The 72,089-nt window shown below is 38.0% G+C and overlaps 1 long non-coding RNA gene across 1 annotated transcript; it reads right to left on the reverse strand.

The window, feature by feature from the left end:
• Positions 1-11,054: 11,054 nt before the first annotated feature.
• LOC123586972 lies at positions 11,055-39,371 on the reverse strand. The gene is made up of 3 exons (XR_006707047.1): positions 38,957-39,371; positions 27,223-27,310; positions 11,055-11,088 (listed from the first exon to the last, which is right to left on the reverse strand). It is a non-coding gene; the product is annotated as an uncharacterized LOC123586972 (long non-coding RNA).
• Between the last annotated feature and the right edge of the window lie 32,718 nt (positions 39,372-72,089).

Below are 72,089 nucleotides of genomic sequence, written 5' to 3' on the forward strand. Positions count from 1 at the left end.
GCGCCTAGAATTTTGGGGTGTGTGGTGGACAGTGGCAGGAGTTGAGCTGGCAAGGGGTCCAAATTCCATCTGATAAGCTTTATATACTCTAAAAAAAAATCAATGAGGGGCGCCTGGGTGGCGCAGTCGGTTAAGCGTCCGACTTCAGCCAGGTCACGATCTCGCGGTCCGGGAGTTCGAGCCCTGCGTCGGGCTCTGGGCTGATGGCTCGGAGCCTGGAGCCTGTTTCCGATTCTGTGTCTCCCTCTCTCTCTGCCCCTCCCCCGTTCATGCTCTGTCTCTCTCTGTCCCAAAAATAAATAAACGTTGAAAAAAAAAATTTAAAAAAAAAATCAATGAAAGCCAAAATATAAAATAAATATTCATGCGTCCTCATTAATATGAATAAAGAGTTGAATAAATAAGTAAGTGGGGGAGTCTGGATAAACCTCCTATCAAGGAACATCCCAAGTGATGTATGCAGATACTATCCCCTCGAGGAACATAATTCCTCTCTCCTTGAGTGTGGTCTGAGCCCACTAACTTTCTTCCAAGCAGTACAGTATGGGAAGAGGGATAAAAGAGTGATTTATCATAGAGAAACCTTGCAAACACCTCAGCCAGGTGGTCCAGGTCAACATTAACAGTGAAAAGTCATGTTTATGGTTTTTTAACTTTTTATTATTATGGCCTTCTTCCCCCAAACCCATAACTTCAGTTTAACCATGATATCAGACAAATCCCAACTGAAGAACATTGTACAAAATATCTGACTGGTGCTCCTCAAAACTGTCATGGTCATCAAAAACAAAGAAACTGTCACAGCCAAGAGAAGCCTAAGGAGACATGACAGCTAAGTATTATGTGACATCCTAGATGGGATCCTGGAGCAGAAAAAGGACAGTTGGTTAAAAACCAAGGAAATATGAAGTATGGACTTCACCTATTAATGTAGCAATATTAGTTCAATAATTTTTCATAAATATATCATACTATTATATGACAATAATAGGAGACACTGGGTGCGAGATACATGGGGACCCTCTGGACTACGCGATTTTTCTATAGATACAAAGCTGGTCTAAAAGAAAAAAGTTTAAAAATCTGAGGAGCAAATAATCATTTTGAATAAAATTAATGCATTATTTTTTCAAGAGATACTTGCAAAATAGAGAATTTGCAAATTCTCTACCTCTACCTACTCTCTAAAAGGAGGGGGAAAAGGAAAGTAGGAAGGGAGGGATTGAGGGAGAGAGGGAGGGAAGGAGGGAGAGAGGACTGGACCCTGGCTTCAAAAATACCTACACATTGTGAATGCCACATAACATACCCATGTAGCACAATGAAGTGATTATAAAATAACTGATGGAAAAAGCCACTGTCAATCTTATCCATGATCAATGGACAAGGGTGAGGAATACATATGCGTAACATTCACCAGAGAACATGGATTGTGCTCCCATATTTTTCCTTGGTGGGATAATTGAAAACACACCAGGAGAATTCATGTTAAGTTCTCCAAAGTTTTATTAAAATATAAACAATCAAAGGATACCACTTGAAGTCATTATTACACAGCATGCAAAGCTTGAGCTCCTTTAGGCACCAGAGACAGGGGAGAAACATAATGGAAAGAATTTAGAAGGTACCAAGAGATTCCTTCTTCTTCATGAGCTAACATGGCCCATTAGAAAGAACAATGACTATGAACAGGGTAAACTCGCTCCACCCACTTCCAGGTGAGGAAATGAAGGCTCGGAACACTTGCTCCCATGGTCGCAGCAGTGGCAAAAGAGTGGCAGTCTCAAGCAGTTTTGCAAAAGGTATTTTCTGTACATTGTGTTCTGCATAAATGGTATCCCCTGGAATCGTACAGCCTGGTGGAATTGTAGATGTCCTAACAAATCCAGGTCTTCTGAGCTCTAGTTTTGTATACATGTTTCTCCTTAGGGACAGTTGAATAGGAACTATTCACCCGGTGATATTTTTATTATTGCAAAAAAGCAATTGTTTTGTTCTAGATTCTTTTTTGCTCACTCTGCAGCTTGCATTGGCAATGAGAAATACCACCAGCGCACCAATCCAAGGGCAAAAACATGATGTGTCCCTTAGTCAGCAATTGAGGGGAAAGAGCATTTATTTCCAGTAATACCTAATAGGAGTGCTTAATACAAGTTCATTAATGCTGAGAAAAAAAAAAGTTTGGCTACCTTTTATTATAACTTTCAGTGCATTTGTGATATTAAATTTGTCTTCCTACTTGATAGTTATTCAGTTACTTACATGCTGAGAAGTTTATTTTATCTAAGATGCTTTGTTGGAAACTTTTTATCATCTTTTGCATTATCTCTTTGAATGGTTTTGAATTATTTTGACAGTTAACAACGGTAAGGAATATATTATTTAGTGATGCAGTAGTCTCATACAGGCATACACTACAGTTAACTCACAATATATATGCTTCATTTGCACAATCACCCGTTTTCTTTTTTCTTCTTTTCTCATTCTTTTACCAAATTCTGGCTGAGACCCATTAATTTCATATCATGACTTACAGTTTAAAGAATATTACCTTGAATATTAATTCACAAAAATATATCCCTAATATTACTAAACAAAAAATATTTTTAGAATCCCTTATATTTTAGATTTTATACTGAAACAATGGCAGGTATATATTTAGACTAAACGTATTTTTATTAAATTATATAAGTGGGTTAACTTTCTAACTTAAACATGTTGGTCGTTTGTTTTAATAGGTAACCAAATGATTTTAACACACCTTGGACACCAAATTTTTTAATTTAAAAATCACATTAAATATGCTAACAGTAAAATTGATAAAGATAGATATAGTTAATATAGATATATATTGTAGACTATATATAATACATATCTATTAAACTTATTTCCTGGGAAATTACCTTAATGGCATGAATCCTAACCGTTTAGGATATTTTTTGGAAATATAAAATAGTTGGAAAGATTTTCAGGGCCAATAAACAGGTGTAACATATGATTGACAAATTATAAATTAAAGGTATATAAATCTTTTCTTCAACATAAACATGAATCTTGATTTACTTTTATATGAAAATTCCAGAAATGAATGCTTCTTAGTTTCAAGGGAAAAATATATGAAATTTCCTCTTCCTCTTCTCCTTCCATCCTGTCTTCTCCTATATTTTCCCCTCTTCCGCCTTTCCCTTTTAGGTTTTCTTTTCATTATATGTGGCTAGATAAAGAAATAAGTGTAGATATGAGTGTGTAAATGCATGACCGCTTGTATATACACACCTGCATATACCCCCTTGGCTTTTCCACTGAGACAACAATGGGGACAGCAGAAATGACTTATTCCAGCGAAGGGGTAACGAAAGTATCAGTCGAGCCCGAGTATCTGGTTTCCCCAGAAAGTAAGACAGCGCTCAAAGAATAGTAGGGGTGTGCTCTAAGGACACGGCAATCAGCTTGAAGAGATTTCCATTGGCAAAATCTGAGATAATTTGGCCGTAAAGGTAATAGGTATATTGTAATAAATATACCGTAAAGCAATAGGTAATTACTACCCATGGAACAAAAAAGGAATTCATGAACTCATGCTGGTACTAAATAATTGAATTGAGAAACTGATAAGGAATGGGATATTGCCAGAGTCTGAACGTATCACACCACCAAATCTTTATTAGTCACAAAAAGAAGATAGCTTTACTGTGAAGAAGGCTGAAAGACCTCCTTTAGTGAAACGAACAGAGCGGACATCTCCATTCATGAGATCGGCTGAGGCCGTGAGCCCCGGATAGGATATAATGAGGGAAACTCAGTGTCATTTCTGTTACATTCGTACCAAAGATGCAGAAGTTGAGTATAGTCATTAGAAGGATCTGACATATTTGCTTATTTGCTTAATCCCCTCTGTATACGGTCAATCTCCTAACCAAGCCCAGTCAGCTGCTTGGCCCCCACCCCACCACCAGCCCCTCAGTCCTCAGCCGCAGTAGCCCTCAGCTTCGTGTCCTTCCTTCAAGGGGTGGATGTTCTCTCCACTATCTTATGTTATTACTCACTGGGGAAATTTTTACTGCACTTTTAGTTTTATAAAATGTTTCTGTTCAGAGACAAACACAGGTGTTTATTGTAGAAACTGCAAGATTTGGAAAGCACCCTCCAGAATTACCTGTTGCATTTTAGTGTATAATAAATACGATTTTTTTCTACATTGTTCTTGTTAGGCGGGGAGATGTTATGAGATATTTTACAATATTAAATAATATCTTATAATTTTCCCCTTAATAATACTTCTTAAATTTTTATACTAATAAATAGTCCTTTTTTGTATTATTTTAATGACTGCGTATCATGCCCCAGATTAATGTAATCAAAATTTTGGACATTGAGGGTGTGTCCAATATTCTTCTACTATAAACTTTACTATATGTGTGTACTTTGCATAGACTTATGATTATTTCCTTATGATATAAAATTTCTGGAACAAAAAATTCATAACCTATTTTGATATTTATTACCGAAGGGCCCTCCAGATGTATTATAGCCATTTTTATTTCTGCTGACAGTATGAGAGCCCTGCAGCCCTTCCACATAAGCTATTATAGCTTTTTAAGGGTCTTTAATTAGTAATTTTATTTGTTATAATAATCTTATTTTTGCAAGATTAAGCATTTAAAAAATGTTTATTGGTGGGGTACCTGGGTGGCTCAGCTGGTTCAGCTTCCAACTCGTGATTTCAACTGAGGTTCTGATCTCACAGTTCGTGAGCTCGAGCCCCACTTTGGCTCCATGCTGTCAGCATGGAGCCTGCTTGAAATTCTCTCTCCATCTCTGTCTGCCCCTTATTTATTTATCAAAATAAATAAGTAAACTTAAAAAAAAAAAAAGCTCTTAAAAATGTTTATTGGCTTCTTGTGTTTCTTTTTTTTTTTCATGAATTATTTCAACCCTTTTCAACATTCTTTGGAAATTGTCTTTCTTGAAAATGTATATTCATTTTCTGAGTTCGCTAATCCTAATAAGATATGATAATCCTCGATGTCAATTTAGATTTCCATCCCTGTCCTTGTAGAGCAATGAGAGATGCAGACACGTAACAAAAACTACAATACAAAATGAAAAGTATTTTAGCAGATACTTTTAAATTTTGATATGGAAATATACCCCAAGAAAGCATAAATCCTCTGTTGGAGGTCAGAAAAGCCTTCAGGAAGGAAACTACATTTAAGCGGGACTTTGAGGAGAAATGGGAGCTTTCCAGATGGTCAACTGAAGAAAATGTCTAGTGCGGAGGGATAACCATGATCAGACACATGAAACCATGAAAATGAGTGGCTTGTTTAGGAAAACATGGAAGAGTCTTATGTAACTAGAATTTAAGATCCATACCTATTCAACACACACACACACACACACACACAATATGTATGTATATCGCTTATATACTCAAAAAATTTCCAATTTAACCATAGGTAATTGTAAGACTCAGATCCGATTATAACTATCAAATGCCATATAAAAAGAACGAATGTAAGAGATGTTTTCCTTTTTAATTTCCACTGAGGTAAATGTTTTTAACTGAGTTGTCACTTTTCACTTGGTAGCCAAAACCTTATATTTGAGGTTCATTTATTCAAGGTTTTTGATACTGATCCCTTCATCCCTTCATTTATTTTTAAAGTGTTTATAGACCATCTATATGTGAGCAAGCAATTGTGAAATTCAGAGAGTCCCTTTACATGGTTTTTAAGAAATGTGTGAAATTCTTATGAATCTGTCACAAATTCATTGATATCAAATGCAGTTATCCAAATGAAGCAATAAGTAAGTCTCTATGCTTCTGGCAAAAGTTTCACACTGAAACAAAAATAATTCTGTAAATGATCGTTAACATTTAGTGGCCCCAATTTTTTTTCTTGAGTTTCTATTTTTAAGCATATTATATTTGTCCTGTTTTCTAAATATCTATTAATAAACTTAAATAAAATTTTAATTTTAATTAAAAAGTAAGTTGTTTCCACACATACATAATGATCTCAAACACCTTGTCTTGTAAGTGTTCCTTATGTAGCTAATCCCAAACATGCACAAAACATGCTAGTTTCACATGCTAGTTTCAGACACACTGTATCTGAAACTTTACAAATATACTTTAAACTCTTAAGCCTATATAAAAGCATCAAATCATAAATTAAAAAGTACTTAACTGAATTCCTCTTCAATGAAGGCACTTGGAAAATACTGTAAGGAATGAAAATTTGGGGCAGAGCCCTGTAAGTAGAAAAATCTCCAAACCAATTAAAGAGGAAAAGTCAGTACCAACGTTAAAAAAGTAAAGAACAACACAAAAGTTAAATAGTAATTATGATAATTACTCAAGGGTTGTAACCAAGCAGTATATTATTAATAGCCAAGTGTAATGCATATCCATGATGTACTAAAATGTCAAACAGAAAGAATTCAGAGTGGAGCCAGAATGACTTTGGAAGGTTCTTTGTCTTTAATTTCCAGAAAATGAAACCAATAGTATTCATCAACATCTGTTAAATCTTTTTCCCCATCCTGTAGAAGATATTTCATCTACTTACTTTTTCTTTGTTCTCCTTTCCAAAATGTGGCAGTTTAAATGACTGCGAAGTCGATAATGTCCTTTGAAACATAAATCTCTGCCAACTTGTTCAGATTTTGCTGACCACACAACTGATTCCACCATTTTGGCTGAGTCAACAGTTTCCTATCAATTTATTCAGATGGATGAATTACTTGCATGTGTCACTACACTGATGTAAACTCAGGTGAGATCCTCTGAATTTTCCCATAGGAGCCCACCCACTGGTCATAACATCAGCATACGTTCAATTCTGCTGGCTTCCTGACACAAATACTGGCAGGGTCAGGAGGCTAAGGTGAGTTCTAGGTTTCCAATTTGCACACCACCATTGCTAATATTTTTTCCACTCCTTCCCAATGTGAATCCAGTCTTGACGTTCATTAACATAATTATAACTGAATCCATTTCCACATCTAGAGTAATTAGTCATAAAAATCTTACACATTTGTTAAAAACAATGTAAAAGAACTCTCTGAATTTCAAACTGCTTGTTCACATGGAGGTGATCTATAAATACTTTAAAAGTAAATGAAGGGATGAATGGATTAGTATCAAAAGCCTCGAATAAATGACCCCCAGTGCTGAAGCTTCAGCGGATAAGTGAAAAGTAACATTTGGGGGTTCTAAAACATCACATTGTACAAACTAAATATATGCAATTTTTAAAAATAAAGAATAAAAAATAGGGGACATCTATTTTGATGTATTTCTATATTTTTTCATGTGTACGTATGTATAATAAACATTTTCCGTGTAAGTAAATGTTCCAAGAACATAATCCAGAAGTAAATATTAAATATAGTCTTAACAATATTGCACAGGATGCTGGCATAAAAATCCGAAACAGTATTTTGAAGTCAGGGAAGCTGTTACTCCAGATTTCCAAGTAGCTGCAGTTAGTGGATATCATTCAATTAGATATAGATGCCAGGGAAAAACTACGACTCTTAAAGTAGACAAATATTGGGGCGCCTGGGTGGCTCAGTCGGTTGGGCGTCCGACTTCGGCTCAGGTCATGATCTCGCGGTCCGTGGGTTCGAGTCCCGCGTCGGGCTCTGGGCTGACAGCTCAGAGCCTGGAGCCTGTTTCAGATTCTGTGTCTCTCTCTCTCTCTGACCTTCCCCCGTTCATGCTCTGTCTCTCTCTGTCTCAAAAATGAATAAGTGTTAAAAAAAAGAAATAAAAATTAAAAAAAATAAAGTAGACAAATATTTTACAAGACAGTTTTTTTTTTTTTTTTTTTTTTTCCGTTTGCCAACCTGAAAAACGTCTTTCACACTATGAAGCAATGCATGTATCATACAGGAAGGAATTTTGTAGCCAAGCAGATTATTCCTTCTCACACCACATAACAATGCACTTAGCTGGGCCAAGTTTTCAACACAATGTAGTTATAGAGAATTTTCTTATAGACTCACATGGAAGGTTTTTAAGAAAAATAACAATAATAATTAATAAGGGTCAGAATAGGGATAGCTAAATATTCTGGGAATGTGTATTCGTGAAGTTACTGATTGCTAAAAGTAAATACCAGATACCTACTTTTAGCCGGAGTGCAATTCCAAAGCAGAGCCTCCCTTTACCTCAGCTTCCTGATGCTTGATTTCTAAAGGGATGACCACCAAGGGGAAGTTTCATTGTCATGGAGGCAACATAGCCTAACAAGGGCAGAACTTTCTAGCAGTTGGTCAGGAAAACTGATTTTTTTTTTTTCTACTTACTCAGAGAGACCACAGGCGGGGTGGCGGGGTGGGGGGGGAGGGGGAGGGATCAGATTTTTGAGTATCTGTGTATCTACATTAAGTGGAAATAATCTCTGTTTTTCCCACCTAGCAGGACCCAAAATGACACTGAATTTTGACAAAATGTGTTATCAGTTAACGAGATGATAACGATGTGCCTTGCTTCTAACACAATTCTCTAGGTTTTGGTTTGTGTTTTGTTTTGTTTCAGGTAGAGATTTTTGCTTCGAGTTTTGTTTGTGTTTTGTTTTTGTTGTATTTGGAAGCTCACCACAGACACGGTCCAAGTTTGAAGGAGAATCATTATTCCCTAGAGTATAATTGTTGGTTGGCTTCAGTAGAGACAAGGTGGGAGGGGATAGAAAAGTCACATCACCTCAACACACTAGGATCATATTCTCTCCTGTAACACAATGAGAATAAATACAGACTCCCAATTCATTATAATAAACGCAGAAACGTCCAATTCTTTCGTCATTCTGAAATCAAGTACTAAATGATGCTGAAAATAAACACGCCATGGATAGAGATGGAAAATTTTATATTCTAAATGTTATAAAATAAAGAAACAAAATATTTTTAATAATTGCATGTGATCTACTTTCAATTTTTAAGATTTTTCTTTAGTGAAGCTCAATTAATTTCATACCTATTATCTCAATTCCCTTTACAACTTTCCCGTGCAAGTGATCCTCAAATTTTTCACACCATTCCTTTTAAATGAAAAGTGTTAGAATTCCATATATAAATACATTTGAATTTGTTAGAAATGGTTGCGAGAGAGAACAGTATAATATTTTAACACCAATTTGACTGTATTTTACATGGTTTGTTGTTGATAGGGAGTTCCTCATAGAAACTCAAAATGTCGAATCTCTTTCATCCAATTTCTTGCAGAAAAATTTCAGGTGCCATACACCCTATAAAGTGAAGATTCCTCTTTTTACTCCTCCAACTCCATTTCTTTGTTAAACCTTTCAATATCACAAATAAATCCTATCTTAGACATTGATTTGGCCACATTATTTCAACTTACATAGATAAGATTTCAATACCAATTTCTATTTCTCAAATGTGGATTTAACTTTTGATCATTTATATGTTGATCCAATGAGAGATATGATGAAACTGGTTCCATTATCTTATCTTAGACACCTGCAGTCACTCACTAACATCACAAAGCTGTCCAAAGTTCTATAGGGTCCTCTGCTACTAAAAGCAAGACTAAAATGAGCATCCAAATATCTCCATGGGAACAGCCAAACATACCAGAATACTGAGCAATGTGTTTGGAAGGCCAAGTGTATTTTGCTGAAAGCCTCCATAACAAGAGTAGAGCCTTTGAGAAAAGAGATTCTAAGAGGGGCCATTATATAAAATCGAGTCAACTGCTTATTTGGAAAAGATCTTTGGTACACAAGACACTGATCTACTTTGTCTTAAATATGTATCACATTGACTCAATTTATTATAATGAATGGAATATGGCTAGTTCTGTTAATAAATAGATTGATACTTCATATTAAGAGCATAAACCTTGGCATCAGACAAAACTGGGTTCGTATCCTGGTGCAATTGTCAATTATGTGGTTTGGGGTAATGTACTTGAACTCTAAATCTGTCTCCTTTTTTTTTTTAATTTTTTTTTAACGTTTATTTATTTTTGAGACAGAGAGAGACAGAGCATGAACGGGGGAGGGGCAGAGAGAGAGGGAGACACAGAATCGGAAACAGGCTCCAGGCTCTGAGCCATCAGCCCAGAGCCCGACGCGGGGCTCGAACTCACGGACCGCGAGATCGTGACCTGAGCTGAAGTCGGACCCTTAACCGACTGAGCCACCCAGGCGCCCCAATCTGTCTCCTTTTTAAATCAATAATAGTAACTACTTCATAGTTTAGGGTTACTCTAAAGATTCAATGAGACTATCCATAGAAAGTATTTAACAGTTTTATGAACATTGGTAAGTACTCAATAAGTGATAGCTACATTAGGAAACCTATGTCAATCCCCCTACAAAGACTTCCTTCACACAATAATGCTACTTGGGGCCCTATCATTAATGTATTACAGTATTTGGCTTAAGTTTCTGCAGTTTTTGTGATTGGATGATCACCATCACAATTCTTATCCACTATAATATTCCAGGTACAGTCTAAGAAGTCAAATTAACAGCTAAAAGTAGCTGGAATGTTTCCAGAGTTACCTAAGATGTTTTATTTGTAAGCACCATGTTTACTTAGAGCCTTTCAGTTCTATGTTATTCACTTAATATTTCCCAAGCAATACCTGTAGAAGTTGTGAGCAACAAACCAAGAAATTACCCAAGTCGCTATTGGATAGGTCCACTGCTTATAAGCAGCTACTATCATAGTCCTCTTTTATTGTTTTAATCTGATTCTGGCCCAGAGTGGTTCCTAGGTAGTGACTACAGGTGTCCTTAGGTAACATCTGCCATAAAGTGCTCCCCAGAGAATCAAACAGAACCAAGCATAAAATGCTATACAGCACACCCTCGGCACTAACAAATCTAAGATTCAAGGGTTTAATTCTCAAGAAATCTCCGATGGTTGGGGCGCCTGGGTGGCGCAGTCGGTTAAGCGTCCGACTTCAGCCAGGTCACAATCTCGCGGTCCGTGAGTTCGAGCCCCGCATCGGGCTCTGGGCTGATGGCTCAGAGCCTGGAGCCTGTTTCCGATTCTGTGTCTCCCTCTCTCTCTGCCCCTCCCCCGTTCATGCTCTGTCTCTCTCTGTCCCAAAAAAATAAATAAACGTTGAAAAAAAAAAAAAAAGAAATCTCCGATGGTCATGGGCATGAAGCAACTTGTGATTGACTGTCTTATCCCACAAATCTGATTACTCTGATACTCCACTGAGAAAGAGTCACTTAACTAGCAAGTAAGCCTAATGGCAGCTTAAGCATCTCCCTTATGGTTCTCTCTCCATCCTCCTGTGTATGTTTATCCTCAATAAGGAATAAAGAATAAAGAATTTAATAAATAATAAAAAAATAAAAAGACTAATTAATATTTTTGGCTATTCTATTTTCTATATTTTCCTATAGAAATCATATCCCTAAATTAGGAGATCTAGGAAGGCCTGGGATTTATTCCTCAGCAATATTGAATGTTCCCTCTATTTCATTCTTCAAAAGGTGAGGAACTTTATAAGACATGACAAAACCACTGTTTCAGAAATACTTCTGATTTCTTATATTGAAATAAATGATTCTCATCTAAGTGCTATTACTTAGATTAATTTTTTCTTTTCATGCATTGATTTCAATACATTGGTAATTCTATAATTTACAGTGTAAACTTACCTATGACTATAGCTAAGACAAGACATTTCTTGTTTATCTAAATAGAAATGTATCTCTCGTGTGTAACAGTCAATATATCTTAAGCTGAGACTATTCACGGTAATAGCTAAGATGGAACCCAGCATTTTATACCTATTTTTAGCATAATTTCAAATTTACTTTTTATATATTTCACTTTAATGTGGAAAGGAAAGAGTCAAGGGCGTGGAGAAGGGTTGGTCTCCTTATAAAGCATTCCATTCACGTGAACAATGCAGAGTTGACAAGATGTGACTTCTTACTTATCAGATGGGAAAAGGTGTGGTAAACTAATTCATTTGACATTCTTTTAATTATTGCTTTCTTTTTCTTTTTTTCTTTTCTGAAGATTAACCAAATGATCCCAAGAAGAAATCCCCAAGAAGAAATCTCACAACCATGTTGTTTTCTGAATAAGTTGCTTTCTTTTCTGAATAAGTTGCCTCCTGAATAGTACAGTGGTATGGACTTCACCATTAATTGTGACTCTGGAGATATTTGTTTATTTATTTATGTATTGTTTAACATAGTAGTCATGTTTCACATTAGGTAATATCATTTTTTCTGTCTCAGTGAAATATTGAGTGTCCACAAATCAAACAGCCTACACCCTCAATCATCCTTGATTCTTTTTTAAAAATGTGTACTGAGAATATTCTATACAAAAAACATTATCTTAATAAGTCCCTCAAATTGATCATACCTCAAATCATCTGGGATAATCTACCTATTCTTAGGACTAAAAAATTACAGACCTCCTGACTCCTCTTTTTCTCTCAAACCCATTTCCAACCATCCACAAATCAGCTTAGAACAGCCTCCAACATACGTCCTGAATCTGATGACTTCCCATACTCCCCAATGCTGAAACTCCAATCTCTTGTCTGGAGCTGTTGGAAGAGTCTCCCAGGAGGGCCCCTTACTTCCACTCTTGCTCCCAGTAATATATTATCCTCTTAGAGATCTTTCATAGTATCATAGTCCATCCCTGCTGAAAACTCTGCTGTCACTTCCCACTAGAATTGGGATAAAACTCTAATTCCTCACGTTGCCTACAGGACTTTGCAAAAATTAAATGACTTCTATCTTTCTGACATCAACTTCTATCATCCTTTTACCTGCTTCTGTTTGTTCCAGGTGCTTGGGCCCTCCATATGTTCCTCAAACACACAAAGCTTATTTATTTTATGGGAACTTTAAACCTGTTCCTTCTACCTGAACTCTTTTCTCCAAGATGGCAGCCTTCCTGGCCCCTTTCCTTCCTCCGGTGTCAGCTCTAAGGTCACCACCTCTGGAAGTCTTCCCTGACCGCTCCAGCCAAAGCAAGATGGTCAAGAGTTGGAAGAGTCACTCTTGATAGATAATGTTGCCCATACTGTGATATAGATTATCAGAATTCTATCAGAACGCTAAAGAGAACTGATGTTCAGATGTGTGGACTTGCATGTTAAAGAGATGAGGGGATTGTAGTTGGGAATTGCAATGATGTAAAGATGTGAAAAGAGTGTAAGTTTGGAGTAAAATCATTTAAACCCTGGCTCTTTCACTACTAACGGTGTGGCCTGACTACTTAACACATTCTGAAACTCGGTTTCCTCATCTGCAAAATGTGTATAAAACATCACACAAATAGATTTGTTTTAAGAATTATGTAACGTGTATACCTGGAATATAGTAGCTATTGTACTTAATGGGGCCAGTATTTTGTTTTCATTTATTTCTATCATTCTCCTATGTTAAGCTTACTATGTATGTTGCCTCAGTATGTTGTAATTACTTCTCTGAAGGAAAAAGTAACTAGTCTATAACACATGGCCAAGTAAGTTCGGATAACAGTGGTTCCCAGTTATTCTAGTAATAAATGTTTGTCAAAGTCACCACACCCAATTTAACTTCCAGACTGAGTTACACCCAACATGAACAAAACAGAAAAGTGCGCAGAATTATCTTATTTGATGGACCAGCATTTTAAATATTTGAAAGCAATTTGAAATATTCAAGTCATAGAAGAATGCAGCCATTCATTTATCCTTTCCACAAATACCTGTGGAGCACCAGGCATTAATCCAGATACTGCGGGCTCTGTATTACAGCAAAGAACAGGACAAAACCCTCTGGCCTGGGAATCTTTAATTTTTTTTTTTTTAAGGTTTATTTATTTTTGAGACAGAGAGAGATAAAGCATGAATGGGGGAGGGTCAGAGAGAAGGAGAGACAGAATCCAAAACAGGCTCCAGGCTCCGAGTCATCCGCACAGAGCCCGACGCGGGGCTCGAACCCACAAACCGCGAGATCATGACCGGAGCCGAAGTTGGCTGCTTAACCGACTGAGCCACCCAGGCGCCTCTGGCCTGGGAATCTTGCACCATACACCACCTCATCTTAGAATCAAATAAAATGCATCTATTGCCTTGTACTCTTGACTCCAAATGAAAACTGGGAGCCAGGGCTCTTGGATTCTCTTCCCAGCTGTACCCATCATCCATGTGATTTGAGGCTAGTGACACTTCCCTTGAGCTTCTGTTTCCAAGCAGTACCTGGCTCTATCTGAAGTGCCCAGAGTTCCAAAATACTACAATTCCATGATTATATGAAACTCTAAAGCCAGAAAGCTTACAATCGAGAACTACTTCATTCCTTAATGTGTATGTGTTTACTATTCTGTTATCTCAAGTATATCATCTTTTTGCAACTATCTCTCTCCCACATTAATATTTAGTACTGAGTTGAGGAGGAGATGAAACTTATTTGGAACACAATTAACTTAATTTTTTTTTTCTTTTACTATAAATGATGGTCTAAGATTTTAGCCCCTAAATCTTATATTTTCCTTTCAATTGTCTAAATGACAATGTCCATGTTTGTCTATGACTGGGAGACAATGCAGTATCAAGAACTTTCTCTCTTTTCTCCAAAAACTAACCAAGAAACATTTGTGTAAGGCCGGTTTTCTGGGTTCAAATACTGTCTTCATTTAAATAAAAGACTATTTTCCCCCAAACATTCACTTATTATCATCATTATGATTATCTGCATTGATATCCCAGATGATTCATTTTTATACTGTTCAAACGCATTAGCCATCATAGTGATCATTGTCAAGCAGACGCTATGGCTTATTATTTTATGGCTAAAGAAAACTTTTTTTTTTTTTTTTTTTTTTTTTTAGTAACAACATGGTATCCAGGTTACATCTTGATAATCACTTTAGAACTGAGAGTAAAAAATGGCAGATGGAATTTTGTTGTTTTTCTCTTTCCTCCCCATCTCCCTTTATTCCCTCACATTGTCAGGCTGGCTCCCTCCATTCAGATGGCGAGACTGTTCTGAATGAAGGCAGACCTGCACCTCCGGCAGTCTCTCTCCAGTTCAATTACGGTGCTTTTGCAGGGCTAATTAGCATTCCTCAGAGCTGGAGCTCTTTGAGTGACAGGTAACCATGGAGAGTCACACTCCTGTAGGTGATCAGCAAGAGTCTAGCTCTTCTTTTTAATTAAAAATTAGAAAAGCCTTAAAGAAAAAGCATAGCATTTACTGATGTATGCTGTTAGCCCAAGGTTGCCATGCTGGAAAAAGAATAACAGTAGTGTCAAAAGAAAAACTGATGCCATTTCAAAAGGAATAGAGGAAAATAACCATGATAGATAGATACGGGCCATGTGTTTATTGTCTTTCCCAAGAACGGATACCCAAAAGGAAAGCACAGAGAAGCACAAGATCATCTGCTCCTGACAGTCCGTTTAGATAATAATGCTCTAGCTTTTAAATTTGAAAAATAATATTGCATGTATTAACAATAGAATTTTTGGTCATTTGGTGACTATTAGAATTGGGATTTTGGAACAAGATACGCAGTTAATGCTGAATGATTTATATTGGTAAATGTTCACTGCTGCTGATGAGAAATATAATAACAGAATAAAAAGGTATTGGTAACCTGTTTCAATCCTGAGCAATATAGGAAAAATCCCCTGAGTACACAAATATTGGACCTGATCTTGAGAATCGATGTCAACATGCAACGGTGGATCTTTCCAACAAATGAATATTCTAAGTAAGGCAGAGTAGTGGATTAAATATTGTCACCCTAGCTGGGCAACCTAGATGCAGAGAAATAAAAGAACAGAAATTTTATACTATGTTAAGGGTATATTAGTATACCTTACCTATTCAAAACTAGGGAAGTAAATAATTTGGATAATCGGAGTCCATTTTAATTTTCTCTGAACTGGAAAGCAATTTCTCTTGTTTTCTTTTGGTTCTGGTCATCTTATGAAATATTTAATTTTAATATGCCTCTCCCTTTCCTGTTTTTACCCAAAAGCAGAATTATTGTAAAAACACTCTGTGCTGTTATTTCTGGCCAGTGTAAAGCCACAAAGCTCTTACAGTCTTATGGGAGTGCCTAATCTCATGAGTTTACCACTCTTATTTCAACTATGGTAGTAGGGAAGAATACAAAGCCATGGTGAATTCTTCAACTACTCTTTTGTAATGCTTTCTAATATGAGAGGAATTCACTAAAAGGACAGAATGATAAAAGCAGTTGTGTTATTCTGTAGTCACACTTTTCTTTCATTCACATTCCAAAAATTAGGATTTTTCTTCTAAAGTGTAGGCTGGATGAAAAAAATTTTAACCCCAAAGTCTTCCCCATAATATAATCAATGGTCATTGTACATTGTTCATCAAAACACTTTTATAATTCTCAATTAATTTGAATGCTCTTTCTTAATAAGCACAATTCCTCAACTTTCAAATATTCCACAAGAATTTTCCAGAAAACAGATTCTTTTTTTTTTTTAATTTTTTTTTAATGTTTATTTATTTTTGAGACAGAGAGAGACAGAGCATGAATGGGGAGGGTCAGAGAGAGAGGGAGACACAGAATCTGAAACCGGCTCCAGGCTCTGAGCGGTCAGCACAGAGCCTGACGCAGGGCTCGAACTCACAGACCGTGAGATCATGACCTGAGCCGAAGTCGGACGCTCAACTGATTGAGCCACCCAGGCGCCCCCAGAAAACAGATTCTTATCTCAAGTTTCATAAATCTGGCCTCAATAAATTCAACTTGTTAATTACTCTTGACTTTAATTTGAAAATACAAAGAAATATTATGTCTCAAGAGTCTCAAAACTTGTTTTATTTTTTCCTGAAATTCTTCTATTCCCAGTAGAATTATGCTACAAGGTTAAGAACCATTCTTGTTTAATAGTATGAAGAAGAGCCTATTCTAAAGCATTTCATTTTGAGGTATACTATATTTGAACCATTATGGAAGGAAGTAGCTGTTGGTTCCTTAGTCCTTTCTTTGATATTTACTTCTTCCATGCATAATGTATACCAGCTTGCTTTCTAATAGTGAAACCAAATCTCTAGAAATATTGAGTTGAACAGAGAATATTGCACATTTATTTAAAACCAGTCTCTGAAGAATCAATGCCCAATAATACTGTACAGATTTGAATGCTGACTGAGTTTCATGACAATTTCCAACTATTTTTAAAACAAACAGATTGAGGGGTGCTGGGGTGGCTCAGTCAGTTAAGTGTCGAGCTCTTGATCTCAGCTCAGGTCACAATCTCACCATTGGTGGGATTCAGCTTTGTATTGGGCTCTGCACCAACAGCATGGAGCCTGCTTGGAATTCTCTCTCTGCCTTTGTCTCTCTCTCTCTCTCTCTCTGCCTTTGTCTCTCTCTCTCTCTCTCTCTCTCAAAATAAATAGTAAATAAACTTAAAAAATTACAGATTGAATTGTTATATATTTAGAAGTGTTTTCATCTATATTCAATCATGGATATTCAAAGACTGATAATTTTTAGTTCTCTGTCTACATTTTTCTGTAGATACTGAATGAAAGAAATTTTACAAGTATGAACCCCTTTATCTAACAGATTTATAATAGTGAATGGGAACCAGGAATAGTCTTGTGCTCAGAACTATTGGTATAGCTAATCTCTAATCTAATCACTTTGTAATTTGGCTGTCTCTTCCTTACTATAAAAGAGAGAAGAAATCAGCTAGTAACAAAGATTATTAACATTTTTAAGAAAACGTTGGTAACCCACAAGCTTGCTGTTGTCCCATGATGGAATATTGTTTAGTTTTCCTTCTGGATGTAGTCTTTCAGGTTTTCCACAGTGATTCACCAGAATCACAAAAGGTCAGAAACATAAAGCCTCCTATTGATGTGGTTTAATCTTCTCATTTTATAAACAAAGAAGTGGGCATAAGGAGATTAACTGGCACCAAGCTAATTGGTTTCAGTGCTAGAACTGGCCCTGAAACTCATGCTTCAGATTTCCCTCATCAACAGACTTCTCCAAGGCTAATTCCATTCCTTTAGACCTTCTCATCAGATTCCACATACACTTGTCATGAGTTGACTCATGAAATTGACTCACAAAATCAACAAATAGCACAAAGCCATGGCTTGCAACATCTTACCATATAACGCCCTTTCCCCAGTTCCAAGACCTTGCTTACTTCAATGTCATTAACCCATGAAGATGTTGAATCCTTAACTTCAGCTGGCATGGTGATATTCTTTACCTTTGTAAAAACCGTGACAGTCTCATATTACTTTTATATATGCTCTACATTCAGCATGGCTTCACCATTAAACCTTGGTCTTTTGAGGGGGAGGGAGAAAAAAAGAAAGTACTTTCTTGACCATCTAAGATTCTATTATTTTAGATGTCTCTACATCACTGAAAGGAAGACTTTTTTAAGTCATCAAACAAAAAAATTAAAATAAGCTAGGTATTTCTTAAGAAAGTAGATTTTGTATGATAAATCAATACAGAAAAGATGCATCTGAAAAACATTAAATATCATTAAAAGCGCATTTTATTTTTGTGTGTGTTGTTACATTTAGAAGAATGATATGCCAGATTTTCTTTTTTTCCATTCAGTTAAGACAATTCAGTCGGAAAGCCCAAAATACAAAAATCAAAATGTTATTCTTATTCGGTAAAAGACTATTATATTGTTATTTCAGTCAAGTTTTTCTGCTAAAACCTTTTTTGTCGTTGTTCGATTTTTAGTAGCTATCATCATTTCTTCTATTAGGAAGAATAGAATTTCTTCCATTTCTTTTATTAAGATTGGGTTGCTGTATTGTGCTATGCCAAGGATTGTATGCTTAAATGCTATTTAATTTGAATACACGAAATAAATACATGGAAATTTATGCACACACTCACAACTAAATCACCACCAAATTCATCATTTTGTTTCCATTCTGGTTGCCACACTCAGGGACCTTTCGAAAGAAAGTAGTAGCATGAGCAGAGAGAATAAGAGGGAAGAAGCAGGGCCTCCCAAAAATTATTATTATGAGAAAAAAGCTTGAAGAACTGCAGCTATTTACATTTTTTAAAGGGAATTGTAAAGAATTTAAGGTATTTTAAAGTAGTAATAAAGATTAGGGGTGCCTGGGTGGCTTGGTAGGTTGAGCATCCGACTCTTGATTTGAGCTCAGATCCTGTTCCCGGGGATCTGAGATCGAGCCATGCATCAGGCTCCATGCTGAGCATGGAACCTGTTTACAATTCTCTCTGTCTGTCTCTGTCTCTCTCTCTCTTTCTCTATCTCTCTCTTTCTCTCTTCCTCTGCCCCTCTCCCCAGCTGGTGCACTCTCTTTTTCTCTCTAAAATCAAATAAATAAAATAAAAATAAAAACTAATAATAATGATTACAATTATTACATTAATATATAAATAAGTATGCTTTAAATCCAACGGGTGTTAATTTCTAGAATTCTCTCCCTCATGCCCCATTCTCAGTTCCATTTCACAGAAGTAGTCATTGTTAATGGTTTTCATCTATCCTTCTAGAATATTTTATGATAATGTATTTAAAACATGAAGTGCTTTCCTATTGAAAAAAACAAGTTGCCTTTTCTAAATGGCTGCAAAGGGGGAAAGTAGGAAAAGTAGAACAGGGAGGTAGGAGACAAATGTAAATACAAACTGAGCCTTAATACAAGAAGGGAAGGTCTTTGTGGAAAAGAAAGTTGGGGAGAAATCTCCCTCACATTGAAGATACTCAGGAGTCGGCTGGATTATCAACCCAAGGAAGGAAAGAACATTTTGTACAAAATTCTCACACATTGTATGAAACTTTTATGTCCTCTTTAACCCCAAGATTCTATGGAAATTAAACACACACACACACACAGACAACATGCTATAAATAATGTTTTAAAAGTAAATGTTGATTTATGTCGTTTTAATGGGATTAAAGAAAAAGTTTCTTCTGACTTCAAAACATTTTTAATACAGTAAATTACGTGAAAGCCTAAAGAAAACAAAGCTATAAAGCATATTTCCAGATTTCCTTAAAAATAAAGAAGGAAAGAAGAAAAGAAAAAGAGAAGGAAACAGGCAAAGAGAGAGGGACGAAGTAGGAAATAGAAAGGAAAAGAAAAGGTTGAAATGTCAAAACAACTTCTTTGCTTTTCAATATTTCTGACAGATTAATATTAAGTCACATTTAAGTGTCATTGATTCAGGCCAGAGTAAGATAAGCTGAAGAGGAAAATGAGTTTAATGAGAAAGAGAAGGACAATAGAGTAAAAAGATGAAGGGATAACCAGAAAGCAGGAAGTGAAGAAAGACAAAGGAAAGGAAAGAGAGAGGTGATATGTTCTGGAAAACTGCCATGGCCACTGATGTCAGTATCGGTCAGCAGGACCGGTAACCTTTCTTAAAGACAAAACAAGACTGATAATTGGTCTTTAACAGTTGTCCAAAAATATTTCTTTTCAAAAATCAGCTCTAGTTAGAGCACATATTTTCAAAAGTAAAATAGTAAATTGTGATTCTCTTTCAGATTGTAATTTATTAAATTTAGAATATTGTTCTGTAATGTGAAAACAGCTAAACATATTGAATCACATTTTTCTTCTGATAAATTTTTCCAAGCAGTCAAAGAATGTGATCATGATTGTACAGAAGTGCCGTCACTTAAGGTACTTAAATTACTGTACATGGTTAAAAGTGTACCAGACTTTGGACATACGCAATGCTTTTTACCAGAAGTTGAATAACGTCAGCGTCTATGAAACTACTGAGTTCAGCTTCTTAATCTCTCTGCTGCCAAACAGCCCACTAAATCTCTCTGTTAAATTCACACGTGCCCTGTGTGTCAGCTGCGTCCTAGCATATCCGAGAATGGATTTTCCATCGAACGTGACTGCCAAAGCCCTTTTTCTTCTGGCACCAGTAGAATAACATATACCTAGAAGCTTCAAAAATAAAATATATGATGACCTTCAGTAATCCAAGAAAATGTGGGCAAGGCTTAAAAAAATTTTTGAGATGTGTAGACACTTGAGGAGATCAAGTTTTATTAATTTATCCGGAAACAATCACATTAGGCTTTTCAAAGGTGAGGTAATAGTTACCAAAAATGTTTAGATCTATTATAGACTTTTTTCCACCACACTTGGCCACACAAATTCTTGCCCAAGTAGGACCTTTCTTTAAAGCAAACTCTTAAGGGTCTGCAACTTGACAAGTGGTTTATAAAGGTCCACTCTTTTGTTCTGACCATTCTTCAATAGTAACTGAAAAGTACCCTACTAATTTATCTATGTCACGTGTGACCTGTCATTTTGAAAAGCCTAGAATGATTCAGGTTGATGAGCTCCCTAAAAAAACTTTCTTTCTCTTTCTCACTTTCAGTTTCTCTCACCTGGAGCACAGACTAGTACAAAGTGTTATGTGAGATACTACCAGAAGAAATTCATAAAATATATTTAAACAATCTCTATTGTCTAGGATCTTAAAATTTAGTAACGAGATTTAAATACATATATACATATGTGCCTACACACATGTTTAATGTTATGGATATTTTGAATATATACACACACCTATATAATCAAAATCCAAGAGAGAAGTGAGAAATGGAATAAGAAAGATAGAAAAAAGTAAGTGTGTTAAAAATCACAACTGAGAAAGAATACGTTTTCCCTGGAAGCAAAATAGAGAAGTAGTTAGAATTAGCAAAATCTTTATGAAATGGGGAGGAGAAAATTCTAGGCAGAGGTCACAGCACAGTACAATAAAACACTACAGTGTTGTCTGGGAAACTGTGATTTTAGGAACACAATATGTCCATGTGCCCAAGGGCACAGAAAGGAGGGTAGAAGCTATTCGCTTTGAGCTAAAGTGTTAGACTTTATTTTGTCCAAAGAATAAGCACCAATGAAGCCTTTAGAAAGGAGTAATGTGATGTGATCATATAATTCAGTGACTTATAGTCAACATACCCCCTTTATGAGTAATCCCTGTATGGAAAAGGAAATGGGTTAAAACATGGCCTCCAAGGCTTTCAGTGAATCCTGGCCCTGCCTGCCTTGGCTATCAGCAGGACTATCTCCCTCCAGGGCTACCTTTTCTACTTCCCAGCTCTACAGCCTTTGGATTCCAGGCATCTAGGATTGTTTTGGGGTTAACTTCTTTTGCCTATGGTATCCCTTCTTTCTGAAATAACTTCTTCCTTCCCTTCTCCCCCATCTTCTTGTCAAGCTGGCTTACTCCAATTCACTCTTCAAGCTCCTCCTTAACTAGACCCTTTTGCACTCTTACTCCGTCACTTTGATTATACCTTGACTATAACCCCATTGCAGCATTCAGTCCAACTCTTCTAAAAATATATTTAGTCCAACAGATTCATTCTGATTATATCCAATGTCTCAACTTCAAGAGCTGGTGCTGAAAGTATTTCTAAAACCTTAGGTTTTATGTTTATTTATATAAACTAAGATGCTTTGTTTAGATAAGACTAAATCTCTTTGTACGCACTTAAATGTACCTTTAGAAATAATTACTATTTATCTCATTAAAATGTCAGCTATACCAGGGCGCCTGGGTGGTTCAGTCAGTTGAGCATCTGACTTCACCTCAGGTCATGATCTCGCGGTCTTTGAGTTCGAGCCCCGCGTCGGGCTCTGTGCTGACAGCTCAGAGCCTGGAGCCTGCTTTGGATTCTGTGTCTCCCTCTCTCTCCACCCCTCCCCTGCTCATGCTCTGTCTCTCTTTCTCTCTCTCAAAAAACATAAATAAATAAACATTAAAAAAAATAAAATAAAATGTCAGCTATATCACATAAAATCTCATTCAATATAAAATTTGTGAAATCGGTCCTTATATATTGAAAATGTACAACTTATACTGAATAATAAGTGGCTCTTTCTGCATAAAGAGAGGGGGCTGACACATCTAAAACTTTTCACTTCAGTTTGTTATTGCTAAGTCTCTTCATAATCCTCGAGTTCATACAAACAGCCAATGGCAAACTGAACCTAGCACATCTTTTAATTATTTCAGAGAAGACACAAGATTCAGCTTAAATGATTCAAAACTATTATTGGCTTCAAAAACAAGTCTGTCTTCAGCAAGTCACTAAAATAAGCACTATCTTATGTTCACGAGGACTAAGAAACATCAAGGCAGGCTAATGAATATCAGAGTGTGAGTTTGATAAAAACCAGGCAGCAGCTTAAAAATTTATTTAAAATTCCCTACCTCTCCTTCCTATTCCCCTTTTTATTAGGTGTTTGTGGAGAAATACTGTCTATCCAAAGTTTTCAAGGATTTGGAAGTGGGAAAAAAAAAGAAGTCAATGATTAGGTGCTCAGAGTTTCTCAAAAAACATTCCATTTCAATTTTGACCCAACTTACCAACACTACTATTCCTCTTATTCAGTAAAACCCCAACCAGTTTGAAGAGTCTTTCCTCTTTTTTCTTTTTCTTCTGATCTTCCTACCTAGTTGGAAACTGAACTTTTATAAACAACACTGATGACCATTTGAATGGTGCACTTGTACTAAGCAATTGTGCGCTTTCCACAAATACTCAAAGCTTTAGGAAAGCAAGACCAATGAATCAAACACTCTTAGCATACGTCAGAGTGTCTAACTATAAAGCTGTAACAATTCTGCTGTTGCCTACAAATGAGTTCTCTAGTACACAATGTTGTTCCCTCCCTGCCCTAACCTCTCCTTTTAAATAACTGTGTCCATATTTGTCATCAGGAAATTCCTGTCTTCCATTCTTGGTCCATGTGATTCACAGAGGATTTGAACCCAGTCACCTGGCTTCAGAGACGGGCTTATAACTCTGGCCATAGTGGTTGGTTCACGGATAAGTATGTGAGCCAGGTCCTATTAATTAAAATCATTCCTAAGACTTCCGTTAACATTTTGGAAAGTTAGTAGAACTTTCTAATCAGATTGCCAATCTTAGCATGCGATAAGCCTAGAATTTTTAAACCTCTTGCAACCACCACACAGAAGGAATCATGGATGAAGTCAATGAGAAGCAGAGATAAGATAAATAATGGGGGAGGGGGAAACTGACTAGAAGGGGGTGAAAGAAAAAAGGAAAAGAGAAAGAGATGGTTATGTCATTTTAGCTCCTGGATCAAGCCATATCTGAATCTACACTTGTATTTTTTAGTTACAGGAGATAAGTTGCCTTTTCTTCTAACGAGTATCTGAATTGGTTTACTATCACTTGAAACTGAAAAATTCCTTTGAATACAAGCACTAGAAACAGAACCAGAAGACAAAATAAGCCTGATAATTGAGTCAATGAACAATGTAGACTTATTCTGACAGATGCTTATGTCTTCTGGCCTTAATTGCATAGATAGCTATAAAGAAATGAAATTAATCTAATAAATTAATGAGGATGTTAGCCAATAAGATTTTATATAAGCCACATAGAATTTTTGTGGATTATTTGAGCGTACTTAATAACTTACGAAACTGGTCTGCATTTACATTTACTTATTTATGTCAGTTTTGAGCTAAAAAATAAAAATATAAGCTCCGTCGAAAAACACACAAGGCTTGATGCAAGTATCTAGCGGCCCAGGTGACAGCATATCATATTCGTATTTTGTTTGTAAGAAACCAAGTTATGGCATTTTCTCTATATTTGTATTATGTTAATTTGGTCCTTGTCTGGCTCTGATGCTGCTATGCATATTAAGATGCCACCCAGATAAAGTAAAAAAAGAAAGGGCATATTTGGTGGGGAGAAGGAACAGAAAGTGAACAAATGGAGGTAGAATGACAAGAAATGAATGTTTTAACTTTCACACTTTTCTTCCACCAAGACCATTACTTTATTATCTTAGACTTTGACAGATATTGACAAGAAATTGTATTTTGCAAAACTGAAAGTAAATTTCAGTGTGCTAAGTTTTTAACATTTGGAAATCTGTGCTTTTCTGGCTGTGAAAACAGTGAGGGTCCGTTCTTTACATATTATTTTATTCTCTGACAGTTCTCAGTATTGGAAATATTATTTTCAAATAATATTTGAAACAACTGCATTGTCATGACACCGGCTTCTTTCAAACAGGACCCAGAACAACAACAAAAAGATGATTTCATATATATATATATACATATATATATAATTGCTATTATATTTTTATTATAATATCTGTGTTTTTGAATTGAGAAGAGTAAAACATATGCAGAACACAAGGATGGGTTCATAAAGAAAATGTTGTCATATTTTTCATAAGGAATTTTTGTTACCTGTCTATCCAATGGGGAGGTCTAGGATGTAAGAAGAAAAAAAATAAAAGAAGCAGAAAATGAGAAACTTTCTCCCGTGACAAGTGTTAATTTCAAATCTATTTAAGTAGAGGACTTGGGAAAGCCAGTGAGTAATATAAATAAAGCTTTTCTTGTGCTTAAATATCAAAGATCATTTCTGGGTTTGGACCTGGCTTGGTGTCCAAGGACTCCATTCCAAAAATACTACAAACTTTACCTACCTGTTTAATCAAGTGTCTTGTAAATTATCTAGAATAAAAGGTGGTAATCAAAAAACAGAGTGCTTGAAATCGGTTTTGTAGGGGGAACAAACAGGGCCTGAGATTTGGTCACAAACATTGGAAACTCAAGTGAACAGGAAAAAAAGAACTTTTGAAAGTGAGATTAAGAAATTGGAAAATCAGCTAAATTTATTTCCTATGCAGAAACTGAAATTTATAAGAATGATGACAGCAGCGGAGCAGTAAAATGAGGCAGTGACTGAGAAGCAAAAGTCATTAGGAGGAAGGATGAGAGGCTCCTAGTTGGTAGATTTCAAAGCAATTAAAAGAGAGGTGGAGAAGAAGGTTGTGGGCTTCAGAAGAGCGAGCGTTTTGAAAGAGGAAGACAACAGCTATAAAACAACAATGGGGAACCAAAGGTCATGCCTGTCCTACTGCGTTGGCCTTGAAATGAAGAGGGTTGAGGCAAATTAGCCCGTCTTTGGTAGATTTTCCAGGGAAGAGGATGCTTAGGAGGCTACCGAGTTTCAGTCAGTGAGTAAAGGGACTATTCAGAGGAGAGGCTGATGGTATAGATGTGTTTGTTAACCTCAGAGTAGGAGTTCCAGAAGGTTTGCGGAAGAGGTGGGACAAAGTGGGGGGAGGGGCGCTCAGAGCTTCAGTGAAAATGAGCAGCCCAGAGATGATGGACCATTTTGCTTTTCTGATCACACAGATGTGAAACGTGATAGCTCACCCAGCAGTAGGAGGCTGCAGACATGGTTATAGAGATGAGTTCTTGCCAATAAGAAGTCTAACTGAATCAATAGCCAACAGGTCATTATAATTTAGTTGCAATTGACATGAGCTACTGACGTCTTAAAATGACACTCTCTCTTTCACTCTCTTAAAATTTCCTGAATTCACAAATGCCTTCAGTCCTGGTTTATTCCACACAAAAGTTTGTAGCATTGATTTTTAATCCAACCAAGGTTTTTAGTGTGCAATATCACAGAATTTCTAGTGATCCAATATCTTTGTCTCCTTGAAAGCATCTAGAGATCTTGTAAAGCTTAGATTTCAGCATCCACACAAAAATCTTCCTTAGCATTTTTATGAGAGAGATGATAACACAACTAATGCCTGGGTTTTAATACTAAATCCACAGACATAAAATTTCCACCAAAGGTGTGGAGAGATAGTTCATGACAGGACTACAGGGGTAGACTCACAATGTTGGTGCAGGCCCTTGGTAATAAGAGAAGCAAAAATCTTTGCTCAAAGGGCACATGTGTGTGACTCAGCCATCCAAATTAAGCAGGAGTATAGACTAAACATCAAGTACCCTCAATAGCAACAACTTTAAGCTACTGATAACCAAGGAGCAACTGAACAGGAAGAAAATTTTGTCTTCAAAATTCATATTCCATACTTACTGAATTTTTTAAAATGTTTATTTATTTTGAGAGAAAGAGAAGGAGAAAGCATGAGTGGGGTAGGGGCAGAGAGGAGAGGGAGAGAGAGAATTCTGAGCAGGCTCTGCACTGTCAGCCCAGAGCCAGATGCAGGACTCAAACCCATGAACTGTGAGATCATGACTTGAGCCAAAATCAAGTGTCGGATGCTTAACCGACCGAGCCACCCAGGCACCCCAAATACTAACTGACTTTTAAACTTCCATTTACAAAAGAAAAAAAAAAACCATACCTTCTAGGAGAACACACACACACACACACCCCTCAGATGCCGCCATTACCTCAAAGTTGCATCACAAAGTTTTATTCTCAGTTGGGTCTGTGATTTGTGGTGTCCTCTCTGGGTTATCTATCAGATGGAAACAATGTCTGTAAATGAAGAAGAAACTATGAGTTAATCTTTATTGGTATATTTAAAATTAGTTACGGAAGGGAAGTACTAAAAATAAAGTAGTATTATTCCGAGAATATTATTTCTAGAATATAGCTATTATATTTTTCTAGGAAGGTCTTATATGAGGTGAAACATAATAGGAAACTTTCAGTCAGCCTTTAGGGCTTTTTTCTTATAAACATATTTACATTTTTCTTGAGTATCTGACCACAGAAGTATTGTTTTTTTTTCTAGTTTCTTTCCATGCTTCAAATATAGTTTAACAATTGAAGTCAATGGGTTGCGTTTGAGAGAGGGCAAGGTTTTGGTTTTCTCAATGCTTAGACCATTTTATCCTTTTGTTGCAAACCTAAGAAGCTCACTAAATGAAGTCCATTTTAAAAAGAAAATATTGAGGCGCCTGGGTGGCTCAGTCGGTTGGGTGACCAACTTCGGCTCAGGTCATGATCTCGCAGTCCATGAGTTCGAGCCCCGCGTCGGGCTCTGTGCTGACCGCTCAGAGCCTGGAGCCTGTTTCGGATTCTGTGTCTCCCTCTCTCTCTGCCCCTCCCCTGTTCATGCTCTGTCTCTCTCTGTCTCAAAAATAAATAAACGTAAAAAAAAAAAAAAAAAAGAAAATATTCAGAAATTATAATGTCAGACTTAGGGTTTGTTTTTATTTATTATTGCCTCGATATTAACAACCATCATCATTAAAATTTCATTTATCTGCTGTATTACTGATATCAAGGCACCCCACATCAATAACCTCATTTGAGTCATAAAGCAATCCCCCAGGTTGGCAGGAAAGGATTTATTATAATTTTCCATTTATAGGTGAAGAAACTGAGTTTTTAAAACATGTAACTACTTCAGAAAGTTAAACCTGGAACTCAGGCCATGTGAAATCAAGCCTAGGACTTTTAATATTAAATCTTATGACTTTGTCATAATCATGCCTAGTTCACTTTGCACTGTTTCTTTAGCCCAGTAAGTATAATATTTAATAATATGTATTCATTGCATCTATTATTTTTAGAAGCCTAAAGCTCACATGGACTGTGTATTCATTTCCCAGGGCTGTGGTAACAAATTACCACAAACCTGATGGTTTAAAATGACATCAGTTCATTGTCTCACAGTCTGGAGGCCAGAAGTCCCAAATCAAGGGCTGCACTCCTTCTGAAGGCGCTGAAGAGAAGCCTCCCTTGCTTCTCCCAGCTTCTGGTGGCTCTCAGCCCTCCTTATGGCTGCTCGCTCCAGTCTCTGCTTCTGTCTTCACATGGCCTTCTGCTCTGGAGAAGACCTTCCCCCTCATCTAAGGACACTTGCCATTGGATTTAGGACCTACCCTAATCCAGATGATCCTCATTTCCAGATCTTTAACTTAATTATATCTACAAAGACCATTTTTCCAAATAAGGTCACAGTCACAGGTTTCAAGACAGGGACAGATCTTTTATTTTTTTTTTTTTTTAATTTTTTTTTTTTCAACGTTTATTCATTTTTGGGACAGAGAGAGACAGAGCATGAACGGGGGAGGGGCAGAGAGAGAGGGAGACACAGAATCGGAAACAGGCTCCAGGCTCTGAGCCATCAGCCCAGAGCCTGATGCGGGGCTCGAACTCACGGACCGCGAGATCGTGACCTGGCTGAAGTCGGACGCCTAACCGACTGCGCCACCCAGGCGCCCCCAGGGACAGATCTTTTAGGGGACCACCACTCAATCCACTACAGATGTTTATCCCTAAATATTACTAAATTAAGTGTTCCTATAAAATACCCGATAATTATAATTAGAAAACTTTGAGTAACATTTTACAATGTCTATTTAGAAAGTAAGTTGGAATCTAAATATCTAGAAGATATAAGCCACTCCCAAAAGTTATAGTGAACCTTTTAAATACTTTAAAATTTTAATAATTATATAAAATTTGTCAGCTAGGATTTTAAGAGTGGTTACAATACAGTAGAAATAAAATGCTTAGATTAGTAGGGTTTCAGAGACTACTACTTTAATTGATGAATGACGTTCCCACTCATCAAGTCACAAAGTCAGGTTATTTGGCAGACATGCCCTCTAACACCCGATATCCACTTTTCCTTGCCTTCTGGACACATAAGAGGAATATGCATGCTTAGGAGTGACAGAAATTACAATTGTCACTTCCAGGAAGATGCATGTTAGTTACTGGCACCCAATTCTGTACTTCACTTGGTCTCTGCTATGGCTATTGGAAAACCACATTGCTAAGGAACTACAATGTAGATCCCTTCCATGGAGGACAGCTCAGCTGCCCTGAGACTTCTCTGGGCTCATAGTGCACATTGCATGAAAGAGAAATAAATCCGGGTGTTTTAAGGTACTGAAATTTTGGGTTGCTGTCAGTGTAGCCTAACCCAATCCATGCAGACTAAAACAGTTATTTATACTAAGAATAGATGTCACCATGACAAAAACTCTAAAGTATGTGGCATAGGCTTAGTGTTGATCCTACCGGGGGTAGCAGTTGTGAATGGCCACCTCCTGTGGAGGCTAGAAGATGCAAGTCAATCATCTGCAGGGGCAAATCATTTGGTAATATTACCACCTATGATGATTTATAAAATAGATCTTATTCAAAATAAAACTTGTTGCCCTTGAAAAAAAGATTAAATAGAAAATTAGAGTGTCTGCAGATCGATGTCAATTGCAATTGGCTGGGTATCACAAAAAGAAAAAGATGATCTCAGAAAAGAATAGACTGATTTGCAATTAGGAGCAAACAATATATAGAAGAATAAAGAAGTTTGGGGATTAGTAGGATTCTAAAAACTCCTTTCTCAGAGACTACTTTGTACAAAACAGAAAAATGAAATCTAATTATTAAGGCAAGGATCAAATCAGGGGTATGGCTACCATACTATGTTTAAATCTGGGAATGGATTATGGCATCTCAGAATAAAGATATGATGAAAAGTGGGGCACCCCAGGGGTGCCTGGGTGGCTCAGTCGGTTGGGCATCCGACTTCAGCTCAGGTCACAATCTCAAGGTTTGAGAGTTCGAGCCCCATGTCAGGCTCTGTGCCAACAGCTCGGAGCCTGGAGCCTGCTTCGGATTCTGTGTCTCCCTCTCTCTCTGCTCCTTCCCTGCTCACACTGTCTCTCCCTGTCTCAAAAATGAATGTTAAAAATGTTTTTTAATAAAAAAAAAAAGGGGGCACCACATCTATCATTTTAGTTGGCCAAAAGAGACTGAGAATGTGACTCTCTTCCTGAACCATGAAACACTTAATGGAAAAACAACTGCAAATATGAAAGGGAGTGGGGGGAGAGAGGATAGAAGGAAGGAGAAGAAGAGGGAAGGGGAGAAAATTACAAAGTAAATATTCCAAGAACCAAATCTCAAAAAACCTCATGGGCATGGAATTGATACATGGAACTGTGTAGCATCACATAGGTAAGAATCCTTTTGAGAGAATTTCACTGCCAAAGGAATCCCATGACTAGACTCAAAGAGACTGTGCCTGTTTGTAACTTAAAATCACCCTTGTTACCTAACCCTTTTCAGGCAAGTAATGGGCTAAGAAAATTGCCTATTTCTCAATCTCTTATTCCTCATTTTCCCCAATGCCCATTATAGATTTGACAAGGGAGAATAGAGAAAGAATTGAGCTTTTTTGTCACCAAGAACAATAGACTGGGATCCCCCTGAGGGAACAAAGCCAACATAACTGAGGAACATTCCCCACTACTAAGTCAGTCAGGCACAACAACTGCCCATCAGCTTGTCTGAATTCCCACACTGAGTTTCACTATCACCCTTATTCCTTCCTAGTCTGTGGATTGTGAGGGGGAGAAAACAACTCTCCCTTTCAGTTTATATGTCTCTATATCAAGAAGAGCCACATTCTCATTTGAGATCATGGATTCTATGCTGTATAAAAAGCTTTTGGATGGTCTCTCTTATGGAGATGAATATAGGATTGGGGCAGAAGAGAGGAACGAATACTTGGTTATCGAAAGAGTGGTTGGTCTATGGCTGACTTGACAACAGTTTACTAATACCAATTCCTTTTCCTCTCAGGTCCACCAGATAATTGCATTCACCCCTGAAAGTTCAGGATAGCCCTGTGACTTGTTTAGCTAATTAACTGTGAGCACAAATGATGTCTGTCACTCCTGAGTAGGAACATTTAGTTGCAGGTACTTGACCCTCTGACTCCTGTTCCCTGTCATGACACTTCTGGAACACATATTGATAAATCATTGCTATATTAAAATCATGTGGAGGAACACCGCTTTATAGGATATCCCAGACCCATAGAAAATTTATGTGAGAAAGTGTTTCTGTTTTAAGCCACTGAGATTGCTCTCTTTGTCACCGTAGCATAATTTAGCCTATCTTGACTAACCCAGGATCAATACTAAAATTTGAATAAATGTCTCCCTCAATTTTCTTCTTGTTATTGAACTCAGTTTTACAATAGCTATTATATTTTAAAATAAAACATCTAAAAGATAATATAACAACTTATAGCTTCAAGCTGATACTCAATAATATGTTGCATTCTTTTGTGCCTAGTTTACCTTTCCTTCAAAATAAAAGAGTAACTTTGGCTATGTTAAGAGCATTCAAATAGTTTGATTTTTTAAAAGGATTGCATTCTAAATCCTTAAATTAAGTGGCATTCCATCTAAAAAAAAACAGATAAAAATAATCTTTTTGAGTTTTGTGCTAGTGTTTTGTTTTGTTTTTTAAGACTGACCATGCTTGGAACTTTAATGTCATTAGAGTCTGCTTTTCAGCACGAATCAATCTACCTCAAACCCCAGGCATTTTACTTGATTTGGTAAGTGAAAAAGTTCCATAGACCAAGAAAATTATTTAGCAGTAAAGTATGTGAGAAACACTTTGACAATTCTTCCGATCTTTTTTCCCCCAGCTATAAAGTGCATTTCTTCTCCTCCCCAACTCTGTCACTTTGAACACCATCCAATAAATTGGTCATACCTATCATAGGTACCCGTAGGCAAAAAAAGGGAAAAAGAGAGAGAGGGAGACATCGTTTCATGAATTGACATGAGGGTACTTTTGCCAAAACCCAATGAATTCTTTAAAGCCAACTTAATACCCTCCAAAGCCAGATAAGAAATGCAAAGTTATCTTCTTACTGATGTAGCTATTTGCAAATTCAATACTGTCAAGATGTCCTGTTTCCAGGAAGAGTAGATTCCATGGAGCCTTTTGCTGACAAAGAAAACTCTCTATAATGTTGTTTGTTACCAGATTGTTTTTCTGCCTGTTTAGCTCAAGCCAAGAGATTAGGCAATTATCCTTTAGCTGATCTATGGACATGATCTATGGTGCATGTCTTGTTATATTTTGGGGCAATTTACCTATGGGAGCACCCGTCGCTACCTGCTAATAAAGGTTTTCAAGATCCCCCAGCTTAAACCCAGAGAGCTCCCAGAGGAAGGGTATTTACACCTTTAAGGGCCGCCTTAACTTGAAGGCTCACATATGGGCCACAAATTGCCAGGCGTGCATGTGTATACCAGGTCTAGTGTAGACCATACAAAATCATATCCCATCCCTTTGATTATGTACTGTCTTGTCCCTGTCTGGATGACTTTTCAGAAGCTGACAGAGCTTTTACAATTTAATTGGTGTTGACACCTTTTGAAGCCATGCCTTGAGGCACTCAGGGTCATTGTACGCTTTCTCTGTTTCTCTCCAATGCCTCCACTTGGCTACCTCACAGCCTGTGGTGCCTGGCTGGCCCCTGCACTTTTTATTCATGTTCATACTTGTTCTGGGTCCTGTTACAAGAGCCCTTGTTAAATGCCCAGCAGGCAGCAGTGAATGGAGATTTTGACTATGTGGGATTTGAGGCCTCTGGCAATAATGGAGAATAAACTATAAATATAAAAGTATCCCTGTTGTGGACTGTGTTGTTATCACCAAAGATTTATTCCAGAGGACCTCAGACCTAAGTTACTTTTCTGTGCATGCTCGTGGCTGTTGGTCTTACAATTAGGTCTCTGCCTTCCATGCCAGGGATTCTCTAACTATGACTTTTCCTCTATCATCATTTCCAATTTGGTACCTTCCTTCTCTTAGCAATGCTCTCTCCTAACAGTTGTAGGGATAGCATTATGATTCTGACTTGCCTTCTGACTTCGTTACCTCAAAGTTTAAGGAAGAGACAAAAAGATTGAATCCTGCATTGTTTTCAGGCTCAGTTCTGCAAAAGTGTCTTTTTGCCCCTTAAGAGTCATGTTTAACAGGCAACTTTGTTCTTCGTTCCCAAGAGTGACAGGCTGAGGAACTGTCATCTTTTAGAGAGCTTTGCTCAATTCTCTATATTTAAAAAAATCAAGAATTCCAGTCACAGTTATCAACTGCGTATAAACTTGTAAGCTATCAAATTTTTTTTCTTGTTCACAAACCCCATTAAAAAATATTGTTATGTATGGAAGTGTTAAGATCTCTCTGGGAAAGCTTTTGTTTTTCCCAACCATCACATTTATATGGTCCACAGTGAATAGAATAAACCGGACAGATGTTTGAATTTTTTTTGAAGTACATTAAAAAAAAGACCATATTAGGCTGTTATTCTAGAAGATGAGATCTATCAGAGAGACAAAGGGCATTCTGAAAATATTTGTACAGATGGTGTTACAGGAACTAACATGGATTAAATAAAGCACTGCCTTAAATGTTCCTATTTTTACATAATATAATTCCACTGAAATTTCAGGTCATTATAAAATATAATATAATTATATAAAATATAATATAATTATAATATAATTCCATTGAATTTCAGGTCATTATAAAATCAATAAATAAGCAAATAAAAATATGAATATCATCAGTAATAATTTTCTAGTGAACTGTGTGACTAATTTCCTCCAAGCATGAGCACATTTGAGGAAAATTCACAACACACATGGTTTCTGTTTAAAACCATATTTCTAGCACAAGACTTAGGTAAAGATTCTTCTTTAATTAACCTTCTTCAAAACTAAAGAGACAGCTTTAAAAAAAAAATGAGCCAAAAACAGCAAAAAGGATTACCTAACTGGATGAAGAGACATTTGAAGGACAAGTTCATCTTTCCACCTGTGAAAAGCTCTTACAAATGAAAGATGAACCTGCTGTCCCTTCAATACACCAAAGCTGGGGAAAGACAGAACTATTTTCAGTTATACTTAGTAACAAGGAGCAAAATTAAAAACAATTATGAACTTGCCAATAATGAGAGATAAATGGTATTAGAATTTGCAGGACTGAAAATGGAGATCCGACCCAGGCTTTTAATTTTCTGCAAGAGGTCAGATGTAGAGGGGACAAGCAAGAATCATCTCTGTCCATCTGTGCCAAGGGCCAGTGTTTCCACTGATCCACTGTATCATTTGTTAATCCTGTGATTTGGGGAAATCATTCAAATTTTTTTGTGAAGCTCAGCCTCTTCATCTGGGAATCAGAGCTATCTACTTCCCTCGATTGTTGTGAGGAGTAAAGTAGCTTCTGCACGTGCCAGCATCTAGGACGTATCAATGAAGCAGCAATTAGAATTTCATTAGATTGGGGGGGAGGGGGAGGGGTGTATTTTTGTGACCTTTGTTGCTATTTTGAGACATGGCACGATATTTTATCTTTTGTATTACTGAAGCCTTCATTAGTTCTGGGAGAAAATTTTTCAAACTTACTCCACAGCTGGCATACCCTTTTTTTTTTTTTCTTTTTTTTTTTCTTTTTTTTTAATTTTTTTTTTTTCAACGTTTATTTATTTTGGGACAGAGAGAGACAGAGCATGAACGGGGGAGGGGCAGAGAGAGAGGGAGACACAGAATCGGAAACAGGCTCCAGGCTCTGAGCCATCAGCCCAGAGCCCGACGCGGGGCTCGAACTCACGGACCGCGAGATCATGACCTGGCTGAAGTCGGACGCTTAACCGACTGCGCCACCCAGGCGCCCCTGGCATACCCTTTTTGAAGATACCCTAGAGAAAACATTGGGGCATTCATCAGAAAACAGAGACAGTGTATTAGATAGTGACCATTATAATATTCAAGGGGGCGAGGGGATGTTTAGGCATTGTTTGGAGGTTTAGCTATAAGCCTTTTTCATTATGGCACTTGTATGAAAATAAAGGAATCTCCAGAGAAAGAAAAGTGTCTAAAAATGACAGGTATGGGATTAAAAATAATGAAATACTATAGATTGGTATTGAGAGAAATATACCATATCTGGAACAATAGAATGATGCATAAGTAAAGTAAATCAAAGGGTGCCTGGGTGGCTCAGTCAGTTAAGCGTCCAGCTCTTGGTTTGGGCTCAGGTCATGATCTCACAGTTTGTGAGTTCGAGCCCCACATCTGGCTCTGCTGGGGATTCTCTCTCTCTCCCGCTCTCTGTCCCTCCCCCACTTGTGCTCTCTCTGTCTCTCTCAAAATAAATAAACTTTAAAAAACATGCTTTAATAAAACAAATCAATAGGACTCTACTTTCAATTCCAGCATAAATGGCAGTGTGCTGCCATTTATATATCCATTCGTCACATTCCTTTGAGTGCCTATTTGCAGGTTCTATGCTGGGGATATTAAGAGGAATAAAATATATATCATGTTCTTAAGCTATACTTGAGTAAGACCTTCACCCTGTTTACCTCTACTGAGTCCCATATAGGTATCTATCAAAATAAATAACAACACTTTATTGACCTTATTTGCTTATTGATCTGCCTCCTCACTAGACTATAACATCCAGGGAGAGCAGAGGATGCTTTGTTTATCTTTGCATCTTAAACATTCAGTAAGCATTCAATAAATGCATATGAAATTAATATTAATGAATGAGTGAGTGGAAGAAACAAATGAATGGAGGCATAAGGATGACTCTGAATTTACTACTGTGAGTTACTCAGAGAAAGAAAGCACACATCCTTTCTCAGATCTCAGATCTCATTCTCGGACAGCACTAAAGTGACCTCTGGCTACATATGCCACCATGTAATTACCTTATGTATGTTTTACATTGACTGGCTTATTCCTCGTCTGAAAGTTGCAGACCAACAAGGACTTTGCCATTCTTGTTCCAGCACTCAGCCAAGTGCCTGTCGTGTAGAGGGAGCTAAGTCAATATGTGTTAAGGGAATTAATGGGTTGATCATGACACAATGCAAGAATATGGGAACACATTTCAGAAGAAGAATTAGAAAGAACTCAATTGGGGGTATGTAAAATTTGATATGAAAACAGCACGACAAGGTTGTGATATACCCTGCAAGTTGCTGTAAGATTTGTTTTAGAACCAAAAAGAGGTCAGGGTTGGGAGTCTCGGACACAGATCTGGGTGGGAGTCCTCTGTGTTAGGTTCAGGACTTGACTCAGAGCAGACATTAAATAAGTGTTTGTTGAAAAGTTGCCAAAGGCAGAAATTCTTGAGAGAAAGGGATGAGGAGAGCAAGTGAAGGAAAATGTTTTATTCCTCGCTGTCACATTTCCTTTTACTACTATAAAAACAAAACAAAACAAAACAAAACAAAACAAAAGTCCAGATTCATAATACAGAGAAAACCAAATATACAGAAGAGTTGAAACTTTGCTTCCATAATCACCGAGTCAAGCTGTGTGTACGTATACCGTATATGCAACCAATCTTGCAATTTAATAAAAAAAAATTTAGTCAACCTACTTGTTATTTTTAATCACTGATTATAGTGAAATTATTTGTGATTGTTTAGTCTGTATTAATTTAGAGACCATCAGAGTTTAGAGCATCTGGGCTGGCTTACATTATTCTTTCAGAAAAAGACTTTCACTCTACCCTTGTCCTATGTCTTTATAGACAGTTACAGTAAGAAATACCTTTTTATTTTTTGTAATATTATAGTTGAAACTTATAAAATCATGCAGCAAGAAAGAAACTAAGAGGAGCACTTGGGTGGCTCAGTTGGTGAAGTGTCCGACTTCAGCTCACGTCATGATCTCATGGCTCGTGAGTTTGAGCCCTGCGTCGGGCTCTGTGCTGACAGCTCAGAGCCTGGAGTCTGCTTTGGATTCTGTGACTCCCTCTCTCTCTCTCTGCCCCTCCCCTGCTCATGCTCTGTCTCTCTTGGTCTCTCAAAAAATAGGTAAATGCTAAAAAAAAAAAAATGTTAAGAAGAAAGAAAGAAAGAAAGAAAGAAAGAAAGAAAGAAAGAAAGAAAGAAATTAAGATTACCTTGTGTAATGCCTTTATTCTACAGGGGACATATTTAAGCCAAGGGAGAAAAATAACCATTTTTACAATGGTTACTCTCTTTCTGTACTCTCTGTTGTTAAAAAATAAAAATCAAATGACTGAATAGATTTTCTCTAAGAACCTTAGAGCCACATTGTCCACAATGGTTCTTAAAAACCTCTAGGCGTGGTGCTTTCTTGGTGAACTCTGGCTTATCTTTTAATGAAAACATTTATCTTAAATTGTGACTTAATCCATAAACCACTTCAATCTATCTCAAAAAAAAAAAAAAAAACAAGTCACTTAAAGGAATAATTATTTGTAGAATAAAAATTTTATTCAAAAGTTAGTTATTATCATGTGCTCAGCTAATGGGGGCCATAGTTTTAAAAAAATTTATTTTCTCTCCCAAATAATTAAGAATTATCCCAAATCCAGGACATCAGCCAGAGAACAGCAACCTATTCTTAGTGTCATATCAGAAAAAAATTTGGCTTCAAAGTTGCTGTAGTCTGTGACTATCTCTTAAGAGAGAGGACACAGGAGCTTTCTCTCCTGACAAATCAGCATCATCCAATGGACCTCAAACATCCTAGATATCAACTGACAAGTTAGAAGAGAGTTCAATGTCCAACTTTGGTTCTTTTACCCAACTTCTCTGGCCCAGTTTCCTTATCTTAAAAATGAGAGTAAAATAGAACTTATTCATAGGGTTTTCATGAAAATTCATAGCCTTTTAAACAATGTCAATAGTGGTAGTTATTATCATTATTGTCATTATTCTGTACGAAGCATCAATTATGCACTAGGCACTGAGGTTTAATAGCTAGAAAAGATAACACCCCCCAAAGATAACACCCCCCAAAACCCCATTAAGTTTATCTAAGATGATGAGACTCTTAATTTTTAAGAAAAATGAATACATTTAATTCAATGTTATTTTATCTCCATGAAATTGAGTTTTAGAGTTAGAGAGTGACATCACCAAGACAGTGATAGTGTGCTCCTGACTTTGCTCCCCATCACGAGAATAAGTAACAACTATTCAAGAACAAGATGCTACTGAGAGAATCCTAGCATATAAGGGTGAGGCTAAAGCACCCCTCCTGTATCACAGAGACCATGACAGATTGCATTAGAAGGGTAAGTGAAGCAGCTCCCCATTGACTGCATTGACTGGCCACCAGGCAGGACAGTATTACATGGAGAGGTCTTCCTTGACCTGGCAGTTACTCCTGTGGACAAAGAGAACGGGGTGGGGGAAACCAGCCTCCCCTAGCATTGTGAGTCACTTTGTGGGAACCCTTACTTTGATCTCGCTCCACAGGGATTGCAGAGGTGGGGCTCCACCACTGGAAATCTGTGATGGAGGAGTGGGGTGGGGCTTACAACCACCAGCACGAGCATCTTGACAGACTGAATGCATACCTGCAGTGTCCAAGAAGTAATCCCAACCAGCAGTTTTGTTCATCTGCAGAACCAAGCCGAGGAAGCACCAAAGAACTTGCAGGGATGCAGATCTCCTTGACTCACATCCTTAAATGAGAAGGTTTGCCAGTCCTAGAGCTCAGTTTGCCCACACGCAGGCAAGGTGCTAAACCACAACCCCAGCCACTGTCGGGGATGCTTTCCAGCCCTACCTGCCCTGTTGGGCTGGTGACAACTCCTGGAAGCCATGTAGCCCAGTAATGCTCAAGCAGAGAGGTGGGTAAGCAGAGCTGATTGCCCCCAGACCAAAACCAGTAGCAGGCATGAAGGCATTCCCCTGGTATGCCCACGAGGGAGACTAACTCCTAGCAAAAATGAGGGTAGCTCCCAGCTGCTCCCAAATGGAGAGCTTGTTCGAGCCTGTTCCAGAATTGGAGAGCAGCCGGGTACAGCTCCTCCCCATTCCATCCAGGCAAGGGGGCTGAGACTTAGCTCCACCCACTGTGTACAGTGTCTTCCAGCCCAATCTGAGCAGAAGACTGGCAACAGTTCCTGGAAACGCTGAGGTCCCAGGGCTCATGTGGAGAGAAGGGCAGACAGAATGTTTTGTCACAAAGACAAAAGATAACAAATGCTGGCATGGATGTGGAGAAAAAGGAACACTTATGCACCGTTGGGGGGATTATGAATTGGCACAGACACTATGGAAAACAGTGTAGAGGATCCTCGAAGGATTAAAACTAATACTACTATATGATCCGGCAGTTGCACTTCCGGGAATGGACTCAACAGTAATGAAAACACTAACTCGGGGGGCACCTGGGTGGCTCAGTCTAAGGTTAAGCTTTCAACTGCAGCTCAGGTCATGATCCCACAATTCCTGAGTTCCAGCCCCTGGAGGGGCTCTGTGCTGACAGCTCAGACCCCGGAGCCCGCTTGGGATTCTGAGTCTCCCTCTCTCTGCCCCTCCCCCACTCGTGCGCGCACGCTCTCTGTCTCTCAAAAATAAATATTGAAAACAATTTTTTTTTAAAGAAAACACTAACTTGGAAACAGATATGCACCCCCATGTTCATAGCAGCATTACTTGCAATAACCAAGGCACGGAAAAACGGAAGGGCCCATCAATGGATGAATGGATAAAGAAGTTGTGGCATAAATACCCAATGGAATATTACTCCGTTGTTAAAAAAAAAAAAAAAGGAAATCCTACCGTTAGTGACAACATGAATGGGCCCTGAAGGCATTATGCTAAGTGAAATAAATCAGATAGAGAAAGACAAATACTATATAATCTCACGTATTACATGTGGAATCTAAAAAACAACTCCCACTACCACCAGAACAAAAACACCAGATTCCTTAAATAAGAGATCAGATCTGTAGTTGCCAGAGGTGGGGTGAGGAGGAATTGGAGGAATGTGGTCAAAAAAGTATAAACTTTCGGTTGCAAGATAAATATTAGGAATGTAATGTACAACATGATGCCTGGAGCTAATACTGCTGTATGATACATAAGAAAGATAAGAAAGTAAAGCCTAAGAATTCTCAAAACAAGATTTTTTTTTTCTTTTCTTCTTCTTACACTTCTTTTTATTGTATCTGTATGAGGAAGTGGATGTTAGATGAACCTACTGTGGTATTAATTTCGCAGTATATGTAAATAAACGATCATGCTATACGCCTTAAACTTATACAGTGATTATGTCGATGATATCTTAATAAAACTGGGGACAAATAAATAATAATTTATAAAAGTAATGCCTTTACTGTGCTAGAGTAGTCACAGAAGTTCCCTAAGAGAAGTAGAATTTAATATGAATGTGATAGATCATATTGAGCTATTGTTTCACAACTCATTCATTGTTTGCTGATTTTCCTTTATTTTATTTTATTTTATTTTATTTTTGTTTTCTTCCTTTCTTGATTTAATTTTTAATTTTTTTAAATTTACATCCAAATTAGTTAGCATACAGTGCAACAGTGATTTCAGGAGTAGATTCCTTAGTGCCCCTTTCCCATTTAGCCCATCCCCCCCTCCCATAACCCCTCCAGTAACCCTCTGTTCTCCATATTTAAGAGTCTCTAGTGTTTTGTCCCCCTCCCTGTTTTTATATTACTTTTGTTTCCCTTCCCTTACGTTCATCTGTTTTCTCTCTTAAAGTCCTCATATGAATGAAGTCATATGATTTTTGTCTTTTTCTGACTAATTTCATTTAGCATAATATCCTCCAATTCCATCCACGTAGTTGCAAATGGCAAGATTTCATTCTTTTTGAGTGCTGAGTAATACTCCACTGTATATATATACCACATCTTCTTTATCCATTCACCCGTCGATGGACATTTGGGCTCTTTCCACACTTTGGCTATTGTTGATAGTGCTGCTATAAACATGGAGTACATATGTCCCTTCAAAACAGCACACCTGCATCCCTTGGATAAATGCCTAGTAGTACAATTGCTGGGTCATAGGGTAGTTTTATTTTTAGTTTTTTGAGGAACCTCCATACTGTTTTCCAGAGTGGCTGCACCAGCTTTCATTCCCATGATTTTCCTTTATTTTAAATGTTCAAGAAGGCAATTTATCAAGGTTCTCAATTTACTAAGGTACACAAGTATTTGTTTAGTAGACACAAAATAAAAGATATTTTATTCTCTTTTTTTAAATGTTTATTTATTTTTGAGAGAGAGAGAGTGTGTGCCCACGAACAGGGGAGGGGCAAAGAGAGAGGGAGACAAAAGATCCCAGCCCAAGCAAGCTCTGGGCTTACAGCAGAGAGCCCGATAAGGGACTCGAACTCTCGAACTGAGATATTCTGACCAAAACTGAAGTCAGAGGCTTAACTGATTGAGTGACCCAGGTGCCCCAAGATATTTTATTCTCTTAACGCAAGTTAAAATTTGTGAAGTTTCATGATGAAAGGTGTACTACTATTTTACATTGCTTTTAATTTTAGTGTGTCTCTTTAAATAGTAAACGCTTCTGAAAGTAAATAATGGTTATTTATTTAAGAAGGTCACATTTTGTGATTATCATACTCCACGTGATGAAGTGCAGACAACCTATGTCACTACAGCAGGAAGGGGAACCTGCCTTGCCCAAAGAAATTACCTCCAATCAGATCAGAGACAGTGTTCATAGTATTACTAAAATATATCGCATTAGCTAAGTTCAAAAATGATTATTGAGTCCCTGATATGCCAGGACACAACTGTAAATAAAATTAAAAATTGATCTCATGTGGCTACATTCCAACAGAGAGCAAAAATGAACTGGGCACCTGGTGGCTCAGTTAAGCATCCGACCCTTGATTTTGGTTCCGGTCATGATGTCATGGTTGTGAGATTGAGCCCCGCATAGGGCTCCACATTGAGTGTGGAGCCTGCTTTGGATTCTCTCTCTCCTTCTCTCTCTCTGCTCCTCTCCTACTCTCTATAAATAAACAAACAAACAAACAAATAAATATCATGTCAAGTAGAGGCAACTGCTAGGAAGTCAGGAATAAAGTACGGTGAGGGGACAGGGAGCCATGAGGAAAGAATGGAATAGAGACTTCCATTCAGATAGCCTGGCCACACAAACCTGTAGATACACTGACAGAAGACAGTAGGAAGAACATAACAGAGGGAAAGTTAAGAATAAGCAGCAGTTGTAAGGCGGTGGAAACAATGACTAAACAAAAAGAGAAGAGAGGATTCCTTTCGTGGTTAGCAGTAACAGAGATTTTCTCAGTCACTATAATCATTAAAATCACTTACTCCTTGATGCTTAGAGATGGTCAGATTAGGTCATAACATTATGGTGTATCCAGAGCCGTTTGAATTCTCCAAATTTGACTGTGCAACTGTGATCGTAACAAGAATGTTCTTCCATTATCTGTGAGGCATAAGTTCTGTGCTTATTGAGACTGTTTCCTAGTCCTGTGAATTTTTCTCGTAAATCATCAACCATTTCCATTGCCTAAGTATATCTCTGTTCCTTGAAACTTGAAGAACTTGAAAAACATAGAGCTTTAAAGGCAAAAATGAGAGCCCTACAGATATTTTAACACAGCTAGCATATGCTTCCTAATTCTCTTCTCCTCCTTAAACATCCACATAGCCCCAATGTCCTCTTTGTAGAATCCGATTTATAGACTCTTCACTATCCAGTTATGCTCTAATGTGTAAATGTCATTTTTAAAAGATACAACATAATGGCAATATTTTGTAAACTATTTATTGAGTGTTTTCTTCTTCTAAATCTTCTTCCTTAGCTTCTGTGGTAGTCAGCCTCCAAGATGCCCCCGATGATCAGTACCTTCTGGTATTCATACCCTTATTTAGACTCATTCCACCTTGGACCAAGGTTGGTTTGTTTCAGGAATAGCATATGGAAGAAGCAATGCTAGATTACTACAGAGATGAGGCTTTAAAAGCCTCCACTTTCAGTCTTGGGCTGTCTCACTGGAGCATTTTCCCTCTCTCCCTCTCTCTCATCCTGTTTTTCCCTATCTCTCTCTCTCTTACCATGTACCCTTAGGGGATCCAGCTGCCAGATTGTGAGGTCATTCAGACCGCCCCTGGAGAGGTTCACACGACAAGGAACAAGGGCCTCCAGCCAACAACCAGTAAGGAACTGAGGCCTCCCCCTGAAATGATTGCAGTCCTGGCTGACATCTTGACTGCCACCTTGTGAGAGACACTGAGCCCAAACCACCCACATAAGCAGCACCCAGATTCCTGACTCTCAGAAACTGTGTGGGCTGTTTATTGTTTTAAGTGCTAAGTTTTGGCTTTAATTATTATACAGTATTAGATAAACAATAGATGACTAATATGGTGAATATGACATGTTTTCTTCTTAATCTCCACTTAGCCTCTCTAAATTCTATCTCACCTTCTATGAATGTTCTCTTCCTTTGGACATTACTTAAATGATGATATTCAGCAGAAATATTGTCCCAGACTTCTCCTTTTCTTACTATTTCTGAAAGTCCCTATTCATACCCAAAACTTAGGGTCACTGATTCACTGATGGTTCCCAAATTTATATTTGTGGTGCTGATCTGTTTCCTAACAACTGCCAACTAAGCATCTCCTCTTGGATGTCTCAACGGCACATCAAACTCCATGGACCCTAAAACTAAACCCATTATTATTCTCTTCATACCTATTCTATTTTTTTCTTACATTGGATCTTAGCAAGACAATTTATGCTGTGGCCCAAGTAGAAAACTTCCTCTTCCTCAGCATCTATTTTCAGTCACTTTTTAAGTCACATAATTTCTAGCTTCATCATTTCTCAACTCTATTTCTTCATTTTCATCCATACCATGTTGGTTCAGACACTCTGTCTCTATTTTCCTAGTTCTTTCCTCATCACTCTACAGCATTGAATAGTCTTTCAAAACACAAACTAGAAAAGTCACCATAGAAAAGACAATTTATAAAAAAAAAAGGGGGGGGCGCCTGGGTGGCTCAGTCGGTTGGGCGTCCGACTTTGGCTCAGGTCATGATCTCACAGTCCGTGAGTTCGAGCCCCGCGTCGGGCTCTGTGCTGACAGCTCAGAGCCTGGAACCTGCTTCCAATTCTGTGTCCCCCTCTCTCTCTGCCCCTCCCCTGCTTATGCTCTGACTCTGTCTCAAAAATAAATAAAAACATTAAAAATTAAAAAAAAAAAAAGAAAAGACAATTTATGCTTCAACGAAAGACTAAGAGTTGTCTAGAGGACACAGTCTACATTACTTGATTCTAATTTTCTATTATCTTTAAATTACTTTTAAGCATTGTAAGTTTTAGATAATGGATAGATATACAAATTCTGGCCTGTCTGATAGAGACTCAATTGATTTCCCTTCATTGTGGAAAAGCACAGTTTATCTCTGTTATGCATTGATTCCAACATTCCTTTACTCCATATAAATTTGTGCTTTTTGGACTTCATTTATGAATCAGTTTTAACATCTTCCTGGTTCCCTCATGATTTAAGTAAATTCTTAACATGTGTTCATTTTTATACCTGTACAAGAGTCATGATTTTATTCTTTTTTTAAAAATTATCTTTTAACACCTCTGCCTAGATAGTGCCCCTAGTGCCTATGAGAGCAAGTCCCAACTCCTGACTATGACATCCATGGCCACTGACAAGCTGCTTCCTGCTTAAATCCCCAGTCTTCTCTGCTGCCTCTGCTACATACAGCCTATGCTCCAGCAAAACAACTTGCTGAATCTTGAACATGTTATGCTGTTTTACGTATGACTTTTCCCCACAGTTTTCTTCTGCTTCTTGGTCTGGAAAATCCTATTCGGGAGGAAAACATTTTCCTCGACCCTCTTAGGGTCCCAGGCTGCGTCTGAAAATTAAACCAATCAAAACAGATTAACAAGAGAAAAGCATACAAATTTTAGTGAATTTTTACATGTCCGTATAAGACTTTACAAGACAATAAGTATCCAAAGAAGTGACCAGAGCAGGAAACTTTTACAACTTTTAGACAAAGAAATATTACATTTGTGAAGAATTGACACGACAAAGGAGTTTAGGTTAGGGGTAGTTAATGGTGAAGAAGTAACCAGGAAGATAAGGGTAAGTTTAATAAGGCTTGTTTATACAGATTTCTCAGACCCCAAATTCCCTGTCTCTGGTGATAAAAATGTCTTCTCTCCTCTTGATACAGAGATGGTCCTTTCACATGAGAGTTTTATGACCTGTTTCAGGGAAGAAAGGGGCGAGAGAGGAGGTCAGAATGATCTTCCTGCTTCTGCTGTTCTCTCAAATTGTTTCATGTTAAGATATCCAATATGCCAAGAGGCTATAAGTTGCAGTAGTGTGTGCTGAGCCCCATCAATGCCTGCTGCTATGTCAAACCCCACCCATCTCTAAGCAGAGATTAAGTGCTTCCTGTTACATGCACCATACACATGCATTCTTTTATCACACTCTAGGACATCGCTGTTTACAAATCTCTCGGTCTCAGTAAAATAATTATACTCAGAAAGATTACTCTCAGTTTACCACAGTGACCTCATTTACCACAGTTTCAGTCAACCAAAGACTATTTATTGAACATCTGGGATATGTTAAGCCTATACAAGATACAGTCACAGATAATAAGTGAGAACTAGCCCATGTCCTCAAGGAGCTCAGAGTTTAATTGAACACAGGACCTGAATCTCATGATTGTAGTTAAATGATTATCAATGATGATCAAACATAAAAGTAGGCCCTACATTGTCTATTGCTTTCTTTTAATTTCCCATTATCACTGCAGTAGATTTCTAGCCTACGCAAAGTAGCCATTTTAAATTGTCGCCCCAAGCAAGAAAAGACATCCTTTTACATGAAGTAGAACATATAAGCTCCAAGGAAATTACTTCCAAATTGGGTTTAGTTGCACATGCCTTTTGACAAAGAAAAGAATGGGACTACTTGTTTGAAGATTCGAGGAACCTGAACTACCTTGGCTACTCCCTTTCCTCACATCCAGTTCCAGAGAACTATAGATTGCCAGGAAACACGGTGTGCTCAAATAATTAATTAATTATCGGATGGATGGATGGATGGATGGATGGACAGATGAATGGATAAGTTGAGTCAGATGAATGCTGGGCTATTACTTTGCATGTCATATAATATACCTCATTCGCCCACCTCAAGATGTATCAGTCCCTATGGAACAATCACACATTGCTGATTTTATGAGTTAGAGTCAAATGAAGATTTTGATTTTTACGTGGGTTCTCCCCTATCCAACTTCAACAAATGAATTACTATTAAGTCAGATCATCTTCATTTTATATTTGTATGGCTCACTTAATGTTGCCTTTGGTTACATTTTACTTTATAACTTTCAATCAAACCTAAGAATTTAAAAAAGAAAATTTCGTTCCTTCATTTAATATATTATTGGAAGTTGAATGTCAGAATAAAGGCCATCTATACAGCTTACTGTATATATCAACATGACTCGACTCTCCCAGTGTCTACATCAACATAACTTTAAGCCTCTAGGGATCTCTTGCTAAGAAAGATAAGTTGCAGATAACTCCTTTGCTGATTCCACAATCTTCCTAAAAATGCATCAATTTTTCCATAGAAAGCATCAATGACAGCTTACATCCCAAAGCTCTTTACCTCAAAATCTTTCTCTAGTTATGTCCACTAATCATGAGCTATTATGTTACATTCCCCACACAGTTGTAACTAAGCCTCTGCACAGAAAGATCTGCCTCAAACCAGATTTCAACATCGCAATAAATGCCCCAATTTTACCTTCCCCTCTCTGAGATAGTTCTGATGTTTTCTCTGCCCAGGCAATAGTCTCTCTTACTGAGCAAAAAATAAATCCAGCTTTACCCTATCACAGATTGTTTTGGTGATTTATGGTGGAGCAAGTATTTAATACTTCAATCGTGCATATCCCTTCGAGGGACACATGTGGAATGAGAGAGAAAATGTTCACATGCATAGATAGCCAGGTGAGCTGAGTTATTTCTGATAGGGAGAAAAGTCCTCTGCCAAGTTCCCCTGACAAGTCTTTACACCCACAAACCAGCAACGCTTACTCCCAGTTGTTCATCTTCCTTATAATTGACAACCACGATTTTCTAAAGGATGCTCTAATAGTGGATAAAAGCATATACAAATGGCAGAATTTATCTATAAATGTATGAAATAATAATGTCTAATAATAACATCCACCTCTTGGGGTTGAATGAGGATTAGTTGATAGATAACAAGTGCTTAGTATACTATGTAAGAAGTATTCTATCTCTACTGAAGTCATTAATAAAAGTATTGACCATAGCTAAATGAATATAGGATTTTAGCAATGTTAGGAAAGGTTTCCCTAATTTTATATAAATTTGTTAATCAACAATTTTTCTGGTACAGTGTTCAACAAATGGAAAATTTAACTATTACTTAGTTTATATTTCTCTAACTTATCTACCCAAACATCTAAACACATTATCTAAGCATAGAAACATAGTATTCTAGAGTATTTTCCTATTCTTAAGCATAGCAACCCTATCTAAAAAGAAAAAAAAAAAAGGAAACATGATTTGCATTCTACTGACTTACTTTTATGTCCGTTTTCATCTTGGAGAAATTTCTAGAAGACTGGAATGTACTGTTAGCAAAAGGAACAGTTCAGGCAGTGGGTGAGGCGGTGGGAAGAACATGGTGGGCGTGAAGATGGAGAAAAGTCTCTTTAAGGGGGCGGGAGGGGGTCTTCATGCAGAAGTGAAGAGTCACAAAGTCAAACTAAAGTAAAGCAGATAACTTTGCTTCTTTGCAAACACTGCAGATAGCATTTAGAATGTCACTTTTCTCTTTTTCGAAATTTGGAGTTGGGAGAGAGACACTAGATCAGCATTCCACAAAGTTCTCATGTTTCTAAATTTGTCTCAAGGCCCAAAGGCACGAGATCACCAGCCTGACCTATGGATTTCTGAGACTCACCTCACCATCTTGTGGCTGGGACTTCAGAATGGGTTTAATTTCCTCCCGGCTCTGGTGACTTGCACACAGTCCATCTCTAAGATTTAGTTCCTTCAGGCTTAGTTTCCAAAAAGGATGTTGAAGGGAAAATGTAGACAAAGTTATATACATGCAAGATGTCCCAGGAAGTTTATAGTGCTTGCAGGAGGCAGCTGAATTACTCATGCAAACCTGCATTCTTTGTTGCGTACCTCACCAAAATATGGTGACATTTCTAATTGGATGTGACTGCCAGAGCATAATGTTTATTGTTTATGTATAATGTTATTTTTAGGCCTTAAGAAAAAGAAACTATTTTCTTTCTACAGGAAAGCTGTCTCTAGAGTAGCTATATGAATATTATGTTGTCTTTTCATAATACTTTTTTAAAATACTGTAAGTCAAAGGATAATACACTCAACCCATGAGAATCTTCCAACCCTTGAGTGTGGAAATGTTTGTTAAGGCTATTATGGTTCCTACAGACACTTATTTTTTTTTTTAATTACAAACACTTATTTTCAGAAAATGAGTCTTTTAGTTAGAAAATTATTCAAAGCTTTAAATTGAAAGCACACTGAGGTCACAGGGTTCAACTTTTATTTACCCAAGGCAGAATGAAATTTTCCTGTCTGAAACAGAAAGAAAACTTTTTCTGTCTCTGTTTCTGAGGTTACTTAATGAGCAGAATAACTTCTCTCCCTGGTGAACCATCTCCTGTTACCACTGAGGAAAATGTAAAAAGGAAGATCAGGAAGAGAAAATAGAATACAGAGAAGAGAAAGACCCAAAATCCAATTATAATAAAAATATTTTGAATATAGAAATGATACAGAATTCAAATCACAATGTGAAACAAATAAAAGTTACCTGTTTATGTTACTGTATGTTGAGATGGTGAGAATTCTCTTAACAATGCCACAGGGCAAAGTTAACATTTCTTATTGCAATTCGAGAAATAAAAGCAATATAACTTTCTCTTCTGCCTTATTTTTAAATAAAATCCTAATACAAGAATAATTGGGTCTGAGTACCAGAAAGCCAGATTAAAAAAAAATACGGAATATTGGATATATGTAACAAACAGTACCTTCTTATCCAACATTCCTTAAGACAAGCAAATTTTCCTGAAAATATTAAATTTTTTCTAATTGTGCATTATGAGTGTTTGAAAAGATACAAATAAAATGAAAATTAAAATTCCCTAGGTTCAAATACATTTATTCTGACACAAAAAAGAACTAATTATAGTATTAAATTCTAAGTGCATAAATAAGAAAGAATCATTTGATGTTAACATTTTAACTATTAAAAAAAGAAACTGCTTGTTTAAGCTTATTTGCCTTTAAAATTAAGTAAGACTTGTCATATTTAGACCATAGCTTAATTTATTAAACCCATATAGGCAGAGGAACAGTGCATTTTGTGTAGCGTATTTGAAACATTGCAGATTTTACATTAATGTAATTTGATTCAGTAAAGTGTTACTCTAATCCTGCATGTGACTATATGGAACTAACAAAATGAATAATGAATAAAAGCATGTCTTAGTAATTATTCACACAGAAAGCATAAACATTTTTAAGACTTGTATTTCCTAATTGCTTTCCAGAAGTTTTGCTTGTTTACAATTAAATTTAGACTTCATGAACAGCGTAAGAGAGAGAATGTCCATCTTGCAGCATACTTACCAACACTGAACATTATTGTTTTATTAATCCTTACCAATTTAAATCCTTCTGATGATGTTGTTGTAGCTTTAATCTATAATTGTTAAATGAATATAAATGTAGATATATAGAACAATTTTCTATTTTTTTAGACTTTTATTACAACAAATTTTTAAAATATGGAAAAGTAAGAAGCACAATGTATTGAACACAGTATATGCAAAACACTTGTCACCTGGATTTAACAACTGTTAACATGTTAGCCTTATTTGCTTCATCTATTTTTTATCTTTAACAGTGCCATTTATCAATGCGATTTTCAACCCCTTCCCAAAATATACTAATTTCTTATTGTAATCTCATGCACAAACTTCATCTCCAATTTCTCAAAAATGTCTTTTAACACTTGATTTGTTTGGATCCCAATCCAAAGTCCACACATTGTATTGATATGCCTCTTCAGCCTATAACATACCATTTGAATTCATGATTATTTGTTGAAAAAAAGTGGTTCATTTGTCCCATGGTAATTCCCACGTTCTGAATTTGGCTGATTATGTCCTCAAGGTATTGTTTAAAGTGTTTCATTAGTCCCTGTGTTGCTTGTAAACTACTCATTATATTTAAAAACCTGATTAGATTCAGGTTGAACTTTCTGGCAAAAATTACTTCAAAGATTATTCTGTGTAGTATATATTGTATCCCATTGGGATGTTTCTATTGTCTGAGTACTCCATTTTGAGTGCTGTATTTTTTATTTTAGCTGCAATTCTTTTATAAATAAGAACTTTCTCTTCTTATTATTGATACTGAAAAACAGCCCAAGAGAAAGGTAGTATAAATGCTTGAAACTTTCCCTTTATTTATCACATTTACCCTATAACTCGTTACCCTAGAAAACACTCTACTTGATTAATCAGGTTTTGTTTTGTTTTTGAGAATTATTATGAATTCATACACTTTTATATATTTTACTTGATCTTCTTAGTATCAAAAAGTTGGTATTTTTCTTCTTGGTGATGAAATTGCCCATCTTTGGCCAGTAAGAGTCCCTTCCAGTTGGCTATGTGTCTTTTGTTTTGCATTGTTTTGTTTTGCATTATCCCAATAGTTTTTGACAGCTTCTTTGCTATTGAGGAGGCTTATGTTGTGTACTTCCCGTTCCTGGTTTGGAATCATCCATTTTTCCAGGAATACCTGGTTTGCTTTCATGTGAAACCATTATAAGGATCACAATCTCTGCATTAGAGACATTTATTGCTATGATTTTGTTACAAATTATAGGTCTTCAATGGACAGAAATAAGAATTACATATTTTTTGATAAAGATAAAATAAATCCTGAATTCATTCCAATATTGTCAATTTGTATTAAGAATTATAGAGATTTCACTTAAAAACTGTATCTTATAACTAATCTTCTTTCTCTGAAAATCATGATTCCTAAAAATATCTCAATAATTATTTGTTTTATCATGATATGTATTTTCCCAAAATAATAGTATCAACACTACCACCAACCCTAAGCCCTCTGAGTGCAGTTTAAGACTTCTTGGGTTTTTTTTTTTTTTTGTCTTTTGTCTTAGGTTTGTACAATTAAAACACTGTTTTAAAATAGCTTGAAATAATTATTTTATGTGTAGTTATTCCAGCAACTTGCTCTATAGTTAGGTTAATTTGTACAGTGGGTTTTGGTTTGGGGAAAATTTTTGGTTTTGATTTGATTTGATTTGATTTTAACTCCATAAAACAGTAAGCAGCTCCATATCCAAAGCTATAAAACAAAGTACAGAGAACTCTGGCTTCCTACTTTCAGCCTCTACATCCGTAGATAATCAGTTTTATTACTATTTGGTCTATCATTTCATCGTTCTTTTTTTAATGGATATAAATAGATGTACATGTTCATATTTGCTCCCTGTTTTTACACAAAATATAGTAGTCCATTCGGTCTCTTTCCTTTCTTATAAATGTCTTTCTATAGTTGCACTGCTTGAGTTAGAATCCAAAGCCAGCAATTTCATTCCTAAGTATTTAAACAAAGAATTATAAACGTAGGCTTACATGAAGATTTCTACACAAATGTTCTAGAGAGTGTCATTTGTAATAGTCAGAAACTACAAACCACTCAAATGCCCACCAAGTGGTGAATGGATGTGGTATATACATGCAATGGAATATGACTTAGCAGTAAAAAAGAAACAACCATTGATACATCCAGTAATATGAATAGATCTCAAAAATATCTTGCTAAGTGAAATTAAAAAACAAAAAAACATGACACGAAAAAGATGCATATATATGATCCTATTTACATAAAATTACGGAAAAGGCAAAACTCACCTGTACTATCGGGCAGCAGATCAGGGCAGTGGGCAGACTCCGGAGAAGCATGGAGGAATGTTTGGGGCTAAGTAAGTGTTCTATGTCTTGACTGCAATGTTAGCTTCACATGTTTATACGTGTCTCAAAACTCATCAGATTGCACGATTAGAACGTGTACATTTTATGTAAGTCATACCTCAACAAAGTTAACTCTTAAAAAAAAAAAAAGACTTTTACTGTACTGTTATTTATATTGTCCCCAAATATAAACTGAAGGAGAACAAGTACTTTAATTCTATAAGGACACGTGTCCAAGAGGGTTGAAGAGTGTGGATCTCTGATTATCTAGCTTAAGGTATGAGATAAACTGATTTGGAATAATTATGGAATTTTTCCAACAGGCAATTCCCCTAAATATGTTTCTTTACAGCTGAGCTTTTGAGCTTTTGGCAATATTGTGTGGCAGAACGTTCAAGGTCACGCTGAAGTACAGATGTCTTATGTTGCTGATTATGTGAAACCCATATTCTTTAGCATTCAACAGAGCTAAGGATAAGATAAATATCTACTTGGAAGAAAATGGTAATAAAATGTACTAATTTCCTAAGTGAATCATATATTTCTATTTTGTATAGTTTATAATTTCCTGGGTCTTTTTTATGGAAAGAGAGAGCAGAAATATTTATTGAACATCTATTATGTGACAGATGCTTAGTTAAATATTGCAATGGTATGTATTCTCACAAAAATCCAGTATAGTATGTGAGACCACCCTCACTGTACATAAATACAGCAGTATTACTTTATTTTTCAATTTTGAAATTCCTCATAGTTTATTTTTAAAAAATTAATGTTTATTTTTGAGAGAGAGAGAGAGAGAGTGTGAGAGGGAGGAGGGGCAGAGAGAGAGGGAGACACAGGATTTGAAGCAGGCTCCAGGCTTTGAGCTGTCAGCATAGAACCTCATGTGGGGCTCGAACTCACAATCTAATCCTGTATAATCAACTTTAACAAAAGAGTTGCATGAGGGCCAGACCTAAAAGTAACCAGGATGCTCAGCATAAGAATTCATTAATGCATTGAACACGTATCTATATCGTCCACCAGTGTGAGTGGGAGTATACATTGCTGTGGCTAAAAGTATAGATCCAGGCTCAAATACTGGCTCCACCAGCTACACTGCCTTGGGCAAGTCATTCAACATCTTCACGCCTCAGTTTCCTCATCTCTAAAATGGGGAATACTTAATTTCAAAGACACCACCCTCACAGGGCTTTTGTGAGGCATAAAGAAGTAAAAGCAGTGTTTAAAATAATGCCATACTTTTGTAGCCATGTGGATGGAACTGGAGAGTGTGATGCTAAGTGAAATAAGTCATACAGAGAAGGACAGATTCCATACGTTTTCACTCCTGTGTGGGTCCTGAGAAACTTAACAGAAGACCAAAGACCATGGGGGCGAGGGGGGTGGGGAGGAAAAAAAAATGGTTAGAGAGGGAGGGAGCCAAAACATAAGAGACTCTTAAAAACTGAGAACAAATTGAGGGTTGATGGGGGGTGGGAGGGAGGGGAGGGTGGGTGATGGGTATTGAGGAGGGCACCTTTTGGGATGAGCACTGGGTGTTGTATGGGAACCAATTTGACAAGAAATTTCATAATAAAAAATAAATAAATAAATAAATAAATAAATAAATAAATAAACAAATAAAATAAGGCCATAAAAAAAACAAAAACAAAAAAAACAGACTGCTCTGCAATCACGAACACAGACCCTGACACACAGCTATGATCAAGATAATAGATGTGACCGCTACAATGTGCATTTAAGGCAAGAATATGATGGGTGTTTTCATAAAAGTGATAGCGGTAAATGATAAGAAGGTAAGCCTTCGGCTCATGTGCCTGAACGTTAGCTGGGTCTTTCTAACATCTTCATTGACTCCAGTGTAAAAGATGACAGCATTTTTACCATAAATGTCTCACCGTGCTCCAGAAGCATAAGAGGGGCTTTTAGATTAATCCGGAAAAACCTTCCGCTAAGCTCTCTGGAGCACCCTACATTGGCCTGGAGACGCTGCATTTTCGGATCCACCTCAGCCAAAGCTCATCAGAATCACTGGCACACAAGCGATGATCCTGAATCTAGGCAGACGTTCTGAGAGCTTTGGTTTAGTCGGGTGGTGGAAATACCAGACAGCATTTCATAGTTGTTGTGACAGGTGACAAGCTTTGCCAAGAGCAACTTCCAGCTGAGGCCCACTTACTTAACAGAGTAGCTACCACCTTCACAGAGGGGGGACACAGTTTTGCAAAATAACTGCAAAGCCTTGTTCACTCCAAATTATAAAAATTATAAAGGTCTCAACAGAAGGCTTTAGTTGAGGTGAGCGGCTGCGTGTGTGTACGTTTGCAGGCATGCTTAGCAAGATCGAGAACCACGCGGGATAATTTGTGCATAAATCAATTTAGTCTACACGATTATCTGGTGAGATTAGAGATGCAAGGATGAGGCAAAAATCATATCCAAATGTAATTATTCAAAAGATCAGGTTAGAACTCTGCTCAGATTTTTCTCTTCTTAAATCACTAACATTTGTCTACGTTGAATTTACAGAGATGATCTCTGCTGAACTACTCCAGAATCATGCCATTGTTCAACCAAATCTGCAGTCCGTGGTTCTTAGCATTTATGGTTGACAATCTTCCTAGTCATACTAGCAATTGCTAAAAATCCTGTTTATTCAACAGGCCCTGAGAAAGACAGAGGCTATTTTTACAAACATTGGTGTTAGTTGCATTAACAGAGAATTTGTTCGGATCAAAGCTATGTGAAATAGGCAGTTTCCTGTTTTGTTTTCTAAGTTTTCTGTTTTGAGATCATTCTCTTTTAATGATAATTTTTTCTACTGTGCAATTATTTTAATGCCTTAATGCTACACCACCCACGTGCTGAGTCTCTAGACTCAGGCAGAATAATGAGAATCTGGACTCAAGATAAACTTTTACTTACTCATTATGTGTGTTGCCTTATAGTTCCCTTAACAAATTACTATCAAGTCGTTAATTTAAAACCGTGGGATTTTATTGTCTCACAGTTTGGAGGACATTAATCCAAAACTGAGGTTTTGGCAGGACCATAATCCCTCTGACAGCGAGGGGAGAATGTGTTATCTGCCTCTTTCAGCTTCTGATGGTGCCAGGTATCCTTATTTTGTGACCAGGTCACTTGAATCTCTGCTTCCAGGTCCGTTGTCCCTTCCTCTTCTTTGTGTGTCTGTCTCTAAATTCCCTCTGCCTTTTTCTTTTTTTTAAATTTTTTTTAACGTTTATTTATTTTTGAGACAGAGACAGACAGAGCATGAACGGGGGAGGGCCAGAGAGAGAGGGGGATGCAGAAGCTCCCAGGCTCCAGGCTCTGAGCTGTCAGCACAGAGCCCGACGCGGGGCCCAAACTCACAGACCGTGAGATCATGACCTGAGCCGAAGTGGGACGCTTATCCGACTGAGCCACCCAGGCGCCCCTGCCTTTTTCTTATAAATATACATGTGACTGCACTTTGGGCCCATCCACATAATCCAGGATAAACTCCTTTTCTCAGGATCCTTAATTTAATCGCATCTCTTACCATACAAGGTAATATTCACAAGTCCCAGAAGTAGGATGTGGACATAGCATTTGAGGGGTCGCCATTCGGCCCACTACATTCACAGAAGACGTTGTGTTTGTTCCCCACCGGGAGACACGATTGGGTCATCATGTCACCTCATGACATTAAGGTTTCTTCCACAGAGGAAGCCCGGAACTATAAATATTGGAGCTTATAGAGGGCATAAGCACCCCTGCTGACTCTTCCCCTTCAGAAATGGAGAGACAGCAATCTCTTCTCTGGAATGCAGGCAAGTCCTCTCTGGAGAGCAAGAGGGAAGACTCTTAGGTACATTACCCTAAAGTGTAAGCGGAGGGGTCCAGGTTGGTTTCCTTGTCCAAAGACTGTAGACCAGCGGCTTCAAGGAGAGGAGATAAGTAGTTCTATATCTCTCCAGATGCCTCTCTCTTCATAGTTGCTATTCCACCATGCTTTAGCCCAGGTTACCAGGAATGTTTGCTAAGAATGCCCTGAGAGTGCAGAAATGTGAATATACTCACGGGGCGTTATTTCTTGACAGTCGACATTTAACACATCATGTATTTTATTATTGATCTCGTGTATGGCCTAACTAGAATATAAACTACCTGAGGGCAGGGGTCTTGTCTGTTTTGTACACTTCTGTGTTTCCAGAATCTAGGACTGAATTTGGTATATACAAGATGCTCAATAATTTGTTCAATAAATAAAAATATTCGTGCAAAGGCCCAGGAGAGTACCCTAAGTCTAAGTCACGGGTCGGCAGGTCTGCTGGGACCTCCACTTGCCCACACTGAGCCTCCAGGAGATAGTAGCCTGACCACCCCTGGGTGTAATCATGAAAGGAAGCAATATGAAGAAGACAATGCTTACCACAGCTGTTCTATTAAAAATCTTTCTTCTATCTTTCCTCTCCTAACCTAAGTGTGAAAAAATGATGACTATACTCCCTGAAACTATTAACAGCCTTTTGGGATTGGGTCTACTTAACCAGAAATATAGAATAAAGTTGAGATTAGCTGAATAAACTAGGTTTCCCAAGCCCCTATTTTGTCATAATTTAGAATTATTATTAATCTTTACAACTTATGTCTTTTCTTTACCTCCAGTTACATTTACCGTATAATTGCCATCTCCCAATTATATTGTCTTGAAAAAGCATGGTCTCCAGGGATGCGTTTTCTTAATGGTATTTGTTTTGGACATATTGAGATTAGGGATCAAATGTCAGGTGAGAAAACAAATCAAGATTCCATGACAGCAACAGGCGCTCTTCTAGTAGGTCTTATTCTACTCTGGATTTTACCAATGAACACACAATCTTCTCTACAAAATCCCACTTCTAGCATGACTTTACGATTCTAAAAGACTAGGACACTTACAGGCAAGTCCTGGTGATGTTCTCAGGAGCTACAGGCAGGTTACTTCCCTAATTTATTATACACCCGCATAGCACCATGTTCTGTTTCACTTCTCCACAGCACTTAGCACAGTAATATGAAGATTCTCTTACATAAGTCTTCCCAACTAAAATGTAAGCCCCATGGGGGCAAGGCCTATCACTATTTTGCTATTATATACCAGACAGATAGTACTATGCCTGTTACATAACAGATGTTCAAGAAATATGGATAGGAAGGAAGGAAGGAAGGAAGAGAGGAAGGGAGGAAGGAAGGGAGGGATGAAGGAAGGAACGAAGGAAGGAAGGAAGAAAGGAAGGAAAGAACAAAGGAATGAAGGAACAAAGGAAGGAAGAGAGGAAGGAAAGAAGGGAGGAGGAGGGGGGAGAGAGGGAGGGAGGGAGGGAAAGAGAGAGAAGAATCATGGATGCCCTTGTTGTCTTCTTGTCAGAGACAACTATAGCTAATTTCCTTTAAGCCCTAGAGATCTTCACCATTGCCTTCTTTCTATGACTATCAGTCTCCTTGCCATGGCAAAATCTGGGTTGGAAAAGTTGGATATCTGCCTAAAATTCTAACAGTCCCTTGTAATCCTTCCCCCGATCCTACTGCATTGGCCTTCCTTTAAATCCAGGTGTCCCAGACTACAAGGTGAAGAAGGAGAAAAAGGCCATCTGCTCTATAAATTAAAAGTTCATAGCTTTTAACACTCATGATTGATATAAATGCTGCAGTGAACAGACTGAGGAATGTGGAAACATGGTTCGATTTCTTTTGCTACTCAGCAGCCAGGTCTTGCTATATTGTTCTTCCAGAAGTGTTCTTTGACGAATAGTACCCCAGTGATACTAGAGAGGCAATGGTAGCCAGAGCTGTAGAGGCAGGAGCCTGCCCTTCTAACTGGTTGATGGATCTACGAAGCCTGAGTGAGGAGGACCTGAGGTGGTAACTGCAGCCATCTTTCTCTTTTATGATTCCTCTTTCTTTTCATTAGGTCTGACATTTTTGAGATTGAGCTTTGTAACTAACTATTAGCCCAAGGCAAGGACTGGGAAAATGAGAATTTGCTGCGAAAGTGACCCCCATCCACAAACATGAAGTGTGAACAACTGTACTTATGACCTGCCATGAAGGGAACTCGAGCTTGGATTTATGTCCAGATATTGCAGTTGATTTGATAAAGTAAAATGAAACCAGCACCTTCTGCACCTGCAGGCAGGCCTAGGGACTTTCATAAAGAAATATTTCTATTATTTTTATCTTTTCATGTTACAGTATTTGAAATGAACGTCTCTGTCCACTCAGTATCCACAAAAGACTGCCAGGGATGAGCTGGGAAAGTTGGCTCATAACAAACAAGACAAGGAGAAAAAACAGCAAACTAAAGTTGCCTTGTGATGAGGCCGGGCTATGTATCACACAGTATGCTCGTGCCATTCTCAACCCCTCATCAAGCATAAGAACGCACCAAAGCAGTGTTCTGTCAGGGACAGATGTCTAGAAAGCAACCCATTCACCTCTCATGTGTCTGGTTGGTTGCTTGGTTGGAGTCTTCATTTGTAATTGTGATACCTTGAGTTGGAGAAAGACGGAAGGACGCCGCTTCAGAGCTTCAGCTTCAGCTCAAATGTCTTTCTCTCCAAACTACGGCAACTGCTAGACACAGGGCCAACTCAGAGACAGAAAGAGCAACACCTTCTCTCAAGACAGTCCCAGGAAAATTTCATATTAAAACATTTTTAGCCATTACTTCCAGAGGACGGGCACTTTTTGTGTGACTTACTTTGTGAAGGGATAGAATTTCTCCACATAAGACACATTTCCCTCCTGCTCAGACAAAAAAAAAAAAAAAAAAAAAAAAAAAAAAAAGTGGGGGGAGGGGGAATTGCTGCTGCCATGCCAGAACAATCTAAGGGAAACCGCTGAAAACACGAATTCCCAGCCCTGAGGTCCTGGGGCTTCGACTGAACAAGAACACAGTTTTCTTTATTAAAATAAATTAATTAGCCTAATAAATGAGAGAAGAGGACAGAATGAGAAAGAAAATTTTCCCTGTTTAATGTGTCTATTTGGGCCCTGCGGGACATAGAGTCTATAAAAATTCTTAAGGGAATTAAAACACATGTGCACCAACAACATGTTGTTTCCTTCCTGCACCAAAGGACCACAAGTCTCCAGAACTTTATGCAAAACATTAATCTACAGAGAATCCCTTGGAAGAAATCAGTGATTTCTCCATTGTACTGTATTGTTGTTTATCCTTCTAAAAAGCAGTAAAATATCCTTGTCAAGAATACTCCTTTAGACTTTAAACAGTCTCTTTCCTCTCTAGAGTATTCAGTTTTGTCCTATTTTTGTCTAAAAAAACAACAAGCGGAAATAAAAGTCTCAGACAACATCTTTGAAAATGGTTAAGGACAAGTGTGTATTGAGACCAAGATTTGAGTGAGCTTAAAAATATTTTCAATCAAATGTGTTCATATCTTGGAAGCTTAGGTTATTGAGGGAAGAAAGGAGGTGGTCAGAATATTCAGTCTGACATTTCTTACCAACAATTGTGATAAGCAGTCAATGAGATCCTTTTTATATGAAAAAAAATGTATAAAATACTTCCCGTAGTCAATGATTGATAAGTAATGTTTAATGAATACCTAAACTACACAAACCCCTAGTTGGGCTTTGAAGGGTGAATAACGAGGGGAAAAAAGAACTCTTGCCTTTAACAAGTGTATAAACGAGTTAGTGGTTTAAGACATCAACACACCGAAAAGCAACTTGACCTTTGTAGCAAATAGTGTCAAATAAGGCATATTAACAGGCAGGATGGTGAGTGAAGAGGCACTCCTTTGTATGGACTGATCAAGGAAATACTTTGTGTAGCAGGTGGAATTGAAGTTTGGTTTTAAAGGCAGAGCGGGAAGAAGCTAGTGGGTGCTTTAGTTCTCTCTTTCCGTGTGTGGAGACAATAATCCCATAACCTAGTAGATTACAATAACAATAATTATTAAGAACAGCCCATGTAGAAAGTTCTTCTGCCCCATTTAATGTCAGCTGGGGTTACTTACTCAGCTCCATTCAGCTGATCAAAAGGTTGTATTGGAAAATCCCAGAAGCCTTCCTTCACATGACAACTATCTTGGCGCTTCCTCAGGTGACTTCTCCACAGGACTAGCTTGTGCTTTCTCACAATATGGTGGTCTTGGACTGTTTACGGTACTTACATGGTTGGCTTCTAAGAGTGAGAAGGTGAAAGCTGCCAGTCAGCTTTAAGGCTAGTCCCAGAACAGGCTTACTTTTGCCCCATCATATGGTCAAAGAAAATTATAAGACCATCCTAGATTCAAGGGGGGAGGAAATGGATTCTACTTCTTTATTGTCGGGGCAAAAGGACAAAAGGAAAGGCATTGATGACTCCAAATAGCTCTGGGGAGACTATCATAAGCAAAGAGAAAAAGAGGAGATAGTATATAGACCCTCCATTTTATATTGACCTCTAAAACTAAAAAACATTTTTTTTTAATTTTTAAGAGGTTTTCTATGTGTCTAAGCAGTGCTATGTGTTAACCGTAGAGAAAAAAAAAAAAATCTATTGCTTGGCACAAGAATTCAAAGAACTTTCAACCATTTTGTTGTTTCTGTGGTTTGAGGGTATTTTTCACGTCGGTTCTTATTTCCAAATAAGGTACAGTGTAAAAATAACCAGAAAATAAGTCTTCACTACTCAAGTAGAATCGAGAATATAATGGAAACTGTGTCTAGTGCATGAAGATTATAGTTGAGTAGAAAAAACAATGGCTTCAGAATGCTACAGAGAGAAGTAAAGATATTTTTTACTCTTAAGGTAAGAACTTTTCTTTGAAGCTAAGTTGCTTTCCTGGTGAGTTCCAGTTACCCGAATTTAAATAACATTTAAAACCAAGGGCACGTGCCCCCCAATTGTCAGGAAGATGTTGCTGTGGTGATGAGTCTAGATAATCAACTAAATGGGCAGAATTATGTCTCATACATTGCACCCTGAACCTCACCAATTCTCTGTAAGTGGTCATTATTGACATAGATGCTGTTAGGCTTTTAAGGAGAAACAGTAAATAATATTACTGTGTTCCCTGCTTGCATTCTAAGTCAGCTCAACGGTAGGCAAACAGTAATGCACAGAGAAATAAAAATAGCAGCTTTATTTTGGATGGGAATGGAAGCAGAAGCTGTGGCTTAGCTCTGCAGCAGTCCTGGGCTCCCCATACAGAACTTGCCTGCCCAGACTCAGGCCTCCCTCACATGCAGGGCCTGCCCTCAGGGAGACATTCTGCATGGGAGACCAGATGAGACAGCAGCTTGCTGAAAAAGGCGGCCTCCTGGAAGGAGAGAAGGAGGCGCTGAGTAATGCATGACTGCTCCCAAATTGACCAATTTGCTCTCGCCTCCAGAGACAAGTGGGTGAGAAGGCAGGGTATTTAGAAAAACGCTCTTCTTACAGAAGCATGGTGAACAGGGGCACCTGGGTGGCTCAGCCCGTTAAGCCTCTGACTCTTGGTTTTGGCTCAGGTCATGATCTCATGGTTTGTGAGTTCAAACCCTGCCTCTGGCTTTGCGCTGACAGCATGGAGCCTGCGTGGGATTCTCTTTCTCTCTCTCTCTCTCTCTCTCTCTCTCACTGCCCCTCCCCTGCTCACATGCTGTGTCTCTCTTTCTCAAAAATAAACTTAAAAAAAAGTGTGATGAACAGAGATGAATTGCTCCCATGAACAAACAGTTCCTTTTAAGTATATATCTACCTATCTTAGTATATTAGAAATAGAATATACATGCATCGTGACCAGCCAGAATCTATAAGATGTTTATTGAAACCCCGACTTTCCATACGTCACTATCTTCCACTACTTTTTTTGAGTCAAGAAAAGACTCCAGAAGTTTTAAAATGTTACAGATAGCACCAAACACACACACACACACACACACACACACACACACACACACAATGTGAAATTAAAAGAAAACAAGTGAATTAAGAAAACCTTCACGGTGGTCAGCGTTCAATACAAAAAGCCAAGGGGAAATGCTAACAATTGCTCTCAGGCCTAACTAGAATTTGCAACATTCAGAGGAAGATAATATATGTGCTTTTAGAGAAAGTAGCTAAATAAATAAATAAATAAATAAAATAAAAATTGCTGTTCTCTCACATCCTGTGATAGCAAACATGCCTTTTAAAATTAACAAAATAATCCAAAGTTTTTACGCTTTATGAAGATTGCAGTTAATGTTCTTCAAAAATCCCATTATTGGATTTTAGGAGCCAGTTTACCAGGTCTTAAAAATCATGATTACTCAGCCCTCTGGACAGCACAAAGTAGAGTCTGCAGGATGGAGAACGCCCATCAGTGGAGCCCATTGACACAATCCCAAATTTACACCAATTCCATTGTGGGGTTTGAGCTGGTGGTTTTTCTTCTCTTCTTCGCAGGCTTAGTGCTTATGTTTCCGCTCTCAGAATTAACCTGTTAGTGCCCAAGAATATACCGCACTGTGGTTTGTTCCTGCCTTTTACAGTCTGACAGATATTCATCTCTGGCTCACAGCTTGCAGGTGAGAGCCTCAGCCGAGGAGCCTTGGTGTCAAGAAATCAGCAGCTGCTCGTATATCACACTGGTCATTAGTGGAGGATCATTCTGGACCTTTGCCCACAGCACCTTGCTATGGCAGGAGAAGGGCTATAAAACCCTAGGCCCTGTCAGCCGTTGTCACTTAGGTGAGAATTTATCAGGTCTCCGAGTGCCCTCTGACTGGATTATTATGAATAATGAATGAAGCTTTATGCTACACTGAAGCATTAATAAGATGGGAATGACTGGGAGAAATTCCGTGCACCACAATCATGGTCGCTCTCTGGGTTAGCAAATCCACAGCTGGTGGGCCTGCCCGATTCGGCCTCTGCTGAATCTGTGACTGAAGTGAGGTCCTCCTTTAATTACAGAGCCAAGCTTCCCAGTCTGAGATTTAGCTTGTGGGTGGTAATAAAGAACCAAGAATGAAGTTGTGTGTGCACACTAGTAAAAGCAGACGAAACGAATTTTAGATTCCTTTACGGTAACAATTGGAATGTTTCGTGTCAATCATACATTTTACTATCACTCTAAAGCAAGATTCTACTGTTGAAATGGAAGCCTTGTAGGAAATTTCTAACATATACATGCAAGTGACTTCCATGACTAAGATACTTGGGGTTTGGAGAAGTGAATGTTGCCACTCTTCTAGATGTGGCTGCTCCTGTGTGAGTCTCAGAAATATGTGAACTGAAATGTAGGAAGGCTTGAGAAACGAGGGTCAGAGTGTACCACTGATATGACAGATAGCGACGTGTCTCAGATATGTCTAAGTAGGAACCATTTTCTAAAACCGAGGGAGGATTACATGTCCCTTCCAGCAGGGCCAGCCTCGGAGCAGATACCTTTTCTAGGCTATCATCATGGCAACTGTTTCAAGACATTCCATTTTCTTCCTTCCAGGTTCTCCAACTTTTAGTAAAAAGTAAGGCCATCTGAGTATCTTTCTCAGAAAACACTGTTTTATCCAATGACATAAAGAACCGCCTATGCTGTTTTGATTTTCCATTTGAATTTCTTCCCAGACCTCAAGGGCCAAGGACTAGACAATGTGTTTCTTGGTTTGTCTTCTTCAGTAGACTCACCTACCAGCTCCCACTCAGTTAAATTCCATTCTTCAGATATTTTCTGAATCCATAAACTTTTCAGGACTCTGGGAAATTATTTTTTTTGAAGACATTTCTTCTACCTGAATGGGTTGATACTCAAGAATAATATCCCTTTCTTGATGTACCAGTGAAAACCTGGACATTACACTTCAGTGCTCTAAGAAATGCTGTGATGAAGTTCCTCTTCCACGTGACAAGAATAGGAGTTTCAAAGATGTGGGTCTATCTCAGGCTGTGTAGGTACGAGATGACCTGGAACATAACCTCAATTTCTTTGGCCCTCAGTTGCCCCATCTGTAAAATGAGGGAGGTAGAGATTACTTCTTAAATTCTACCCAGGTTAGAATTCTAAGACTCATTATTGACTTAGGGAGACTCAGAATACATCGACCCCACCATTGTTATAACCATGAGAAGGAAAAAGTCAGAGGCTAAAATACATTAAAAAATGGATCCTGAAAGAATCTTCTCCTGTTATTGGTGCAAAGAAAGAAATCTAGGGCTCCTGGGTGGCTCAATCGGTTAAGTGTCCGACTCTTGATTTCAGCTCAGGTCATGATCTTATGGTTTGTGCGTTCAAGCCCTACATCAGGGTCTCTGCTGTCAGTGCAAAGCCTGCTTCAGATCTCTGTCTCACTCTTTTCCATCCCTCCCCCCACCACAAAAATAAATAAACATTAAAATTTTTTTAAAGAGAAAGATGAAAGAAAGAGAGAAAGAAAGAAAGAAAGAAAGAAAGAAAGAAAGAAAGAGAAGGAGGGAGGGAGGAAGAAAGAAAGAAAGAACTCTATTCCCTGGTCATTCAGATGAATAGAAGTCATCGAGTACAATCACTTAACATCAACTTGACAACTTGTGCTTGCCTTTCACTGTGTTTTTACCCATTTTCTTCCCCTCTTTTATTCCTAAACATTTTTCTAGTCTAGAATTATAAAATTTTTAGAACTGGAATGGAATTTCTAGTTGGTCAAGTTTAATTTCCTCAAATTCTCTGCCTCTGAAAGCCTGCCTGACAATCTAATCAACCCCAAGTGCTTTCTCGCTCTCTCTCTCTCCATTGACTACATTGCCTGTTTCACAAGTTAGGCACTTAAATAGTAGCTTGGAAAATGCAATATTCATGCATAAGACTCACCTTTCTGAGATTCCTCAAGACAGACATTTTGTCTTCAATTTCTTTGAATTCTTCATAGACTCTAGCAGCGTCTTCCTCATAACATTTATTGAATGATAATGTATTAAGTATCTACCCTGTGTCAGAAAATGTGTCGGTCCTTATGGATAACAAAGGTGATTAGCACATATTTGTTACCCTCACAGACTTCACAGTCTGGTAGATATTTAATATTGAAGCATTGCATTGTTATAGTTTAGATGACATCCTTGAGGGAAAGATGAAGCGATATGGATGCAGAAAGCATTAGCTAAGAAGCTAACAGGTTAGACGATCGTATACGAAGGGCACTGGATAATTACTGTGCTGATGTCAGTCTTCAAGTAGATTCCCAGTGTCATAGTTTTCTTGTTTCTGCTTCACTCATCACCATCTTTGATGATCTGGATGAAGATGTAGAGAGCACGCCTGTCAAATTTATGGCTAAGGTTAATTGTCAATTCCCTGAATTATTAAGTTATGATTCCAAAGGAACTTCTTAGGTTGAAGTGATGGCCTGTGTCTAGGAAAGTGAAATTGCCCAGCATGAAATAGGATCCTGGTTATGAATACATCAAACCACGTTGGTAAGGGTAGAATAGGGGAATGTGCTCTGGGTGTCCTCAATGAGAGCATGTTCAGTACGAAGCAATAAATCATTTTCAACCTCAACCCAGTATCTAGAGGAGGTGATACCCTGCAATAGGAAATACCTATAATGTTAACTGAGGTGTGGGTGCCACAATTTATAAGGAGAAATATAATCAAACGAGAGCACATAGGGAGAAGGAGAACCCAATAGTCAAAGTGACTCACAATTATGTCATAAGAAGGAAGATGGGAGGAATTAAGGTGGTTTTTCCTGAAAAGGAATAGAAGAAGGGAACACAGTCACCGTCTTCAATTATTTGTAAGGCTTTGCAAAAAGGATTAAAGTTAGTCTGTGTAAACCTAAATAGATGTTGGAAAATTCACAAGGGTAAATCTCAGCTCAGCATAAGAACGAATTTTCAGCCAGCTATCTAAGTAGATAGAGTTGAGAGGTGGTAAATGTGGAAAAGAAAATTCAGAGAATCCTCGGATCACCAGGACCTCCTATCCCCAACCATCTAACTGCATATCATACATTGAAACCACTCTGTTTCAAGAGTACTGTGGATATTTTGTCGTAGGTATGGGTTTTGTGTATCAATTACATATTAAGAAGCTGTTATTCAGAAAGCACGATACTGCATATATGAAAACTTCACCTCTATCCACCTCTTTTGGAAGCTGACATTAGAAGGGCCATTAGCTAAATACTTTCCCAAAGGGAAGCCTAAGTTAAGAGCTGAGCTAGTGCCCGAAGGAAAGTTTTCTGTAATTGTCCACAAAGAAGCAGAGAATGAGGAAAGGGGAGAAGTGGCCCCATGTGACCAAGGGGAAAACTGACCCCCACACAAGAAGACTTTTTGATCCCCACACAAAAGGAATCCTTCCTTCACCGACACACTTAACTGACGAAGGTACCAGGTAGGCAGTTCTTTTTTTTTTTTTTTTCTTCTCTTCCAGGTCTACTGAGAAACGTATGTATTCCTGAAAAGGAATACAAGTAGAGAACGCATGTAACACTATATAAGATTAAGGTGTAGAGCATGGTTTCATTTACCTATATTGTGAAATGATTATCACATGGATTTAGTTAACATCCACCATCTCATATAGATACAATAAAAAGGAAAGGAAAGCAGGGGTGCCTGGATGGCTTAGTCGGTTAAACGTTCCACTTCAGCTCAGAACATGATCTTGCGGTTTGTGGGTTTGAAACCCACATTGGGCTCTGTGCTGACAGCTTGGAGCCTGGAGCCTGTTTCAGGTTATGTGTGTGTGTGTGTCTCTGTGCCTCCTCCGCTCACACTGTCTCTGTCTCTCAAAAATAAACAAAAGTTAAAAAAAATTTCTTTAAGGAAAGGAAAACACATGTCTCCTTGTGATGAGAATACTCAGGATTTGTTTTCTGAACGCCTTTCCTGTCTATCACACAGCAGTGTTAGCTGTAGTCATGATGTCGTGCCTTTTATCCTAGTACTTACTTACCTTATAACTGGAACTTTGTACCTTCTGACCACCTTGCCCCAATGCCCCCTCCTCCGAACCCCCCGCCTCTGGTCACCACAAATCTGATCTCTTTTTCTATGAATTTAGTATGTTTTTGTTGTTGTTTTTAGATTCCACACACAAGTAAGGTCATAGTACAGTATTTGCCTTTCTCTGTCTGACTTATTTCACTAGCATAATATTTTCAAGGTCCGTGTTGTTGCAAATGGTAGGATTTCCTTGTTTTTATGGCTAAATAATATTTTATTGCATATAAATATATATACCCACAACTTCTTTATCCATTCATGCATTGGTGGACACAGGTTTTTCCATGTCTTGGCTATTGTAAACAATGCTGCTATGAGTTATGGGGTGTATATATCTTTTTGAGCCAGTGTTTTTATTTCCTCTGGATATATTTCCAGAAGTGAAAGTGTTGGATTATATGGTAGTTCTATTTTTAATTTTTCTGCAGAACTTCCATACTGTTTTCCATAGTGGCTGCACCAGATAGCCTTCTACTCCCTTCCCCTCATCACCACACATTCAGGGTCTAGAGGCATACAGAGGAGGAGAAAGAAAAAAAAAAAAAATATGTGCTTAGAGACCTTCAAAGCTCAGTCTTTCCCCTCCAGAGAAAGCCTAGTGATAAAAAATGAGCTGCTACCAAAGAAAAGTTCAGGAACCAGCTAGTGGATTGAAACTGTGTCCAAACTGAAATTCAGTGAGTTCTCATTCACAGCATCAGGAGGGCTTCATGGAGACCTTGCAGAGGGGAGGGGACTCCAGTCTCAGACAGGGGCTAACCAGGGGGATCTTTAAGCCTCTTTACAATTCTAAGATTCTGGGTTTAAAATGCACCCTACAGTTCTGGCTGACAAGCTTCTGTTCTCCATGCTCACATCTAAATGAATGTTTATAGGTCTAGGTGGGAATTTTTAAATGCTCAGTTAAGTAAAAACAAAACAAAACAAAACAAAACAGGTCCTTTTAATTCACTCACTCAAACCTCATCATCCAAATGAATTACTCCTAAGGGGTTCCTGGGTGGCTCTGTAGGTTAAGCATCGGACTCTTGATTTTGGCTCAGGTCATGATCTCATGGTGGTGAGATCGAGTTCCGCATCCCAGCTGCATGCTGAGTGTGGATCTGCGTGGGATTCTCTCCCTCTCTCCCACTGTCTCTGCTCCTCCCTTGCTTGCTTCCATGCTCACTCTCTCTCAGAATAAATAAAAATTCTTAAAAAATGAATTGCACAAGGGGAGCCTGGGTGGCTCAGTCAGTGAGGTGTCCGGCTTCGGCTCAGGTCATGATCTCACGGTTTGTTAAGTTTGAGCCCCGCATCGGGCTCTGTGCTGACAGCTCAGAACCTGGAGCCTGCTTCCGATTCTGTGTCTCCCTCTCTCTCTGTCCCTCCCCTGCTCATGCTGTGTGTGTGTCTCTCTCTCAAAAATAAACATTAAAAAAAATTTTTTTTTAATTGCATCTAAATGAGTGGAATTTTCTGATAATTGTGAGGAACTTGTACAGAGTAGAAGCTCCGTGTGTGCATGTGTGTGCAAGTGTGCAAGCCCATGTACTTGGGCACATGTGCTCTGCTGAAACATGTTGTCTGCTTGGGGCGGGGGGGGGGGGGTTCTTCCCACTGAGCCAACACAAGTTTGTTATGCAAAACATTGGCATTGGCAGAGTTTCATACCACCACTAAGCCATAATCGGCTTGGCAGGCATGAGGGATGCCACAAAACCCCAAGGTTAATTGGAAACAAGGCAATAAACACTAGCCTCTCCCAGGGCAAGCCTTAGACTGAGAAGGTGTCCGAGGACATAGTCTACTTCAACTTTAATGCACAGAACTGCTATTTAAACTCTCAAAGGTAAAAACAAGCAATGGCAAGTTTATCAAGATTTTAAGAAAACTGCACAGTCTTCTTTTTTTTTTTAATGTTGAAAAGAACATAAGGAGTTTAACGACAAATCACCTAGAGTTCACAAACATGAAGGAAACTTCTAGTCATGGAACCACACACAGGCATTTCAGACCACCCTGAAATAGTTTATATTCTGACATTTATAGGGTCTCCTTGCTCCCGAGGCTTGTTACACCCTTAATATGCAAACTTATGCTACTTCTGGGCACAGGACTGGTATCTTCACATGACATTAGACAGACAGTTCATAAACAGGAGTCAAAGATAAAGAAAGAGTGTTGAACACCTAAGATCTTTTCAATTCACTACATGAATTTTACTTCAATAAGACGATGTTAAAATGGAAAATAAAAGGAAGGAAGTGGGTGAGGGGAGGAAAGTATAGTTCGGGGTCAGAAGACATTAAACACAAGGAACATTTAGGGTCACAATAAATGTGAAGGAAGATGATGACAAAGGTAAACCAGTGAATACTCTGATAAACAGGAGTGAAACTGGACCCAGGACCAAAAGAAAATGTTTGAACAGGAGAAAATGAACAGCAACAAAGATGAAAATAGAGAAATTAAAAACAATAGAGCCATGGAAAGATAAGAGATACGTAATATATAAAAGAAGTTGAAAAGAAGTAGAACAAAATTATTTTAAAAAGGAAAAGAAATGTAAAAACGCACCATAATCAATGCTGCTGTCTTTGCCCCTAAGAGCTCAAACAAAGAAAGAAGAGATGCCCATAATTATTATTTATTCATGTCCTTTGCTTCAGTGGGGTTCTCCTGGCAAATTTCCAGCAGCTTTGCCTTTTGCAGACTAGGGACTTCAGAGTATAGCTGCTCTGTGGATTTGGCCCTGTAATCTCCTTTAATGTTTCTGTTGCACCAAAAGGTCACTCTCAATTCAGATGTTCATGAAATTGACATTAGTTTGATGTCCCTTGCAGATCTGGAGCCATGGCAGACAGGGGGCTGCCCATGATGGAGATCCGACCTTGGACGTAAAGAATCCCCTCCACCTTTTGTCATCTCCTAAGGTTTAATCATTTTGCTGCCACACCAGACCTACCTCCTCCATCGGAGTCTGTGTGTCCTGCCAGAAGCCACAATTTCAGGAGCAAAGCCATAATGACTGATTTCGATAAAGCAGCCACAGTAGTAGAGGACGCAGGCTGAAGTGTCACGGCCTGTCCTAGGAACTTGAACTACATTGCAATTTCAACAATAACTTAAGATGTCTCTCTGCCTCACAACTCCGTGCCCTGCAGCAATTTCCATGTGTTAAGCCTCTGGTAGGTCCCAAGTCCTTTATATATATTATCTCTGATAGTTACCCCAGTCTTGTGAGTTGTTAACATCCTCGCCTTACATCTGAAAAAACAGGCTCAGACGGTTTGATGTGTTCAAGGACATACAACTAGTGAATGTCAGACGTAGGCTCTAAACCTAGGTTTGATGGAGGAAAGCATTCAGGTTTTCAACTTGACCGCATTGGCCAGATGGGTACAAGTTGTTTTATCCATATTTCCAATCTTCTCTAGGCTAAACTGTCGCAGGATTTTTTACCACAATACCCAGGATTTGTTGTCTCACCGCTTTGAAGAATGAAGAGGTGGACACAAAATGAGCAGCAGACAAAAGTTTATTAGAGTGTACGATCAGAAAGGAAGAATCGTAGGAAAGCTCTCTTTACAGAGAAGGGACATTCTAAAGTGAATGACTAAGGACTGCAGGCAAGGGTCCTTGTTTTATAAGGTTCTGGTCAGCCCCTCCTTCCCTTCCCCCTTCTTCCTTCTCAGCTTCTACCCTTTTTGGATTGAGAGCTCTAGGTGCTGGGTTGTCCATTCCTGATTGGCTCATTTTTATGGTATGGGGGTGGCCTATGGCCATACTTAGGTCTTTTGTCAATTTCCTGAGGGAAACCTGAGGGGGAGTAGGTGGGGTCTGTTACATTCTTAAGAGGAGCCTTATGCCTGAGGGGGTTTGCTGTGGTCAGACACTCCCAGCATTGTTCCAAAATAGGTGTTTTTCCCCACCCCAGGACCTCAGGTCCTATCCTTTCCCTCTCTGCTTATTTTATCCCATCTTTTCGTATCATAAAATTAGATTAGAAGATTTTAATAAGTTCAAGGTATTTTACTGAGTGGTGTGGTGTGTCTGGCGCAGGAATTGAGAGCGAAAGGAGATGCAAAAGTTTCTCCTTTTAAGAGCTTACCTTGAAGTGAAGGACACAGACACATAGGCAAAACGAAGGGTCCCAGGCCCCTGGGGTTCTAGGAAGGATTTCTCACTCCTCCGGAAACTCAGTCTCACTGGCCCACTTAGAACCAGTAAGAATCAAGTTTTCTTGTTTTAATAAAAAGTAAGTAATTAATAAAATAATTTCATGAAAATAAAAATTCTTTCTCCAGAAAATATTGAGGCTGAACCATTCTCCCCAGTACTAGTCCCATCCCAAATAACAAAATTCGCTTTGCAGACCCTTTTCCCAGAGCCACTGGGCCAAGTTTCCTGTAGTTCACTAGACTAATGAACCTAAAATCTTATCAGTCTGCATTTCAGTGGTAGGAATCCATAGAGACAAATCTTATCTCTCACATACAAAGACATAAGCAAGGCCATTAGATAAAGTCTTTGTCTAGGCAGCCATAATTTCAACAATGCAAGTAAGAGTCTTACTTGGTATTTCACTCCCATTTCAGTCTGTCTTTCCCCATATAATGTCACTGGCCAGGGACAGCCTTATACATGGGTAAAATGGTGACTGCCACATCAGGTAAT

Source organism: Leopardus geoffroyi, chromosome C3 (assembly GCF_018350155.1).
Source record: "Leopardus geoffroyi isolate Oge1 chromosome C3, O.geoffroyi_Oge1_pat1.0, whole genome shotgun sequence".
Taxonomy (NCBI): Eukaryota; Metazoa; Chordata; class Mammalia; order Carnivora; family Felidae; genus Leopardus; species Leopardus geoffroyi.